The sequence below is a fragment of the Syzygium oleosum genome, unplaced genomic scaffold, assembly GCF_021117445.2.
Source record: "Syzygium oleosum isolate NSW1041296 unplaced genomic scaffold, Sole_v2.1 Sole_v2.14, whole genome shotgun sequence".
Lineage (NCBI taxonomy): Eukaryota > Viridiplantae > Streptophyta > Magnoliopsida > Myrtales > Myrtaceae > Syzygium > Syzygium oleosum.
This window is the reverse complement of record NW_026607498.1, coordinates 4819466-4890193: the sequence shown is the minus strand read 5'-3', so window position 1 is coordinate 4890193 and position 70728 is coordinate 4819466. Positions and strand designations below refer to the sequence as shown.

At 39.8% G+C, this 70728-nt stretch overlaps 6 protein-coding genes and 1 pseudogene across 10 annotated transcripts in view; 3 read left to right on the top strand and 4 right to left on the bottom strand.

Moving 5' to 3' along the window:
- LOC115689151 (beta-amyrin 6-beta-monooxygenase-like) overlaps positions 1-1257 on the bottom strand; it is a 1875-nt gene extending 618 nt beyond the window's left edge. Inside the window, exons 1-2 of the mRNA XM_030615139.2 lie at positions 233-1257; positions 1-131 (exon numbers count right to left, since the gene is read on the bottom strand). The exon at positions 1-131 is cut by the window's left edge and continues 57 nt beyond it. Coding sequence (XP_030470999.2) covers positions 1-131; positions 233-1187 — 1086 coding nt within the window. The 5' untranslated portion in view covers positions 1188-1257. The remainder of the gene's footprint in view (positions 132-232) is intronic.
- An 18739-nt stretch (positions 1258-19996) lies between these two features.
- LOC115689165 (peptidyl-prolyl cis-trans isomerase CYP18-1) lies at positions 19997-23233 on the top strand. The gene is made up of 5 exons (XM_030615154.2): positions 19997-20096; positions 20190-20264; positions 21741-21902; positions 22453-22611; positions 22947-23233. The coding sequence occupies exons 1-5, from the start codon at positions 20094-20096 to the stop codon at positions 23028-23030; spliced, it is 483 nt and encodes a 160-aa protein (XP_030471014.1). The 5' UTR covers positions 19997-20093; the 3' UTR covers positions 23031-23233.
- Positions 23234-24228: 995 nt separating this feature from the next.
- LOC115689162 (uncharacterized) lies at positions 24229-32183 on the top strand. 5 transcript variants are annotated; one of them, XM_030615150.2, is made up of 13 exons: positions 24229-24597; positions 26236-26417; positions 26521-26624; positions 27198-27278; positions 27841-27944; positions 28059-28145; positions 28354-28556; positions 29010-29211; positions 29311-29361; positions 29473-29571; positions 29688-29747; positions 30605-30729; positions 30852-32183. In XM_030615150.2, exons 1-13 carry the CDS (start codon positions 24283-24285, stop codon positions 32032-32034), a joined length of 2796 nt encoding a protein of 931 aa, XP_030471010.2. In that variant the 5' UTR covers positions 24229-24282; the 3' UTR covers positions 32035-32183. The 5 variants fall into 5 exon arrangements, with proteins under 5 accessions (XP_030471010.2, XP_056173701.1, XP_056173700.1 ...); XM_056317726.1 differs by having other exon boundaries at positions 27198-27296; positions 28363-28556; XM_056317725.1 differs by having other exon boundaries at positions 27198-27296; positions 30608-30729.
- A 591-nt stretch (positions 32184-32774) lies between these two features.
- Positions 32775-34867, bottom strand: LOC115689163 (4-hydroxy-tetrahydrodipicolinate synthase, chloroplastic-like). Its single transcript, XM_056317727.1, has 3 exons — positions 34662-34867; positions 34073-34153; positions 32775-33846 (listed from the first exon to the last, which is right to left on the bottom strand). The coding sequence occupies exons 1-3, from the start codon at positions 34739-34741 to the stop codon at positions 32919-32921; spliced, it is 1089 nt and encodes a 362-aa protein (XP_056173702.1). The 5' UTR covers positions 34742-34867; the 3' UTR covers positions 32775-32918.
- Positions 34868-38857: 3990 nt separating this feature from the next.
- Positions 38858-41170, bottom strand: LOC115689164 (4-hydroxy-tetrahydrodipicolinate synthase, chloroplastic-like; annotated as a pseudogene).
- Positions 41171-44530: 3360 nt separating this feature from the next.
- LOC115689199 (brefeldin A-inhibited guanine nucleotide-exchange protein 2) lies at positions 44531-54569 on the bottom strand. The gene is made up of 11 exons (XM_030615192.2): positions 53139-54569; positions 51752-52069; positions 51287-51629; positions 50762-51184; positions 50382-50674; positions 49652-49925; positions 48896-49389; positions 48469-48790; positions 47985-48363; positions 46026-46711; positions 44531-45465 (listed from the first exon to the last, which is right to left on the bottom strand). Exons 1-11 carry the CDS (start codon positions 54365-54367, stop codon positions 44854-44856), a joined length of 5373 nt encoding a protein of 1790 aa, XP_030471052.1. The 5' UTR covers positions 54368-54569; the 3' UTR covers positions 44531-44853.
- A 15621-nt stretch (positions 54570-70190) lies between these two features.
- Positions 70191-70728, top strand: part of LOC115689156 (LOB domain-containing protein 18) — a 3526-nt gene continuing 2988 nt past the window's right edge. The window contains exon 1 of the mRNA XM_030615143.2: positions 70191-70728. This exon is cut by the window's right edge and continues 8 nt beyond it. Within this exon, the coding sequence (XP_030471003.2) occupies positions 70392-70728 (337 nt within the window). The 5' untranslated portion in view covers positions 70191-70391.

Sequence of the window (70728 nt, the reverse complement as noted above, 5' to 3'; positions counted from 1 at the left end):
AAATGATCCTTGTGCAGGTGGAGTTAGCCTCATTGACTCACAAGCCACGTTCCAAGAATACTTCATCTTCTGAATATCATCCCAGTTCAGTAATTCACCCGGACCTTTAGACTTTGCAATCTCCATTTGCTCTGTTTACATGAAGCAAGTGAGTTAAATATATGCCAACTACATTCAAAAAGGCATATTGATGTTGCCATGTCGTCTATGGAAATACGAATAGGACAGTTACCTTTGTAAACTTTCTCATAGATGTGGGGCAACGAAGCTAGATAGTTCACTATTACAGTGATAGAAGTACTGGTGGTGTCATGACTTGCAATGAGCAATCCAATGATCTTGTTGGACACATCCATTTCGTAATAGACACTACCGTCATCATCTGCTTCGGTCAGTAATCGAGACAGCAAGTCCCTCGCGTTCGCATCTTTTCCCTCCGAAATCTCCTGCTTCCTTTGTCTAATAATGTTGAGAAGCTCTTGCCTTATGACTTTTCCTCCTTCAACTGCTTTGTTGAATGGCGTGCCAGGAATATTGATAGGCACCGACGTAAATCCCGGAGCAATACGAGCAAATGGGTCCGCGAATTTCGACACGACCTTAGGGTCCTTAATGTTCATGAACAAACGGCACGCCAAAGCAAAGGTGTAGTTCTTTGTCAAAGGAAACACCTTCACTTCCTTATAAGGAGACCAGTCACTCTCCAAGTGATCCCTAGTCATGGAGTCCATGATAGGTATGTAATATTGGAGAGCCTCAGGTTTCAAAAACTCTGGCAAGAAGCTGCGCATTTTCTTGGGGTCATCCTTGTTGAACTTTTCCATGGTTTCAGGGAAGATGGTGACCTTCTTCATGGAGGTGGGCCACCAGGTGGTGATGTACTTGTTCTGGCCAGAGAACAAGAACTTGTTGCCAGAGGCGCCGCAGAACACGGCCATGTCTTCCCCGAGCAGCGAGGTACGGAAGACATCCGGGGAGTACTTGGCCGTGCGGTCATTGATGAATTTCTCGGGGCAGCCGCTCTTCGCTGCACCAACGAAATCCCGGGACTCGCCGATGATGGGCCATCCCTTTTTGCCAGGCGGCAGGTTAGGAACAGAGGATTTCTTTCGGAAGACAAGGAAGAGAAGGTAAAGAGAGATGTAGAGGATGGAGAGGTAAAGAAACAGCTGGGCATAGAAATCCATCTTCTTCTTCTCCTTCTCAGAATGCAAACACTAACACTGAGAAGAGAAAAGATGGCTAAGGTCTAAGGTCTAGGATGGAGATAAACCACCAGGATTGGGGTCATATATATAGGAGAGGATGGGATTATGGTCACCACGCATTTGTTCTAATTTGACGAATTTTTTAAGTACTAAATATATTTTCTAGAGGGTAAGTTGCGTGCCTTGACCACTAGGGTTTCATTTGTCTATTCTGTCCCCATAAAAAGGGCTACAGAAAGTAACCATTTTAGGAAATAGTGGATTAGAAATTATATTAATTTTGAAGAAAATTATCTTAATTTATATATTATTTAGTATTTATATTTATTACATATTTTATGTATATTATATTAGTATTTTCGATATATTAAAATAGTTTTTAAATTTAATAAATGTTAAATTGGCTAAAGGGATGGATTGTAATCATCAACCCGGATCAAAAGAAGATGTGTAAGAACAATTGGCTCATAACCTGTATCCATGCGCTTTATATTCGCTTGATTATAGGCTCGAGAAACAAAAAGAAGATGTATACGAATGATATATGCAGTATCAAGATAGTAGAACATATAATTTCTTTGAATTGAGCTCCTGTGAGTGAGTGACATGTATATCTTATGCGAATACACCGTAAATTCAAAAAAAAAATTTGATCGAGTAGAGCACTTGAGGGGTCTTCAATCTGGGGATGATAATTCTTCGTGTAAAATACCATCATACATAAAATCCATGATGGCGTGTAGAAACGCCAATACAGATTAATCTAGGGTTATAGACAGAGACTAGTGCCACAGCTATCGTCCGTTAATGACTATGTCCCTTATTGACTATGTCACACCACCTCATGCTTTGTGTGTGTTGTTAGTATTTGGTCTATGTACGTAATATGGATGACCTCGTTAACCCTAATTAGGAAACATATAACAAGACTGACAGGAGTATTTGTTAATTGTTTTTTTTTTGGTAAGGGAGTATTTGTTAATTGTTTGTAACATGCGGATTGTTTAATTCGCATGCATTTGAATATAGTATTAGATATAGACTCGACCATCTTGGACCAGCTGCTCCAAACTTAGGAGGAAGTAGAGGAGCCGAAAGAATATGTGAAAACGTTACATTTGTTTGTAGTAATCTACATCTCAACTGTGTACCTATTTGGAGGTATCAAACGAGATAAACTGAGCGAGAATGCAGTTAATATTTTACTACAAATTTCTACACTAATGACTTAGGAAATCTTGAGTATGAATGAGCACCAACGACCAGAGAACCTTCGTTGTCGTTTTAATTTGCGAGTCAACAATGACGTGCATATGTAATTTCATAAGGTGATTTGATGCAGTCCTCTTTCAGCTCATTTGTTATGGAGAGCAACGCGGTTTCGTATTGTCTACGTGCCATTATTCGTGCCGTGGACAAAGTAATTTTTTGTTCCAAAATGTTTTATTTGAGTACATGAACATCACGTGCATTGGAATTTGACATAAAATCTCCAATTTTTTTCCAATTAATTAAACATAATTCCCATATCACTCGATAACAATCCTTCACCCGAAAGAGAGAAAATGAAATCACAACTTGTTGAAATAACAGGAGAGTGGGATTGCTATGGGATCGACAAGGCGATTGTTGTCGTCGAATGTGACACCGATGTAATGATGGTAGGCAAAAAAGTTTTTTTATCATTGCTTTTGCTTGCTTGAGAAGCTTTGTCTCTGCATAATCTCTCCTTTAGTGGGAATCAATACATCTGAGTTGCATTTTGTATTGCAAATGGTATCGTTGTGCACATTTTGTAATTGCAAGTTGTGCCATCATGGTCCGTGTGGTCTATGTGGAGTGACACATACATGGCAATCGTCCGGCGAAGATTTTGCCGCCGATGTCATGTGGGTCAATTGAGACGAATTGCCAACTTCATGGGGTTTTTTTGAAACAAATCCTACCGGGAATTCTTTACAAAATTTGCCCCACTTTGGTGTTATTATTTTAATTATCTAATTGTCTTGGTATAGTCCAGTCTATGATCAGCTCGAAGATCACGTTGGACATTAAGGTTGGATTGACACATGGCTGCTAGAAGCAACCTTATGACTTTTTAGTCATTCTTGGATTTATTTATGTATGTATTTAGGAAAAGGGGGATTCATATTATATATCGCTAAAATATTAATTAAATAAATTTCACTATGAAAATGTCTCTGGCGTGCAAAGCGTGTAGAATCATGCCGTGTAACTGTTACTCATCACTACTCTTTGGAAAATGTAATGGGTTTGATATGGGAACAGAATATGTTAAATTAGGTCTTAATTTATAAAACTTTGTAGCAAGTGGTCGAGTGATGAATAGGATGGTCAAAATATAGCTGCTAATAGGAATAAGTTATTCAGTTTTTGAATTTCGCGGAGGACTATTCTTCGTTTTGTCATTATTTTAATGTGCTCGCATGGGTTCGAAGATCATTTAAGAATCGACCCTTTAAGAAAGAGCAAATTATTTCTTTGTAATTATTACTTTTGTGGGAATATATGTCGATTATCAGTTTCCACAGGAGACATTTCATTGTGGTCTCACTTGGCATCAAGTCATAGTAAATGGGCAAGAGATGGTGAATATATATAAATAAATAAATATATTTATTTATTTAAAGAAAATCTATAGGAATTAGAATTTTGACAAAAAAAAATTTGCACCTAATTTCTATTTTTCTTTGGTCGACATGTAATTACTTTTAATATGAGGTATATTGCTATTTTATGGTTAATTCGTATATTGACAAGACCAACTTATCTAATGAGTTATCCCTTAAATCTCTCAAACTTTCCCTCAGTAAATGTAAATATTCCTCATCCATTATTCATGTAATTTCTATCATTTAAACAATCTAAATTCTCATATATACTGTCTATGCTGATAAATTTATCTCTTCCGTCTTTTTCTTCCACATGCATCAAAATTGCTTCGCTCACCATCCGTTAATTGTGTAAGTCTATACAATATTTTTCTTCCGTGACGTAGAGAATTAGAACCATCAATTCGAATGATTCCTCCTAAAATGCTAAGGTAAAATATATATCACCTAAATGTGGGCAAGGAATGATGAGTGACGGAGCCCAGAATCCAGCGGGAAAAGTATCAAAAAAGTCATAAACCTTTGACATTTGTGTCAATTTAGTTCTAAATTTTTTTTTGTGCCAATTCAGTCCTAAACCTTTTGCATTTGTGCCAATTTAGTCCTAAACCTATTTTTGGTGCTAATTCAGTTCTAAACCTTTTGCATTTGTGCCAATTCAGTCCTAAACTTTTTATATTTGTGCCAATTCAGTCCTTCCGGTCAACTTTGGCCTGATTTTGTTGACGTGGACATCAGCCGACCGCAACCGGTCATCGGCGCTAACGTGGACAACTTTTAATAATATTTTAATATTTTTTTGATTTTTTATTTGTTTTTTTCTTTTTTTTTTTTTCCCCTCACCTCTCTCCTTCCTCCAGCCGGTCGCCGGGCCAGAGACCTCACCGGCCACTGGTGAGGCTCGCCCTCACCAGCGATGGTGAAGGCAAGCCTCGCCTAGCGAGGCTGGACCTCGCCGGATCTGGTGAGGTCATGCCTCGCCCAGCCGCCGCGAGGCTCGACCTCGCCAAATCCGGCGAGGTCGGGCCTTGCCGAAGGCCACGAGGTCGAAGGCCTCTGGCGAAGGCTCGCCCTCGCCAGGCGAGGCCGCCCTTGCGGCCATCCAGCGAGAGCGAGCCTCGCTGGCTTCTAGCCGATCGCCGGTCCGATGAACAGCTGGAGGAAAGAGGGAGGGGAGGAATAAATAAATAAATAAATATTCCAAAAATATTAAAATATTATTAAAAATTATCTATGTCAGCGTCGATGGCCGGTTGGTGTCCGCGTCAGCAAAATCCGGCTAAAATTGGCCGAAAGAACTGAATTGGCACAAATACAAAAGGTTTAAAATTGAATTGACACCAATACAAAAGGTTTAGGACTGAATTGGCACCAAAAAAATGGTTTAAGACTAAATTGACACTAATGCAAAAGGTTTAGGACTTTTTTAATACTTCTCCCGAATCCGGCTTAAGGGGCGACATTTCTAGCACAATGGACTATAACTTTTAATCCAAAAATTTGATAACAATCGTATTACATGACACCGACTTAATTAGTTGATTGGTGATGCAGTAAAGATACCCAAATATTAATAGAAAATAAAATATTCGACAAACATATGATAAAATAGCATGACCATGTATATGTAAAAAATGAAAGCGATTAATATATTAACTTCACATTTCACTATTCATGAACGAATAAAATCAATTTTAAACCGAGTGAAATCAAGGATGGACGTTTGAACTCTGTTCACTTGTTTCTCTCTTGTATCAACTCGTACTTATTTGGAAGAGAGAGGACAAAGCTAGTGGAGGTCTGTAGACTAAAATATCAAGAACAAACATGTGGACGGGACAATTAATTTGGGTCATTCATATCGGATAATTATATTCGAAAATACTTCTTTAAAATTAAATTCACAAAATTACACGTTTTCAAAATTATTTTAGAAAATTCTTAACGTTTAACCTCATAAATATAACTAACAATAAGGATTATCAGGGCCGCAGAAGCATAAAACCAACGCGATTTTAATAAAAAATATAGTTGGTTTAATGGTCATTTGGTCTTTGCGAAGAAATTTCCAAACATTTCATCCATGGGACTTGGAAAAAATAAGAAAAAAAACAAACCATTCCTCTCAGAAGTTTCTTCATTCGATGGTTTTGGCTCAAACTGTGGATGCAATCAGTCAACGTGTCCGAAATGCCCCTGCTCGAATCGTCCTACTTGGTGGCCCATGTCTATTTAATACTCTCTCTTTTTTTTTTTTAGTTTGACTAAGTTATGTAAAATTCAAAATTATAATATCTCAAAATCAAATGATAATTAATGCGCAGTAGGACGACTAATGAATTACTACCATTTACCGTTGTACACAGACCGCCCTGCACTCCAAATAAGGCTCTATTCACGAAACGACGGGCATAACCTCTAAGACCACGGGACTAAGATAGAACCGTTGTGAATCGAACACAGGATCTATAGTGCTTATAGTTCTACACGTACTTTCGCCTTTCGAATTTCATCCTCAGTCTTCCAGTAAATTTATTCATGTACAGGTATACTTCCTTACTTGAACTTTTCATTGACAACACTCCAGCTGCATTAACTCATAGGTATATATGGAGTTTTCCGCATCGCTTGTGGGGCGTGGTCTTCATCGAGTGCTTCAATTCAGTGCGAATCGGTCTAGAACGACTCCACTTCTTGCCCTTCTCCCTTCTTAAATCGAAGTGAAATCAAGAAAAAAAACGATATCAATCCTCCGGCGTTGGGGTTGCCGGCTGGACATCGGAGGATTTTCAATTCAGGAATCGGAAGTCGCTCGTCCGGGTCCCGTCACCCCGCACGCCGTTTGGGGCAGTGCTACTTGACGAAAAACCCTTGACCGGGCTCGCAGAGGGTTTTCATAAGCGTCTAGATAATCGAGCTCGGCGGTACACGTGAAAACAGATCTGTACGTGACCTTAACCTGACCTAGAAACGTCAATTCGGTTCTGCAGTGAGAAATATTTTCCTAAGGCCACCGAGTAGGACCGTACCAAAGTCAAGTTCGAGCAACAACAACCACAACTTGATTAAGACGGGTCTGAAGCATGCGGAGAACGTGCCATGTTTGAGATACTGCAACGTTGTCATCGGCTGACGACAGGGGGTGCATCGGTTAGTAGACTACCTCATATTCTTATTAGTCGTGAATAGACCTATTAAACGGGTGGATCGGGTCGGGTCATAAATGGTCCGACCCAAATTGATCCATTAATCTGTTTATGACCCATTTATTCATAGTGTAAATATCTCGACCCATACCCGACCCGACACATACCCAACCCATACCCGACCCGCCCCGACCCATATTGCTAAAACACTTTTATATTTAACCTAATATAGGAATACTTGTTTCTTATGATTTTTTTTTTAAAATTATACTGCTAAAACATTTTATGCAATGCAAAGCTAGTGAAAAATTTTTATAATTTTTTTAAAAATTGAGGTTCTGTTTGTTTTACGAAAAATGCGACATTTCTAGAAAATATTTTTCATAAAGTCATTATCCAAGAAAATAAAAAAAATTAATATTTTTTTATTTTTTAAATCGAATTTTTAATTATTTTTTCTTTTTCTTTTTTTATTTTTCCTTTATTTTTTGCCGATCCCTGGCCGCCGTGGCCGGCGACCGACCACAAGCGAGGACGAGCTCGCCGGAGGCCGGCGAAGCTCATTCTCGCCGGCCTCAGGCGAGGCTCCAGCCTCGCCGATCTGGCGAGACTCGAGCTCGCCGGCCTCGGGCGAGCTCGACCTCGCTGGATCTGGCGAGGTGGAGCCTCGCCCGAGGCCGGCGAAGCTCAAGCTCGCCAGCCTCCGGCGAGGTCGAGCTCGAGTCTTGCCAGATCGGCGAGGCTGGAGCCTCGCCACAGGTCGGCGAGGCTGGAGCCTCGCCGACCTCGGGCGAGCTCGAGACTCGCCAGATCGACGAGGCTCGAGCCTCGCCGGAGGCCGGCAAGCTCGAGCTTCGCCGGCCTCCGGCGAGGTCGTCCCGCTCCAGTGGCCGGTCGCCGTGGTTGACCACCGGCCGGAATAAAAAAAAAAAAAAAAAAAAAGAAAGAAGAGAAAAGAAAAAATAAAAAATAAAAGAAAAAGAGAAAAATAAAAATAATTAAATTTCAATTTTTTTTAAACATCTTTATAAAGAGGGAGAGAGTGTGTGGATGGGTCTAGTGGGTGGGTTGGACATGAGTTCCAAACTCAACCCATTTAGACCCATTTATCTTTAAACTTTAAAATTTAAAACCCATTTAAGATTGACTCTTTAAAATTAAAGTGACCCATATATGACCCATTTATTTTTAAATGGGTCATATATGGGTTTAAGACCCATTTTGACACCTCTAGTCGTGAACCGGTGCTTTGGAGCGGACTTAAGCTCCGTTTGGTTTTTTACGAAAAATAAATAATTTAAAAAAAAAATTTTTAAAATGATCGCTCGTGTCGCTTAAAATAATTACTTAATAAAAAATACGCTGCAAGCCTCGGGTGACATGAGAAAACACGAAAATAACCCTAACCAGTACAAAAGTTTGGAAAAATAAATGGAAGTCGAAAACAACACGGAAAATAAACATATAAACAGAAAAATCCCCACCGTTTGGCCATAGCAGAGAGCTTGGAACGCATTTTTTGAATTGGCATTTTAGACGCGCGACTCCTTCCGGATCAAAAGTTATTGCCATCTTTTCGCGCGTCGTGCGAAGCTTCCGAGTCCGCCTGTTGGTTTTCAGCCTATCCGGACGCTCCCGAAAGTCAGGACCACGATGTCCGCGTAAACAAGTACGGTATTTCATTTCATTTAGTTGAATTCCTATTTTACCTGGCATAAGTCCATGGGCAACCCCGTAGCTTCACATGGGGGATGTTGCACACCAGGAGCTGAAGGTCTCTCCCCAGTAAAACCCAATCCATTAATCAGCATATTTCACGTCAAGGATGAAAAGTCACGCTCGATTCCTACCCCAATTAAAAGGGAGGGCCGAGAGACTTGGCGGATGACTCGGTCATAGCAACCTTTTTAACGTCTCGTTCCTTTTCCACACTGACTCGCATTTTTCTCCTGTTTGCACAGGGATGCACTTTGCCTCAAAGTAGAATTTCGCATAATTATCGGCATTCAAAGAAAAAGGGAATTAGAAATGAGGACCTTGTAAAACATTCTAGACCCACAAAGCGTAGAAGTTGGCCCGCTGAGTAATTCCTCTGGAAATGTTGGAGCCAATGGCTTAGGTTCAGGTCAAACAGCATCGCTTTCAGAATGAGGATGTTCTTACATCAACATAGAGTCAAGTCAAAACCCTCCCAGACAAAAACCTTCCCTAGTAAATGCAGCAGCGCCAGCCAACCCAAAAAAGGAAAGTCAAAAACCTCCCCAAAAACAACCTCCCTAACTATATGCAACAGCCTTCTGACCAAAAAAAAAAAACTATATGCAACAACTTTGACAAAAAAAAAAAAACTATATGCAGCAGCACCAGCAAAAAACATGCCAAAAATCGAGCCCTAATTTTTTCGCACGAAGTACCGAGCCCTAGTGTTTTCTCTCCAAGCACCAACCCTAATTTTTTTTCGCTTGCCAATTGAGTGAGTGAGAGAGGATGACAACGACTGAGTGATAGGGTGAAAGAGCGAGCGAGTGCGAACAACGAACAAGAGAGATAGAGTCCAAGTCAACACAAACGACGACAATGAGAGAGATCTGTCTATCTTGAGAGAGAGAGAGAGATCAAAGTTGTCTGAAACATTGAAAAGAATAAATGAATACTTTGCAAACTTCTCACAAACGATTCTAACCCCTCGGGTGGGTAATTCCAGTTTAGGAACTAGACGTCACTCATTCGAATCTCACAATAACGTGCAAACTGCTCTACATAAGGCTACTTGCAAGAGCAAGAGCCAAACGCCCGGACCTAGCCAATTCATGTGCCCCATAGGATGTACCTATGCCCTTGGGTTATCTAAAAAAGTACTCTCCAAGCCCTAGATGACATGAAAAAATCCGAAAATAACCTTAAGTAGTAAAAGAGTTTGTAAAACCAAACAAAAATTTAAAATATAGACATAAAAATAGAAAAGCACCTCCATGTGGTCACAGCATGGAACTCTAAACAAGATTTTCGGATTGATATTATGGTCGCTATAACTCCTTTTGAATCAAAAGTGATGGCTGTCGTGCCACGCATTATGCGAATTTTCTAGGTTCGTCTGTTGAATTTTTGTCAAAACAAAAAAGATATGCTATTTAATTAATTTAGTTGAATTCCTATTTCACATGTGGATATTGGACACCATGAACCTTGAAGGTCTCTCCCATCTAATCAAATGGATGTTAATTACTACTATTTCACGGTGAAGAACAGAATTCTCTCGATCCTGACGATCATGGAATGAATCATCGACATGGTTATAGCTTTTCACAATGACTCACAATTTTTCTCCTTTGCACAAGATGCACTTTGCCTCAAAGTAGAATTTCACATAAATATTAATATTCTAAGAAAAAGAAATATGAAATGAGGACCTTGTAAAACATTCTAGACTCCCAAAGCATAGAGGATGGCCCGCTACGCGGCAAGAGCTGAGTAATTCTCTAGAAATTCTTGGAGCAAAGTCTTCTCTCACTTCCAACTTCAGTCATCTTCATATTCTTTTAATTGTTATTAATTGACTTGGCAATCAACGCAAGACAACTAGAATCACCCCTTCTTTTGAAATCGACGGGAGAAAGTCCGAACCCAACCCTATACAATATTGGAAAGAAAAAACAAATTTAATAGCCATAATGGATCAACCCAGTGGCCCAAGTTGGTAAAAGTAGTTGGGAAGACGTAATCAATTCAGGGGGAAGGGGGCACGGCGCAACGACTAAGACTTGTCTCGAAGAAGTTTTAGCCGTCATCGAGTCAAGATAGGAGCGCGCCGAGAAGTTATGGCAGTGCGAAGACCCTAATGTCGCAATAAGAAATGAAGAAAGATTTGGTCAGATTGTTCGCAGACCTCGTGTCGGAGCCACAGTACAGGGATCATTGGTTGCACAGCTTCTCGATCGAGTGACTTACTCGATTGAAAAACCTACTCTGATGGAAAAGATTTAAAATCAATAAACCGACACATGTTGCGAAATTATAGGGGTGAATTGGTACGAAATAAATTACATGGGGACAAAGCATGAGACATAAACTTAAGGGTAATTTTTCCCAGTGAAGATTAATTTGCAGTTTTTTTCGTACGATGGGATGATCATGATAGGTATATGCAAAGATGTTTCAGTTTTGAGCTGAAAATACGTAGTCATGTAGCTCAAATTATTTACACCGGAACCTAATAATGGATTTCTTCTTATGATTGATGAGTCATATGGTGTTAAATATTACTATTGTACATAAGAATTCGAATTTTGAGGTTTCCTATCTTTGCTAGTAAGGGTAGCGGAACGGGTTTGGGATTCTAATTACGAAATCCGACAGGGTTGGGATGAATTGGAGATTTGTCTTGAAAGTAACCTGAAATCTGAATCCGATATGAGCCATTTTACTGAAATATGTTTACTCTTTGTGAAATATATGAAGTCACTAACATAAAGTCACTCGTGTAATTTTGTATACCAAAAATTAGATATCGCTTGTGCTTTTTTAAATTCTCCTACGACATCTTTTTCACTTTTCATGATTGCTAGAATTTATATGAAAATTTGGAATGAACCTAGTCATATAATCTCGATTTTCATGACTATGGATGTGTGTGATTGAGATCACTTGTACATTGTTAGCGCCCTCTTCTATGCGTAATTTGGATCATTCATGTCCCATTAGCCATCCTAGAAGCCTGCCGAAAGCCGCTCCTAGTCTAGACCCTCTCATCCAGGCAATCACGCCCAACCCTCTTCCAACTGGGTCATCACATGCAAAGAGCGTACACTATATCGATCTTTAATATTTTGGGGTACTCATTTTTAGACTTTACAATTATGACGATTACATATAGTCCTTCAAATATTTTGAAAACGCACAGTCATCCGAACAACGGTTAGATTTTTGTCACAAAGACATTTGATGGTCCTTAAATTTTACAGTCATGACAATTCCATATAGTCTTTCGATTTTTTTACTAACACGCATAGAGGTCCCAACGACCCTTAGATTTTTGTTCACAAAGACGAAGACGAAGACATTGACATTTGAAAGTCTATACTTAACAACCATTTATAATTTAATAATAATTATCATTTTTCCATAAATTTGAAATAACTAACAGCATAATTTCGACGTGAATGACATGATTTTGATGGGATTGGGAGGTTGATCTTTAGGTATGAAACACAACCCCAATTACCGATTAAAATCAGTCAAAGAAATCATCCTCTGATGAGTGTTTGCCTAAACGCCAAGCATGATCCACTCGTTGCGCCTCCTGTTCATTATCAGCAAGAAGATTACATTGTCTAAGAAATTTAAAGAATTTCTCCTTTTTTAATGCATTTTTACAATCATTTTATGATGCTCTTTTTTCTTCATGAGCACACGTTTAGCACATCCTCATGGACTGAAATGCACAATTGAGTGGAATTTGGGGGAACTTGTGAGATAAGCAGAAGCCTCCCTCATCAAAAAACGTTGATGGACATGAGAGAAACGTCTCCCATCATCTAGCATGACTTTGAAAAATTAGTCAAACGTAGGTTCATAGTAGATTCTATAAATGACAAATATAGATATTCAGCTATAATTGGCATCAATAGTTAAAATCAGACCATGAAATGTCATTAGGGTTCAAGTTTCAAGCTCGAGATGGAGATCACGTGCGGATCTTAATCGACCGAGCCGAGCTTGGGTTTAAAATCATCGGTAACCGATTCCAATCGGGCTGAAAATTTATCGATAGTGTCGAGTAAGCTCGAGCCTGTAAAAAAATCGAGCGGGATCGACCTCGAGTTGGATATCGGTCCTTGCACAATCGACCGGAGTTAGACCCCAATAGTAAAGTAGAGGTTATGGCATTTTGGGCATAATTTACCACTCGTGTAATTTTGTATATCCAATAGTAGATATCACTTATGCCTTTAACGTTCTTCTACAACATCTTCTTTTATCGCTTTCCATGTTTGTTAGAATTTATATGAAAATTTGGAGTTAAGCTAGTTGTTATAATCTCGATTTTTCGTGATTGAGGATGTACGGTAAAAATAATTTATAATAATTGCTTTAACAAAACATTACTGGATAGGACATAACAAACGACGGGTAGTAAGAATGGTTAGAATCCCGACAGGCATCCGATAATTTAAGTGAAACAGGTCGAGGATACAATTACAAAAATCATGTTAGTTTGGGACGGATTGTAAATGCTCAGAAATTACCGCTATCGGTTTGATACGTGATTAGCCAATCCATGAGACGCCAATAACCCTATATTCTTTTTCTTCTCACCCATAATCCAAATTCGTACCGGTGACCCAAAAGTGTGACATCCCAAATTTTCGTTCGTAGTTTAACGAATGTACATAACAGAACGTTACATGGAAATTCGAACAGTCATCGACGAGTTACGGAAGCGTCAACTTTTGAGAGCTCGGATACCATTACGATATCGCTATATTATCACCCTAGCAATCACCACAACACCATTCTACGATCACCCATCATTTCGCCCTTTTTCGTCGCCTTACGAACTAGCTGTTCTGACTTCGCAATGTCCTTTGTTCACATTATAAATTGGTCACGTATTTCACCATGCGAATTCCTGCACGTAAACCACCATCTTCCACTTTCCCTCCATCCTTCGGCCACACCATCAATTTTCCTCCACCATCACCCGCCTATCCGCCACCTTCCCTCTCTTTTTCATTTCCGCGGATATTTCTTTGCCACGTTCACACCCCTCCGAGCTACCACTTTCTTTCTTCTTTCTCATGCCACGCCATCTGCATTCACTAGCAGCCACCTCCTCCTTCTCCTCTTCTTGCCACGGAAATTCATCCTAGCCACATGCCAGCCGTCACCCCCACGACCTTTGTTTGGCATGCAAAGGGGAAAAAAACACAATTTCCCAATTTTCCTCTCGGCATTCTGTTCCACCGAATCCTTCTTGGTCTTCTGCTTTGTCTTTCTTTCCCCGACAAACCAGTATAGCCCGTCCACTCCTTCCGATCAACTAGTTGCCGGACCGCCAAAAAAAATCCTTTTCGCGCCGGAGAATTTTGCCGCTCGTGAGCTAAAGGATACAACCGGGAGCGAGGACTCTCTGTTTTCAAGCCTAAACCAGCGCCACGCCACATCGATGCTTGAGACAAGTGGAATTCTGCCTCCCTATTCTAGATCAGGAACTACTTGCATGTCGACTTGTGAGTCTTGAGTTCGGATGATTGGCGTTAGGGTGTCGAACGGCTAGTCATCACGTGAGTTGGCTGGTTGTTGCGTTTAATGGCTGAATTGTGGCGTCGTTGCCGTTTGAGTGTCGTAGTGTGATTGGTTGGGTGTGGTGTTGAAGCCGAGAGTTGGCCGTGAGCTCGGATGAGTCCGCGAGTTAGTCGAGCAGTTGGCCGTGAACTTGGGTACAAAGTTGGTGATTTTTCATACGGACTCAATTTCTTCAACTTGTTTTTGAAACCCAGATTCGGGTTCCCCGTACCTCTTTCATTTGTCATTTTTGTGGAGGTTTTTGTAAGCCGAATCTTGAGAAATTTCCCACTTCAAAGTTGTTCCAAACATCTTGAAGTTTTGCATACTTTAATTTTGAAATTTTTGGACTTGATTTTGATTGGACAATCACCTCATTTTCGGACCATCTAAAACTGCCCATAATGGGTATTTCGATGAGGTTTACACTTTCTCAATTTTCTATAAAATTTTCTGGACTGAATTAGAACAAACTTCCTTCATCTAAGTTGTTGAGAACTTCTTTCTCTATAAAATGTATAAATTTGGGGATTTTTGGAAATCATTTTGGTTATCAAAAGAGCTTACTCTGAGAAGCAAGGATTCTATTCCAGCGAACCGTTTTTAGTCTGTCTTTGAGGTACAAAAACTTATGTTTAAAGAAAGATCTAGATTTTGTGTTCATCATGGGAAATGTTTATTAAGGTCTTTTTTACAACATATTAAAATTTTAGAATTTTTGGAGTCCATTTACTATGTTTTTAAATCGGATTTCTTGAACAGTACTAAACTGCCCAGTTTTGTCAGATTGCAAAGATTCATCATTTCCTATATGAGAACGTTGGAATTTTGATTCGATGCCTTCTGGAGATAAAATCTATACATTATGAGCTTCCAATGAGGTATTAATAGTCCTGATATGATATTGAGAAAGAATGAGCATTGTCGATAAGCCGTGGGCTGCATGAAATGATTATGTGTGGCTCGCTGGGTTATTGAATGGCGTCAGTTTATGGACCGACGATACCCCGAGGAGCCGTAGGGAATGCGGGATGCCGTGGTCAGTGGACTACGATGTCTAGGATGAGAATGCCCTAGATGCCCCGGGAGTTTGATCGGGATGTCGTGGTCAGTGGATCACGAAGTCTGTGCGGGTCGTAGAGAATTCCGGCATACACCGCGGCAAATCGGAGTGCGCACCGAACCCTGTCAGACCGGAGTGTTCCTCCTTGCATGACCGGCGAGCGCACCGGGCATGTGACTTGGAGTGAGGAAGTGATACCCATGCAAGCGTGAAATTGTGTGTGCATGTTTCAATCGTACGGATGATTGTGATTACCGAGTTAAAGTATCACACTTGAGATAATTACTAATGTGGAACAATAGAGTATATCTTGTTTGATTTGTAAGTCCAGATAGAAGACTCTCATACCTATGCCTGTTGATATGCATGCTATTCTTGTTTGGTATAGGGTGATAGACATTTCACTGCTGAGTTATTGCTCATTCTTGTAGTGGTTAAACTTTTTCAGACTTGTTGAGATGCCGATCTTCCCCTACCTCATCCTCTATTAGCTATGGTGTCCCTATAGATTTCTCGGCTTATCTGATGTAGTTCCAGGACCCAAATATTCCACATGTGGTGTTCGTGAGATGCATCTCTATTTTGATTGTCGACATCGGGTCCTCAGTGGACCCTATTCTCATGGAGTTTGTAGCGGTTTTTGCCCGAGTAGGCGGACGATTGATAGGACCATTACCCTACTTCGACGGGGATGGAACTGACGATGGGGACAGCGAAGTGGAGTGACTTGGAGAGGGAGGAGCAGGGAAGTACCATTTTTTAGCACGACTGATATTTTGGACAGAGTTGTGTGGAGGGTGATCCATTTTGACTAACAAGAGTGGTGGGTACATGAAAATAGACCAAGTAGGAAGTAGACCTACTGTTAACCTCCAACTCACCTATGTATCACCTTACGTTGATAAATAATGAAGCTTGAAGATAAGTTCTGTGTCACCTTTATAGTAGTGGACTTTCCTTATTGATAATTCATGCTATAAATATTGTTCTTATTGAGAAGCGACTTCCGCAGGCGAATTCTTTTACGCGCGCAAGGTTATAGTGACTCATAGGAAGGGACGTGCCGGGGACACCACAAAAAGTACCTTCCATCCATAATGACCGTTTAAATTACCACGTGGCCATCCACATAGCGGGCCATCTTCTCGAATGCATGCCCTAATTAGAGAAAAAAAATGGATAAAAATAGGGAGAAAAATGAACAAAACCATTGGAACTAGATCATTGAATAGAAAGTCAAGAATTTTTTTCCGTAAATCAACCAAAACAATTCAATTTTGACGTCACATTCAAGTTTTTCAGTAAACATCTTCAACCGCACGTCATGGGCATGACATCATCTCCGGCATAGAAAAATTGGTCAGAAAATAATTTAAAAAATTATCAATATTCATATCATCTTGTCCCACGAAATATGATTGACCATCGTGAAATCGAAACGATACAAGTAACTAAAAATTTGCGATTATCCCAAAAGGGCAGGAATGTACTTATTTTGTTTCATTTTCGACACGTTCATTCTTAGTAACATTAGTTTTGTGAAATTAATGATCTCTTGATTTTCATCGTAGGGGCGACGGTTAGGTTCACGTCATTGGACAGATTGAAAGTCCTGGACTCCAATCACCTGTCTCGATGAGCTATGATCGTCCATCGTGAAAAATTGAATCGAAACTAATAGGCAAATTTCGTAAGTAAGGTGTTTCGTGTAAGCAACTGCTACACCAATAACGAACTATCACGTAAAGGGAAGGACCTATATTGTTCTATTAGAAGCCAAACGATATCGTTTTCATGTGACTCGATATGATGAGTAATGCAAAGAGAGTACAATAATACCGATCTGTAACATTTGGATACTCATATTGGGTCCTCAAAATTTGCGTCGTGACGATTAGACATTGTCTTTCGAATGTTTCGGCCACGCATAGTCATCCAAACAGCCATTAGATTTCCGTCACGAAAACGAAGACATATGAAAAGGTCCATACTTAACAGCTATTTACGTAATAGAACTCTCTCTCTCTCTCTCTCAAGAATGGTCGTGTTTATAAGAAGAATTCATTATAGAGAAAGGTTCGACTGTACCATAACAATAATAATAGTTTTATTATTACCTCTTTTTCGCAAGCTGAAAATAGCTAATAGCATAAATTTAGACGTGGAATGACGTGGTTTTGATTGGATCGGGAGGTCGATCTTTAGCTATGAAACACGTATAAAATTAGTCAAAGAAAGTATCCGCCGATTGGTGGTTGCACGAAAGCAAAGTCTTAAGAAATTTCAAGGATTTCCTCCTTTTTTAGTGCATTTTTAAAGTCATTTCCTGATGCTCTTTCTCTTCAGAAGCACACGCTCATGGACCGAAATGCAAAATTGAGTGGGAATTTGGGGTGACATATCTAAAATGACTTCAAAAAATTGGTCACGAGTAGATTTACAGAAGATTCGATAAATGATAAATATACATTTCCAGCTATAATTGGTGCTTGGCTAGTATTAATAGGAAGAATCAAAATTGAATATTAGGGGGGGAAACGACTTTTCCAACCATCCGAGATCGAGTCGAGAGTATTGAGATTGGAAATTGTTAGGTTGAGTACCTCGCGAGAATGCTATCAACCCGCATATATATATACTTGAAAGTCAGTATCGTTAAGTTTCAAGTTTCTAGCCCGAGGCCGTGATCGTGCGCCGATCTGAATCGACCGGTTCGAGCTCGGGCTCAAATGAAATTACTCTTTGATAACCGATTCCAATCGGGCTCGATTTTATCGATAGTGTCGAGCGAGCTCGAACCCGAAGACAAAAAAAAATCGAGCGGGATTAACCTCGAGTCGAGTAGAGGCTAGGGCTCTTTGGGCCAAACTCATACCATGACATTGGACTCTTAAGAGTTTAGCTTTGTTTTATCTATTCTATGGGCAAAGCCTTTAAGGGTCATCATGGGCCTGGCTCATGCATCGTCTTTTATCTTGCCTTCTTTTTTTTTTTTTTTAAATATGAACCTCAATTAATTTAGCTCTTCCTTTATTTTCGTTTCCTTTTTTTCAAAAGACGGGCCCCCACGCGCGACCCGCTGTTATCGGAGACACCGCATCTCCGATTCGTGCCCCCCCACGGCGGGGCATCTTTATGTATCGCGTCCCCGACGCCGGCGAGCGCGCAAATTCCCCGGCGCATTTGTCCCGGCCCACAAGGACGTTAAACTGATTGGATTATTCAGCAACCGTGATTTGCTCTACGTGACAATCATCAAGGGAGACGTACGAATCGAGATCATCCGGTGAACCATGTGCAGGTCACGGGGGGCGTCCCGTCGCCGTGCAATTCGAGCGAGCAAATTCCAAAACCAACCTCATAGAAAAAGCAACACGCCACACCTCATCTCCAAGTCGACCTCGAGTGCTACTAACAAAGCTAAGGTGGACCCCGAGAGCAAGGATCGAGCATGGACGAGTCGAGATCGGAGGCTCGTGCTTGATCTAACCCCATCTCCAGTCGGCCTTGACGGCGGCGACACCAAGGCAAGCAGGGAGGACGGACGAGGGCGCGTTCGAGAAAGTGAGCGCCGAGAGAGAGGTGCGAGGCTGAGAAAGAGAGGGACGAGCGTGGCCACGACACGATACGAGCAGGAGTAGAGAGCGCGGGACGGCGTGCACATCGTTTCGGGACGGCGGAGGTGGTCGTGGCGAACCTGGGCATTGAGGTCGTGAATCCAATGCTCGGAGGATATCTTCTTTAATGTCTAGTTCGGCTTTGCCGATGGATACCGAACACTCGTTTGGATTATATTTTATATGAAATCCATGTTCTGTCCGGACCTTATCAAATATTAAATGAGAAATTCAAAATCCCATCATATTTTTATTCCGTCCCGAGAAATATCCCTCGATCTTTTATTTTCCATGGAGCTTGCATTCTCTCTCCCTCGATTTTTTCGGATAATTAATGAGATGCCTGCTCGGCGACACATAAGCCATATCAAGACTACGCCGACAAGTGAAAATGCGGCACGTAGTTTACGGTCATCCAGCTCATCACTCGGTCGGCCACGTGGACATTCCGATGACAGAAATCGGGTATTGATAGACAAAATTAAAAGAGTTTTCCGAAAAAAAATAATTTGATTATTTTGAACAAAAAGAAAAAAAAAAAAAGGAATAAGCGCATTAGAAGTCCTAAAACTTGTCACGAAAGTGCAATCAAGTCTTAAAACTTGTCATGAAAGTGCAATCAAGTCCTAAAACTTGTCATGAAAGTGCAATCGAGTCCTAAAACTTGTTGTGAAAGTGCAATTGAGTCCTAAAACTTTTAAAAAGTGCAATCAAAAGAAGAACTTAATTGGACTAACTTGACAAGTTTTAGGACTTAATTGCACTTTTTGAAAGTTTTAGGACTTAATTGCACTTTCGTGACAAGTTTTAAGACTTAATTACATTTTTTGAAAGTTTTAGGATTCAATTACATTTTGATAACATGTTTTAGGGCTTTCAATGCACTTATCCCAAAAAAAAAAATAGGCGAATGATTGTGAATTTCGGTCAAAATTATAAATATCACGGGGCATTATTTTCATTTATTTTAAGAGGGGCGAAAGATCATTTTGCCCAAAAAACGAAGCAGCGCTCTCCAGAAGAATCCCGTCCGGAGCAAGACGCCGTTCGTTTGCTCGACGACTCGCCGGTGAAAGCTCAGTTCATTGAAGCGAGAGAAACGATCCCCTCCCTCCGTCGCTGCGGCAGCCGAGGCAGTCGAGATGGTGAGTTCTTTCCTCGGGGTAATTTCATCGAACACTTGCCCTGCACTCGTTTTGTTCCCTCTCCTCTCATACCCATCTTTGCTACTGTCGCAGTCCGTCACTCTGCACACGAATCTCGGCGACGTCAAGTGCGAGATCTTCTGCGACGAGGTCCCCAAAGCCGCCGAGGTCAGTGGCTTTTTTCCTTCCCTGTCGTCGTCTCCGCGTTCCTTGTCGTGTTACGCAAAGGAGAAGTGTGGAAAAAAAAAGGGTTAAGAATGGCGGTTTATGCGCTCTTTTGGGAGTTGATCAGGTGCGCGCTGTGTGTGTGGATGTTTCAAATTGTTCGTCAGTCGTACTGGTCGAGCGTGCAAGTTTTAGGCTTGCTGTGTAAATCAACTACAGATTGACTTCAAGATTGAAATTTGCTATTGGAGAGGTTGAGACGTGAGTTGAGAGGTTACTGGGTCCAAGGGAGCTTGGATGATGATCTGGGTGGTCGGGGGAATTTGATTGTGTTGTGGAGGTTTCTCGTGATTGCTGACCTTTATACAATGTGTTGAAATTCTCCGTTTATTATTTAACTTCCTGAGAGTGAGTTAAGAGGGCTGAAATTTGTCATTCGAAACTTTGAGCAGTTTCTCTATGGAGCTACTCGTTTGAGGGCTTCTGCTCATTCTCGTGATTTTCCAGCTTTTTAAAGAATAAATGGATCGGAGTTCAGTGGGTTGTTGTTGCATAGACAACTGGTGGTCTCAGTTCTTCCGCTTCGGTGTTGCATTTACCGCTATTGAGTTATATAATTATGAAACAAACATTTGTTGAAACCTATACAGATGTATTATATCGCTCAAACTAGTAGGTTAAACATTTATTGAAACCTTATACATAGATCGTTATGTCTTTTCGGATTTATGCATTCAGTTTGTAAGCAGGCTAAAAAGTAGAGGTGAAATGGCTTGTCACTTGATGAGTATGTGTGCAACCCAAAAAGTTCAGCTACACTGAGCCATGTTCCTCTGTTGTTGCGTCATTTACATATTTCATTCGGCACCGGGCTCTGATCTTAGAGGGTAGTTTGTATTTGAAACATGGACTGTGGTGCTGCTAATTGAGTACGGTTGTACATATTGGACATAAGGAGGGTTACAACCTTACCATAGTCACGTAAATGATGTTTTTATGATGTATACTTGTCAAACCTAAAGGCTTCAGTCTGAAGGTGCACATCATTCTTTTCCCACTTAGAAGTCTGTTTTCACCAGCTTTTGGATACCCAGCTGATTAGTGCCATGATGTGAATTTCTTGTTAGTGCTTATTATCTAATTATCTTCCGATCTGGCTAAAGTTGAGAGAATAATATTGTTCTCAAGAGGAAAGTGGCAAAAATGCCCAAATAATCGTAGTTTTGTCCCTTGCTATTGGCTGTTGATTTAGAAACTGAGTTCGAAGCATGCAGTAGCCCTTACATTATCTTGAGCAAACTAGTTCAGTTATCAAGATGAAGTTTAGATTTTCAAGAAGATAGATTTAATCAGGGCTTTTTATGTTCAAAATATAGTGCGACTATTGGGTAATTATTGCATTGGTAATTTCTGCCTTTAGTTTCTCTGTCTCAGATTGTGCATTTGTTCTGTTAAGAAAAAGAAAATGTTTGCTTGCAGAACTTTTTGGCACTGTGTGCCAGCGGTTATTATGACAGCACCATATTTCACCGAAATATCAAGGGTTTTATGATTCAAGGTGGCGACCCAACTGGAACCGGCAAAGGTGGAACAAGCATCTGGGGCAAAAAATTTAATGATGAGATAAGAGAGTCTCTCAAGGTATTTATTTACCATGTAATCTTTTGCTGGAAACATCCATACCATAGCCTTTGCATTGCCTCTTTTCTTTTGTTACTGTACATTTTGAAGGATTATGCTCTGCCGCTCTCGACATTAACTAGCTTCTCTTTCATCTTGGAATTGGTTATTCCTTCAGTTAGAGAATGAATGGACTGTTACCAGTAGTGCTTATGCCCAACTTTCTTTTTGGATTGGTCTTAGGTAACCACCTATCGTTTAGGGGGAACTATTCTCTGTAGTGAAATCATGCTCCCTCCCCTCTACATGGCAAGTCGAGAAACACCTGATTGTAAACCATCATCAAATAATCTCTAACATGTAAAAGTAGAGCTAACTTCTTTATTTTCCTCATGAGGTTGACTCTATGTATGAAGAAACCCTAATCAAGGCCTATCCCTGACCTGTTTGCTGTATCCGTGTGATTAGCTGAAGATTATCTATACTTCCTAGTTTATCTACTTATATCTCGTTATTCCAATTCATAGTTTATCTACTCTTATTCCAATTCATCAAAGTCTCTCTTTTCCAGCACAATGCAAGGGGAATACTCGCAATGGCTAATAGCGGGCCTAACACCAATGGAAGTCAATTTTTCATCACATATGCAAAACAGCCACATCTAAATGGACTATACACCATCTTTGGCAGAGTGATTCACGGGTTTGAGGTCCTAGATATCATGGAAAAGGTATGTGTACCGCTTGATAGTACTGTTTATCATCGAATCCCTCGAAGATGATTTAATGCAAGTCCTCTTATTTTCATTGTAAAATGATTACATTGGTTAGGCACCCTGTTGGTAATTCCCACTAAGCACGGCTGTGCAAATAGGGTGTTTCTATGGTGCCCCGGGTATGGTATGTCGGGCTAGTAAACTCTTGTGAAACGTGCTCGTCTCCACTATTTATTGAAAAGTGGTAGTGATGCTGTTTTTGCCGAAAAAAAATGTTCCCAAAATGTTCTTATCCATGTTTCCTCCAGCAAGGGACACTGAAGCGTGCTTCACTTATTTTGGTTTGGCAGACTCAAACAGGACCAGGGGACAGACCTCTTGCTGAGATCAGACTCAATCGTGTCACAATTCATGCAAATCCTCTTGCTGGATAGCCTTTTCTTGATGGGTTTTTCTGGTTCTTAGCTTCTATTTTTGTTTACTTGGACTATAACAGTTCTGCTTTTGCTTAGGGATCTCTGTATGCTGATGATAGATACTGAAGATGGTACTTGTAAAATTCCAAGTACATTGATCTACTTCAAACCATGTATTGAAGTATTCCAAGTGCAAAAAGATGTAAAGATGCTTGTTGATATGTGCCTGCAGCTCATCTGTGGTGCTGGTTGCACAGTGGTTTTCGTTTGCGGTGTATTAGCCTTCATCTCGGTGATCAGTCTTTGAGACGTTGCCGAGTAATTTGGTATCTTATCCACCCTAATCAAAATTTGATTATCATAAGGTTCTTGGAGTTTCTCAAATGGAATAATCGTTGGCTGATTTTCCCGTCGAATAAGATGAGGCGCATTTGGAAACTCCACTTAATTGAACGATGAATGTGAGCTGGGCTACCATATGCAAGACATGCTCGTGTTCATGATGCATAGGGATTTGTCGTTGGTGAACTAAAATTGAAAAAAGTCGTGTGACGCGATAATTGAAAGGAAATTTTTTTTGTTTTCAACGAGGAAAAATCTCGACGCCATGTCTTAAAAGCGCTCTTTAATATTGTTCTGTTAAGAATAATGCTCGATTCTTTAGAATGGGCAAATTTTGGATGCTCTTAGATACAAATTTTAAGTACTCCAAGAGCAATTACAATCATTTTGGCCAGAAAAAAATAACCCGATAAATATCATATATAAGAAGATATTACTCGATCAAATACATTATAATTGCTCATGAATACCAAAATGTTTACTTTGTAAGACACACAAAACGATGTGTACGGCAACCTTTTATTGAACTTTGAATATGTTGAATGCGTTCAAATGTTGATTTGTATCTTGTTAAATTATATCTATTTGTTTGCAGAAGATGAACGGTTTAATAAATATTTTATTAAAAATTATTGTTTGTATTGCATGAAATAATTAGTTAATAAAAAAAAATTTTACTTTCGACGAAAACTTATATATAAACATCTTTGCGAACAAAAAAAATATATTTCCATTTTTTTTAAAAAAAATATTTTCCGAATCCAATTTCTTTTTCTCCAATTTCCAAGCCATTTGCTCCTTTGTCAAAATTTCTCGTTGGAGGCTCACGCGCGCGGCGCGTGCTCCCGCGCTCTTTTCCGCTCCGTTCGCTCCACTCTCGAATCAATTTAGGGTTTCTCCCCGCGCCACTCTCGATTCCCACGTCCCAATGGCGATCGAAGGGGAGAAGCGACCGGAGGCGTCGCCGTCGCCGTCGCCGTCGCCGTCGGCCGTGAAGACGACGGCGAGCCCCGGGGACAACGTGTCGCAGAGCAACCCCCGCGGCCCTCCTCCTCATCCTGCGCCGAAGCGCGACGAGGAGGAGGCGGAGGCGGAGGAGGAGGAGACGAGCAGGCCCCAGGGCCCGTCGGAGTTCATGATGGAAGTCGCCGCCAAACTGGCCTCCCAGCCTCTGAGCAACAGTGACCCTCGAGCCTGGGGCGTGCTCACTGCAATTTCGAATAACGCGCGCAAGAGACAACAGGTTTGTCGTTTTCCTCTTGGATCCCCGTTCTGGATGATGGTGAGGTCGATCGCCTGAAAAATGTCTGTGGATGGTTAAAAGGTAGCACATTGCTCTCCGATATGGGGAATAATTGTAGCTTTTGCTCGTGATTCGAGTTTTGAGGTGGATGTGAGTCCTTGTTTCTGTTCAAGTTTTGAATTTGATCATCCCAATGCTTGAGTTGCCAGGAAGTGAATCATCGTTTGGTCATTAACATCTGGGAAAGGATTGCTTTTGTCATTCCTTAGTCGTGGAAATGACTGGATTTTCTTTACTGAGTATGGAGGGCATTAGTAGTAACTCGGCAGACTGTTAGTCTAGCTTTCTGGTCGTTCAGCAGTGAAGTGTATCGATTAATAAATGTGACTATAGGGAGAGGTTCTGTCTAGATGTACTTGCATTTGACTTCCTGGCGGCTTTGAGCTTTCTTGTCTCAGTTATCTGTGTTGGCGCGTCCCATGATTGAATGTTCTGGAGCAAGAAGATGGTTTTGAGTTGTTTTATTGCTTGGCTGTGATGTTGTTTGACATAGAGATGCAGATAGAATTTATGAGAAAACATATTTTGCAATTGATCCTATTGAGGCAAATGTCTATATCCAAATATCTTCATGATTACCGAGGATATTTTAACTGATGTGCATGTGCAAGGCAGCCTTTTCTTGATACATTGGCATCCATTGATTTTCGATACCCTGTATTAAGAAAGAATTTGAGTTTGTAGTGATATTTTTTTATAAATGTCATATTACCTTGTTCCTTTCAGAATAAAGTTAGCCTAGGTTGCACTCTATGAAGTTTTGTCCTAAAAAATGGTTCGCCCAGTTTAGTTCCTTAGCGGCAAATTTGTTGTCCGGTGTCAAATGTGAGATGACGACGAACAAACACAGCTCTTAAGGTAAAGTGGTTCAAAAGATCGTCATGGGCAGAAGATATGAGGAAAAAGATCTGGAAGAGAACTTTTAAAATTTGCTGCTCTGTATCTGTGAACTGTATGTAGTATTGACCAAGAGCCTTCCTTTCAACTTTTGTAGCAAAAACAATTTTGTCATGTGTCTCGGTTAAGAGCATGTAAGGGGATAAGCATTTCTGATGCAAAGACAATAGATATCAATAGCTTTTATTGCTGATAAACTAAACAGGGCCATAATGTCATATCACTGATCAACTTAGGGCTGGAAGTAAGAGTTGTGGATTTATTAAAGCTCTTTCCGGAGATGTGAAGATAATCAAAATAAGATGACATGCACAACTTTCTGACTAAAAGTTAGACAGTCGGACCAAAAAGAAAAATGCTGATTGTACAATGAAGACCATTTTAAGCTGCCTGAACTTCTCATTTTACATTTTGTCCTGTATTCAAGCTTGAGCTTGAGAACCAGGTGAAGCAATCATTTGAACTCTTATGGCATCCACATGCTCCATTTACATGGTATCACTTTGTTGTGTATTGTATCTGGTAGTATGTGTCGTTCTATTATTAAAATCTTAATGCTGTTGCCTCGTGGTCTAAATATTTCAGTTAGATATTTGTCTGACTGATGAATCTCGTCAGCACTTTTTCTAAGTGGTATATCTTGAAGCTAGTGAGCCTAACACCGTGGAGATTTGAATTTAGGGCTCAAATGTGCTTCTTACGGCAGCTGTGCACAAAATCGGGAGAATGGTAGTGGATTCACATTTTCGGATTGACTCCTTAGCAGTTAGTGGGAATCATTGCATGATATACAGGAAGACAATCGCTACTGAAGCTTTGGAAACTTCTAAGGGTCAGACATCAGTTTTCTTGAAAGATACTAGGTATTGCCTATCGTGTCAATTTGTATTTCTTATCTTGCAGTTTTTTTTTCCTTTTTTCTTTCACCTTCCTTCCTTACTGATTGGTGCATTGAGCCTTGTTCAGCACTAATGGGACATATGTTAACTGGACAAAGTTGAAGAAAAGTGATCCGGAAGCCAACATCAATCATGGAGACATTATATCATTTGCTGCTCCTCCTCATCAGGGTATTATATGTGATGCATGCTCAAGTGTTGCTTCCACCCTTTTAAATTACCTGCCTGGTGTGCAATTGTTGTTTTTAGTTGGGAGATTTGATTTTAATGATAAAACTTAGAAGGGTGCCCGATCTGAACATCTAGCCTCAAAATGGGGCTTGTATAAATGCGGTTTTAGTTGGAACATATACCATTTTGAAGGGAGAGAAATGTGAGGGCTTTTAAGAGTTAAGAGTCTGATCTCTTTGATGTATAGAATAGATGGTTACGGGTTTAGAGTTTTTGAGTTACTGAAAAATCACTTTTCGGTATGGATAGGTTATTAGACATTGAAGACTCTCTTTGTAATTTTGTGAACGGGGGGGCCTAGGGGCAATACCCCCATGGTACTTTTAAAAAAGATCGTGGGTTGTTAACCATAAAGAATTGGCTTCTTTCTTGTCCTTTTTCCATTAATTCTTCTGAAAATAAGAACTCAAGCAAAGAGTGGTTAAATAAATGAACAGCAATTCGAGTTACCGAGTGTTTTCTCTGCCAAGTTAGATCATTGTTGGATATCTTATCAATCTATCCTTATTGCAGAAGCTGCGTATGCATTTGTATTTCGAGAAGTCACCAGGTGCACTTCAACCATGGATGGGGGATCTGCTAAAAGAAAAGGAGGTATATTCATGACATTGGGTATGATATATGCGTTACATGGGCCCTTTTTCTCTTCTTATGGGAAAACATAATTAGATTTAGGATTTAAGAAGGGATGACCTAATACAATGAACAAATCATTAGGATATTTTTTGTTTTCATGGTTGTGACTTCTATGCGCTGATCTATCTGTGGATTTTTTTTTAGCTTCGGCATTGCCAATCTTTTATTTCCTCCCTTTGTTGGCATGAAACTTTACTCAGATCATGGAAATTATTATCTGCTGGGTGATGCCAGTGGAGCTTGCTAAGCATAACATCCGAAGAGTGGTAGCAAGGACAGGGTTCAAATTTTGACTAATAGTAGGCAATAGAAAAGTTCTTCGGTTCTTGATGGGAGACCTTTGTGTGTGATTTTGCCTTTTGTGCTTCCACAACAAAAAATTGTGCTGTCTTCCATGTTGAGCATGATTTAAGTGGCAAAAGAACTGTCAATATTGATGCCGTTTTGAGACTATTTTGAAATTTTTTGGCACAATTAATTTTGTTGAAACTTTTTGTGCTCACGGCTCTAAACTTTGCAGAGGAAATTGGCCCTGAAATCAAGAGATTTAAAGGCATCGGGATTGGTTCTCTAGAAGGTCCAATATCTCTTGATGATTTTCGAAGCCTGCAGCGGTCAAATGCAGTATGTTCATTTGCTTGCTTAATTTTAGTGACTGATAATGCAAATATTCGATATGCATTTGTCTCTTAAAACGCCAGAAGATTAATGATCTACCTTGAAACTTGCTATCTATAGGAATTAAGGAGGCAACTGGAAGATCAGGTCTGTCGAATTGATGTATTACAGGATGAGAATCGTGCATCTGTTGAGCTTCATGAAAATGTATGCTCATCCTTCAAGTTGACCTCTATTAGGCTTTTTTTATCACAGTTGAGTTTTCATTGGGCTCGTAGGTGGTTACTTGAAAATTTTCAAATTCTTGATCTAGATTTGACAAGTTCCTTAAGTAGAGGTAGCTTTTCTGTCTACTTTTTGCTATCTTTTACTTCTCTGCTTTAATGGGCATGATAACTAAACTTTGATGATGTAGGAAATGAAGGAGGTGAAAGCATCAATTTCAAGGTCCTACCTCGAACAGGTTAAAGAGTTGCAAGATATGGTTGACACGAAAAAGAAGGAGCTTCTGGAAATGCACAAGTCATCAGCTGAACAAAAACATGTCATTGAAGATCTTAATGAAAGGCTGAGTGCTTCTCTGCAGTCATGTGCTGAAGCAAATGAGATTATGGATAGGTAAGTCACTAATGCGCAAATTTCTTGTCCTTCACTAACTTACCAGAATTATTATCCTATACTAACCTGGTTTACTCTTCCATAGATGCTTTTGACTGGAATAGATGTGGTAAGAGGATTACGTGTAAACGTTGGATTCATAGCTGTCCAATCAGTGGGAATTGCATTTTGATTTATGTTTTTCTTTTTCTTGTATGCGTGTGTTTGGCGGTGCTTCATGGTTCTTCTTTCTTGCTTTCTACTCCTCCTCTTATAAGCCTTTTCAAAGGGGTTCCACTACTCCCTTAGTATGGGTGGCATGGGTGGCTTTTCTTATGTCCTATCTTCTGCAAAGTAACCATGCACAGTTTTTTATGTGTGGCATGGCATGGACTTGTTTTTGTTGTTTGATCTGCATATGATGGGCTTTGTAGACCTAGAGAAGGTGATAGTGGCTTGAATACTTGCTTTCAGTCAAAAGGCATCCATAGCTAAACTTAAAGAACAGTTGGTGGAAGAGCGAGATCAAAGAAGAGAAGAACGTGAAAAGGCTGCAGCAGATCTAAAAGCTGCTGTGCAAAGAGCTCATGCAGAGGCTCAGGAGGAGCTAAGGCGGTTTTCGGATGCTGCCTCAAAACGAGAGCAAGAGCAGCAAGAATTAATAAATAAGCTCCAGGTTTGGAATACTAAATTATGAACTTCAAGTTTGCGATGTTTATCTGGGAAGAATATGAGAGAGATTTGAGCATCTGATTGATTCTTACTGGATCCTCAGGATACAGAGAGAGAAAGGTGCTCATTACTGGATACTTTGAGGATCAAATTGGTACTTCTGCATTCGCTTTTTCTTAGGTTCACTTGATTCATTATATTTTCGGTGTTGGGTGGGAATTAAGATGATTGATCAGAAGAAGTGCTAATGAAGATTTTGCCACAGGAGGATACGAGGCAAAACCTGGTCATCTCTGACAATAAGGTACGGCAGTTAGAAGCTCAACATCGTGAAGAACAGGAAGCCTGTGCAGATAAAAGAAAAGTAAGATGTTTCAGCATATACCACAAATGATCTTCCACTTCTAATTTGTTGGTGCACACTTATGCAAGTTCCAACGCATCTAATTTGTCTTGTCTTACTGCCACATGTTGGGGCAGAGAGTAGAAGAACTTGAACTTGAGCTCAGAACATTGAGAAAAGAGCTTGAAAGTGAGAAGGTATGAATTTTCACTCTTTACTATTCCCTCCTTATTATCTTGCCAATGAGTGCGAAGTGCAACTTCCTCTCTTAACATAGTCCATTACCTCTTGACCAAAGATGGGTTGTGCCTTTACGAACACTCTTGTGCAACAGTTTGGAAGGCTCTCTAATTGAGGGCCAGGTAGAACATAAGAAACATTAACCAAATGAGTTTTCTTGCAAGCATAGTTATGCATAATTTTTCTCATTTTATCAATGTCTGAAGACAACTTCCGTAAAGTAATTCGGTAAGAAAATTCTTCTCTTGGGATGGCGTATTTATTGTAGGGCCTACCATTTCGTTGGGGAATTGGACTGCATTTTCAGTGTGGATTGTAACTGCTGGCTCCCTTGAAAAAGCACTAAAAGAGTTGAAACTAAGTTCAGGCTTCTTTTATCTGATCTAGGGGAGATCTATTAGGGAACAAGCTTTTTCCTTGAAGTGTTGAAATTAGTCAAACGGCAGCAAAGGGATTTACTCTCGCTGGTTTGTGTAGCTGCCAGCATGCTTCCTTCAATTGATCTTTGGATGAGGATAGATGGCACCTACTATATTTTGCCAGATTTGTTAATCTGAAAAGAAGCCAACATATCTTACTGTGGACTGTTGTCTTTTGTTTATTTGAGATTTCTCCTTGTTTGGACATCGACTACATCCTCCTCAAGTACATGGTTTGAGGGAGGACAGGTAGTCATATAGTTCTCTGCGCCAAAAGATTGGCTAGATTGATATTTGCTTTCTTGTTCTTATCGAAATGTGCATGTTGAATTGGAAATTTGGGAATTTATCGCCTTTAAGTTCATCTGAGCTGAGGCATTCCTTGGTCTTGGTAGCAGGCTGCTCGAGAAGAAGCATGGGCAAAAGTTTCAAAACTTGAGCTTGAGATTAGTTCTGCAATCCGTGATCTTGATTTTGAGAGGAGACGGTTGAAAGGCGCCCGGGAAAGAGTGATGCTGCGGTGAGATTTTCAAAGTCATTGACATTTTGCAATATTTGACATTTGCCACTGTAATCTTGGCACATGACATTGAAGTTTACTTTGCTGCTTCATGATTTTTGGGGGATCCATTGGTCATGCAGGGAGACTCAGTTACGGGCATTTTATTCCACAACTGAAGAAATCATGGTGTTATTCTCAAAGCAGCAGGAACAATTGAAAGCTATGCAGAGGACCCTGGAGGATGAGGAGAATTATGAAAACACTTCACTTGATATTGACCTCAATGTAGCTGATGGGAACATTGATGGTGCCGTGGACGGAAGGAAAGAGGAGAACAGCAATCGCGGTAACAATGATGCCAAGGAAAAGTCAGCTCCCTCAGCACAGAGATGCAACAGTGATTATGTTGTTGCTTCTACAGATGACGACAGTGTCACCGAGAAACATGAATGTGATATCAGAAGCCAAGAAAACACTCAAAATACACAAGAGGCTGATTTCACCAGTGCTGGTCAGAATGTTAAAGGTGGATTTGGCTCTGAGATTGATGGTCTTGGAACGGAACCAGTTATGGAGGGAGATCTTGTTGACACTCAGCAAGTTCTCGAGACTGAGAGCCCTGGAATTGATGGTAGGCAAAAAATCGATCTGAATAGAGTTGGTATTTTGGCCGGAGACACAATGCAACTTGATGAAGGATCAAATGTGCAAGAAACTGCTGATCAAGCTCAAACACTTAGTCAGGAACAGGAAACTCTACAGCATAACGAATCGAACAATGCTCCTGACACCTTAAAAGCTACGCAAGATATCGAAGCGGAAACTCTGGGCACGATCGGGACAGCAGACCTCTTAGCTTCCGAAGTTGTTGGGAGTTGGGCTTGTAGCACTGCTCCTTCTGTCCATGGAGAGAATGAATCTCCTGGAATTAGAGTTGAGAATGAGGATGGTGCGGCACCTTTACCCAATTCCAATGGCCTTGTTGCCGAGAGTCAAAGTACTCCATCATCTGATGCAGCTGTGGCTAGACTGAATCAAGAACGGCGTGCTTTGACTGAGATGATTGGGATTGTTGCCCCTGATCTGAAGGAGAAGTTTGCTGGTGCAATGAATAGGGATCGCTCTGAGGGGAGAGAAAACCAGGGTGCTGTTTCAGGCTCTGATACAGAGGATTATACGGAGAGTGATCATGCCAATGGCAGTGCCCGAGGCCAGTCGAGCTCAGATACGGAGACCGAAGAGAGCAATAGAGCTGACGAGGGTCGAAATTTGGATGATCCGATGGATGATGATGAAGATACCCAAGAAGACTCACTCGGCTAGAAATTTTGTATGCGGTATCTGAATCAGGTCTTTATAGATTTTTGACACTGAAAGGATCTACATTTTTGCCCCTCCTCCTTGTTCTCCGGAATCGCAATCTCATCCCTTTGTAAATAACTAATTTATGTATAGAAGTTATAATTTGCTCATGACGTTTCCCGTGGGATCCTTCTATTCATAGTGTTTGTGCCACGAACTTGGAAGGTCATAGACGAAAAGAAGGGTGCGATCCTTTCGAATGAAGGGTTTGCAGTTTATCGCAGGAATTCTGCTTTTCGATTGACATGGTCTTTACTTCATACTATCTGCTGATGGCCTTGCGAATCAAGAAAACCAAAGCTTGTGGATTCCTCAGGTTCTCTTGGTGACATTGGCTTTAAATTGGTGTCTTATGGTATCTATGTTCTTTATCCAAGCGCGACTTGCATTCATGTGATTAAAAATGCTTCTGTCGATTGGCATGGGAACAACTTGATGAAGCCTTTCTAGTTATTCTTGGTTTTTTGTAGGATCGCCTATTTCGGCAACTTTCATGAGAAGGAAGATTTTGCCGCTAATACATTCGAGTAATCTCTTGTAGTTCTCCAATAGTTACGTGTCTCGGCTCGTGCAGCGATTTTCTGTGTCCTCTTTTCTCCTCCTAGTTTTTGTGGTATTCCGATAAGCATATCGCATACGGCCTAGATAGTATCTACAAAATGAAGTTTGCCGGAAAAGAACAAGAGCACGAATCATGTAAATAGCTATACGTGCAATGCTTCTTAATTTCAAAGTGATACACCTTGATTCTTGTTCCAGGTTATTTCGTCGCTGAACAACATGGTAAATCTGAGGAAGCAAGATGAAACATGAAGGATGTCTTTTTGGAAGGAACACGACCACTATCAATATCTTCCGACCAAGATGAAGTCATCGTCGTCAAGTACATGAACTTCTCTTTTTCCCACGAAATGCTCTCTTCCAATGTCCTTCACCAATCCCACAAATTCTTGCCTCTTCGATAGAGGAAGCGGCACATAAGGGAGCCTGAAAACCGGCCGGACCACCCCGAGTTGAGCCAGAGCAGTGTTCAGTCCAATCGGGGCCGGCTCGTGGAAGAGCCATTCGATCAAAGGCATTAGCTTTTTGTTCAACGAAGGACTCTTCTTCCCCACGACCAATTCCCGCATCAAGCCAGGAATCAAATTGCTAGCGACCGACATCGCTCCTGTGGCGCCCAAATCCCACCTAGCATCATGGCATTCATGATCCATCCCGCACCAAACGGTTTTCCCTTCCTCTGCATACTGCCTAACACGATCATATCCAACACATTCCTTAACGCCGACAAAGTTCGGACTTGCAGCCAAGGTTTGGATGACACTAGGCGGAATGTCCTGACCCGACCTTGATGGCATGTTGTATATTATCATCGGGCCCATGGGCAAAACACTATTGAAGTGAGCGAGCAAGCCAGGTATCGATGTTTTGCCATAGTAAGGATTGATGTGAAGGGAAGCATGCATTCCAACAGCAAAGCCCTGCTCAGTGGCCTGCATTGCTTCACCGGTGGAGTTACTTCCGGTGTTGCCAATCACCTTGAGCGAAGCGCCAAAGTGAGCGACGGTGTGTCCAATGAGTGTGATGTGCTCGTCCCAGCTCATCAAATGGCCTTCCCCAGCTGTGCCTCCGACGATGACTCCTTCCACACCCTGTGCGATCTGCATATCGATCAGGGCATCATAGGCTTTGAGGTCCAATCTGCCATCGTGTTGGTATGGGGTTTTGATGCCTGTGATCAGCCGGAGCGATCTGATATCCTCGACCGGAGTCCTGGATTAGCAACGTGACAAATCATTGCACGGCCAACTGCTTGTTGAGTACATATTCATCACGTGCAGCAGCGGGGCATAGAAACAAAATTGACAATCATCTCAGTTTGTCATGATAGAATTTGTGTCATAGAACTTTATTAGAACACGGTGTCGAGGCGGCTGTAACATCTATAAGGTAGGATTTTGCAATATGTCCGGCCGTGCACACATTTTATATGGATCACCTGTTTTGGATTTCATGGCTTCGCACAGGGACGCAGAAATTAGGGATCACAGTCGCCTTTCGAGGCCTCCAATTCGCGTTCCTTCCGTTCCAGAATCATAGCAAGCGCGCACACACAAAAGAAAAGAAACATATAAGAAGTTGAAACAGATGGTAGAGAAGTAGCAAGAATATTTGACAAACTCTAGCTTTCTTAACAAGCTACACCAACCAGATCTTGTTTTTGATGCAGGTAAAGGTCGAAAATAATTCATCCTGAGCTCGCCAGATTCGAAAAGATAATTGCTGAGCAAACAATCACTATAAACAATTCAATCTTTTCATGAGCACTCAATGATAGTGCTTGACTCGAGGCCAAAACAGTGCCTCCCATATCTTTGTGTTTTGCCCATGAATCGTTCATCTGACTCACTACTACACTTCATCCCTAGCACCCGAAACGATTCACGTTCTTACATGCGCTCTCACGCACGTGTCCATAACACATACAAACATACATACACACATACTTGTTGAAACTTGAAAGTAATGATATATCGAACAAGATAATCGATTGAAATTGGTCGAGGGAAAGCACGGGGATGAAGAACCTCTTGCCATCATTGCTCGGTAACCGGAGCTCCGATGATGACCCTCTCATGCACATGCCATGGCACTTCAGCTGAGCCATCTTTAGAAGCAATAGGCAGGAGAGAATGTGGTAATTTGTACGTGAGGAGTGTATTTATGTCTGTAGAAATCCATTACCAACTGCAGCTGCATTTTATGGCTTTGATGAATAGCTATGGAGTTGAGGTCAACGTGAAGCAACTGAGATGATGACGTATGGAAGCGAAAGAGTCATATGGTAAAGACAATTTTGGGGAAACTTTAGGCTAAAGGTCCTGAGTTTTATTAATTAAATATGATTGGGCTCCAAATATTTCAATTGGTGCAATTAAGTCGTAAACCTTGATTAAAAGAGTGACGAAATTGTGAAATTTTCCAACTTAAGCAATTAATTTCTTAACTGCACTGAAACGTGTATTGAAAATGGCAATTTCAGGTTGTCATGTATGCAAAATTTCAGTACCGCCATGTAGATGATTGTGTAGGTTATTCATCAAAAGGACTTGATTACATTTCTATAGAAAAAAAAAAAGGCTTGAGACTTGATTGTACGAATTACGATGTTTAAATTAAAGGGAAATGCCATAGAAAAAACCTCAAATTATGCCTACCGTAAGACATTTACCTTGAACTTTCTTTTTGCGACATCTAAAACCCCAAACTATGCCCACTACAACATACTTACCCTAAAAAAAATTGTGACTTAAAAAACCACAATCTTGTACCTATGTGACACATTTACCCTCCGTCAAAGTTTCGTTGAACGATTTTTCAGCGGCGCTTCGGCGCCATGGCAACATTATTTGCTTTTTGGCATCCATGTAGATAGATTTTTTAACGGTTTTCATTGACAGAACTTTGACAGAGGGTAATTGTGTCAACACAAGTACAAATTTGGGATTTCTTGTGTCATAGAAAAAATTTTATGGTAAATATATCATAGTGGGCACAGTTTATGATTTTTTATGGCTTTTGCCCTCCACACTGTGTACAAAATTTGAGACTTTCGGTGAACTTATTCCAACAATTTTAATGCGAAATTTTTGACACAATTTGTCGTTATTTTAATTAATACCGGGGAAAGTTCACCAACTTCATATATTAGACTTCTGGAATCCGCGGGTGGAAGAGTCATTGAGTCTCAAATCATTAGGTACTCCGGTCCTTATTAACCCACTTCGCATGAACCGTTTAGATCATGTCGAACCATTTGTTTGATGTCTAGCTAGACAAGAAAAAGAATAATACAAACTTCGTTTGGTGCAAGAAAAACATTGGACAGAAATAGGAACCGCGTCCGAGTCAATGCAATGCTAGAAATGTTTAGACGTTTGATTTTCTAAGATGATTCAACACGTAAAGCGTAAATTCTTATTATCACGTTCTTTTCTAGTCAAGACCGTGTCTGGTTAGACTTTTACGTTTTTACATTTGGCTTAATATAAATCTTGCAACATTGCACTTTGACTTTTTTAATTCTAAACACTTGAAACTTTCACTTATAAACCAATGTTCACATGTAGATTCATACATAATTTTTTCGTAACTTTTTGAAATTCTGGATAATGTTTTAAATTTTGAAGAGAAAGCAAAAAATTTCTATTTACTTGAAGTTGGTATCAATCCTAGTATCGGTAGGATTATTCAAAGAGAAAATGACACAAACAGTTCCTGAACTTTGACCCAATGTGCAATATGGTCCCTAAACTTTTAATTTGTTCAATGCAGTCCCTGAACTTTAACTTAATGTGCAATGTGGTCCCTGAACTTTTGATACATGTTCAATTTAGTCCCTGAACTATATGAAAATATTCAATGTAGTCCTTCCATTAATTTAAGTTCAAGGACTATACTGAACATTTTCATATAGTTCAAGGATTAAATTGAACATGTATCAAAAGTCCATGGACCACATTGAATAAATTAAAAGTTGAGGAACCAAATTGAACATTAAGCTAAAGTTCGGGGACTATATTAAACAAATTAAAAGTTCATGGACCAAATTGCACATTGAGCTAAAGTTCAAGAACCGTTTGTGTCATCATCCCTTATTCGAATCTAAACCACTAAAAACATGAAAAAATAAAAATTACCCTAGCAGGGCAAGGTAGCTAGGGTCAAATTTTAGTGGGGACGTAACTTAGGCAAAATGTCACACCGAACTTTACATGATTGTTTGCGTTACACTCTAAAAATTATCTCTATCATGATGACAATAATGTCTTTTCGACAATTTGTATTTATTCTAATAATTTCCCTAGCTAACTTCTCTCCGATTCTATCGTCGCGATGTGAGCTTTGTTGATGACGTCACACGCCATACATGGATTTCTTTCGAAGGCTTACGATGTGTTTATGGAAAAGTAAACTTTCAGCACTTAACTTCATTAAGTTCATTTCTTAGTAACCTCTAATTGCACATAAGATAGTTGATTTTTTTAAAATTACACATAACTTACTTAATTGACTACATGATAAAATGTTTAACAGAAATTAAAATATTAACAAATATATAGTGTCATAACCTTTCAATAATTCTCATTACTCCATGTTTGCTAAGAAGATAATAAGATTATTAATTAAGTTTTATGTATTATCAAACAACTTTTCATCTCAGCTTTTGATTAATTAAAGCCTTCGGCGCTTGAACTTAGTACTTAAATTTTCAGTGTCTTTGTTTTTCACTTTTATCAAACGAGTTTCGTGCCAAAGGTCTCAACTCTAGACAGTCTATCTATCCATACTATATATAAAAGCCAATTTTCAAAATTGGGTTCCGTTTATTTCGCGGAAAATGAATGATTTGAAAAAAATTTTCTTAAAAATAATCGCTTGTATCGTTTGAAATAATTAGTCAATGAAAGATATTTCCATTATCACAACAATTCAAGTCTAAACATTTTCGTTGACGGTGAAAATATTTCTCGTTCATTCAATTTTGTGATCGATACAATCATTTTCGGAAAAATATTTTCCAAATCATTTATTTTCTGCAAAACAAACGCACTCTCGGCGTCTAATTTGAAAAACGACCATGAGCCTTCAAGTATTAAAATCAAGCAAGATATCAATGGTGGAATGGGAAATATATGGCAACTGTCCCCTCTCAAGATTGCAGAAGCAAATGTTTCACTCTCCATTTATGACCCACTTCTCTCTTCACTCCTACAAAGTAGCAAGTTTTGTTGCTCAAGTAACTTCCTTTCTAAGATAAATATAGAATCATCACTCGAATAATCGTTCATCAAATCCGCTCAGTCTTATCAAGAGAACGAAAATGAGTGTGCACGCGCATAGCACTTGCCTAAGATCTAGAACGATACGTGAAATTTTTCGGATTTTGTTGTCCACCCGTATTACGATCGTACCATAAAATCCAGCATTAAACCCGATCCAGTGAAGTGGTCGAGCAGATGATGGTGACTTTGCAATTCCGTGACAATGCCGAAGATCTTGGCAACATGTGTGAATACTGGGAGGATTCTACTTGAGATAACTCAGAAAGCCAATGCTGAAGGCAAAAACATCTCTATCTCTTCATATTCTGTCGCTTCTGATTCCGGAAAAGTAGAAAATTATTACAGAAAAAGAGGTGAGGATTGAGGAATTACATGAGCTAAAACTATCATACACATCAAACAGGAAGTTCGTTTTTACCTCGGATCAGCAGGATCTAAGCAAAACAGAGCCTACTACTGATGAGCTCAGCGTTTCACTCAAAGCTACCTTTTGTAAAAAAAAACTGAAGCATGAATGTAGTTTGTAATGTGCTCATGTCATTTCCAGTGGGATCCTTCTGTTCATAGTGTTCGGGCCGCGAAGTTGGAAGATCGTATATGAAAAGAAGGGTGCGATCCGCTCGAACGAAGGGTTTGCAGTTTATTGCAGGAACTTCGCCTTTCAAAAAGAGATGGTCTGTACTTCATACTGTCTTCTGATTTCCTGGCGAATCAAGATAACCAAAGCTTGTGATTCTCCAGGTGACATTGTGTTTAAATTGGTGGCTATGTTTTCAGGGCTCTTTTATCCAAGCGCGACTCGCATCCATGAGTTAAAAATGCTTCTGTCAAATGTCATCGGAACAACTCGATGAAGCATGATACCTTTGTAGTTATACTTGGTCCTTCGTCGGATTGCCTATTTCGGCAACTATCCTGAAAAGGAAGAAACTGCCTCTAATACGTTCGAGTAATCTCTCATAGTTCTCCGGCAGTTAAATGTCTCGGTTGTTCGGCGATTTCCTGTGCTCTCTTTTTCTTCTCCTTGTTTCAGAAATCTCGACTTAATCGATGGATGTATTAGGCACTCCGGGTGTGATTAGAAATTCCTTTCGCCAGTTCCAATGTGCTGATAAAAGAAGTCGGTCGCAAAGTACTCGCACCTCCGAGATGTTACTTGTTAGACAAGCAGAATTAAGAAGTATGACGGACAAGAAAAAGAACACAAATCATGTTGACAGTTACATGCATAATGCTTCATAATTTCAAAGTGACACACCTTAATTCTTGTTCCAGCTAATTTCGTCACTGAACAACATGGTAGATCTGAGGAGGCAAAATGAAACATGTAGGATGTCTTCTGGAATGAAGATGACCAGTATCAATACCTTCCCACCGAGATGAAGTTGTCGTCTTCGAGCACCTGAACTTCTCCATCTCCCACAAAATGCTCTCTTCCAATGTCCTTCACCAAGCCCACGAACTCTAGCCTCTTCGACTCAGGAAGGGGCACGTAAGGGAGCCTGAAAACTGGCCGGACCACCCCGAGTTGAGCCAGAGCAGTGTTCAAACCAATTGGATTTGGCTCGTGGAAGAGCCATTCGATCAAAGGCATGACCTTTCAATTCAATGAAGGACTCTTCTTCCCTGCAACCAATTCCCGCATCAAGCCGGGAATCAAATTGCTAGCGACTGACATCGCTCCCATAGCCCCGAAATCCCACCTACCATCATGGCATTGATCATCCATCCCGCACCAAACCGTGATCCCCTCCTCTGCATACTGCGCAACACGATCATATCCAACACATTCCTTAATGCCGACAAAGTTCAGGCTTGTAGCCAAGGTTTGGATGACACTAGGAGGAATGTCCTGACCCGTCCTTGCTGGCACGTTGTATATTATCATCGGGCCCATAGGCAGAACACTATTGAAATGAGCGAGCAAGCCAGGTATCGATGTTTTGCCATAGTAAGGATTGATGTGAAGGGAAGCATGCATTCCCACAGCAAAGCCCTGCTCAGTGGCCTGCATTGCTTCCGCGGTGGAGTTACTTCCAGTGTTACTGATCACCTTGAGCGAAGCGCCAAAGCGGTCAACGGTGTGTCCAATGAGCGTGATGTGCTCGTCCCAGCTCATCAAATGGCCTTCCCCAGCTGTGCCACCAACGATGACTCCTTCCACACCCTGCGCGATCTGCATATCAATCAAGCCGTCATAGGCTTCAAGGTCCAATCTGCCATCGGGTAGGTACGGGGTCTTGATAGCTGTGACCAGCCGGAGCGATCTGATATCCTCAACCAGTGTCCTGGATTAGCAAAGCGACAAATCATTGCAAGGCCAACTGCTTAATGAGTGCATTTTCACCGCATGCAGCAGCAGGCGATGTGTGGAAACAAAATCAAAAACCGTCTGACTTTGTCATGATAGAATTTGTAGGATAGAACAGTACTTTATTGAAACACGATGTCGACAAGCACATTCGCGACCTTAACAGGCATTCACAATGAATTGGGTAACATCTATAAGTGGGATTTCCCAGTATGTCTTGTCGTGCACACGTTTTATATGGATCAGCTGTTTCGGATTTCATTGCTTCGCGCTGGGAGGCAGAGATTAGGGACTATAGTCGCCTTTCGAGGCCACCAATTCACGTTCCTTCTGTTCCAGAATCGGTAGCAAGCACACAAAGAAGAACGGAAAACAAAGAAACGTATAAAGAAGTTGAAACAGATGGATGGAGAGAAGTTGCAAGAACAGTTGACAACTCTAGATTTCTTGACAAGCAACATAAAACCAGATCGATGCAAGTAAAGGTCGAAAAAATTCATCTCGAGCTCACCAGTTCTCAAAAGAGTATTTCTTTAGAACTGCTGAGGGAACAATCATTATGAACAATTCAACCTTTTTACGAGAACTCGAGCGCGAGTACTGAACTCGAGGCCAAAAGGGTGTTTCGTGTTTCTTTGTGATTTGCCCATGAACTTGTTGATCGAACCGACTAACTACTACACTTCATCCCTTGAACCGGAAACAATTCACGTTTGTATGTGCGCTCGCACGCGCGTGAGAACACATGGAAAACGTACATATATACACACATATTCCTCGAGCGAAAGCACAGAATGAAGAAACTCTTGAGATCGTTGCTCGGTAACCGGAGCTCCGGAGACGACCCTCTCATGCACATGCGTTGGCACTTCAGCTGAGCCATCTTTAGAAGCAAAAGGAAGGAGAGAATATGGTAATTTGTAAGTAATGTATGTACTTATGTCTGTATTTTTCAGGAATCTATCACCGGCTGGATGAATAGCTATGGAGTTCTAGTCAAAGTGAAGCACCTCAGATGATGACATGGAAGTGGAAGAGACATTTGGTAAAGATTTTGCCATTAACTTCACTAAAAAAGTATAATTCTAGTCCTATCGACGTGTATTGCAAAATGCAATTTGAAGTTGTCTTGTACGCAAAATTCCACGCACTTCCACATAGATAATTGTGTGGGCATTATTTATCCAAAAGACTTGATTGCACTTTCCTTAAAAAGGATTGGGAATTGATTGTACAAATTACAACATTTAAATTAAACTGCGATCCGTGTATAAAGTTTAAGATTCTTAGCAAATTTATTCTAATAATTTCCCGAGGAAAATTCAAATAACTTCGTATATTAGACTCTCGGAATCTGCCGAAAGAGGAGTCATGGAGTTTGACGTGTCAATATTAAGGAAAATTTTTAGGTACTCCCGATCCATATTAACCCACTTCATATGAGTCATTAGACCATATGATGTGGGCATCGAACCCTATCGAGGAGGAGGTGCTAGGGACCCGTTATTCTATCCGCTAGGCCCGATCACTCGAGCGAGAGCGAAGGAATTCAAACAAGCTGTCGGCATCATGGTTCAAGATATTTGGAATGGAGACAATCTGGATTCGAGACTTGAAAATTCTGAAGCTCCTTGGCGCAACATGATTACTCTTGGTCCAGCGAATTTCGAAGGAGCTTAGAATTGACAAACTCTAAATTGGCTCAAATTTGGATGGACGCTTGGAAACGGGCCGCTGATCAATACTCACTACATCAGTAGTGAATGATGACGTTTTTTAGCGATTTGGAGTCGTTTAGATGAACTTTTAGGCCTTTTTTCCATTTTTGGACGAATTTTTAGTAATTAACGTTATTTTTGTAATTTTAATCCTAGTAGGTTTAGGATTAGGGTTAACACCCTATATAAGGTTGCTTATAGATTTCTAAGAGAGGGAGGCAGAATTTTATATAGAGAAGTTTTCTTCTTGAGTTCTCTTGAGGACTAGATCTTATCAAGGCTCCCTTGTGGTGATTGAATTCAACTTATCGAGCAAGATCGCGAATTTTCTTGTTCGTGGCGTTATAGCGTGGATTGGTTGACACAGGTTCGTCAACAGGTTGCGTTCATACCGAGATTACCAATCACAGGTTCGATTGGGGGTCGAGGTCAGCAATTCGTAACTCACAGATCTTCGTAGAACAATCATTTTCCACACAGATTCATATCACCATACCTAACCATTCGTTTGATGTCTAACTAGACAAGACAAAATAATAAAAATATTCTCTGGCGCAAGAAAAACATTGGAGCATAAGATGAATGGTGTCCGAGTTAGTGTAATGATAGAGATATCAAGACGTCGAATCTACTAAATGGATTTAAAAATGATGCCTAAATTCTTATTGTCACCCTCCATTTTTAACAAATAGCGTGTCTAGTTAAACCTTTACTTTAACTTTTTGTTTAATGTAAATATTGTGACATACACTTTTTTACTTTTTTTAAGCCTAAATACTTGAAACTTTCACAATATACAAATATCGACATGTAGATTCACATTTTTCTTGTAACTTTAAGAAATTTGGATGACATTTTAAAATTTCAGTAGGAAAGCGAAAGAGTAAGTTAGTATCAATCTTAATATCGGTGGAATTAATCCCAATGTAAAATGTTGATTATCAACGTCTACACCTCTGGAAATTGGTAAATAATTTTACCCGACCTTGGCATGGCGGCTACGCAAGTCAAGGGGGCTAAGGTCAAAGTTTTAGTGCGGACCAGTCACCTTTTTTTTAATTTATCTTATGCCTAAGTTGGTTTAGGTAGAACGTGACCCTGGACTTTTTACATGATTGATTGATTTACACTATTAAAAATTATATCTCTCGTAATTTTTTTTCAACAATTTGGTTATTCTAATAATTTGAAGGCTTAGGATGTGAGTGATAATCACATTAAGTATATAAAATTAAATATTTTAGCACTTAACGTCATTAAATGCATTTGATAACCTTTAACTACACATAACTTAATTGATTTGTTTTACAATTTTTTGGTGTAATACATCTGGTCAATTTTGGCCGAAAATTGATGATATGGCGGTCCAGTTAGTGGTAGCCATCTTACATGGCACGGCCAACACTGACATAGTCGATTTTTTCAATTTTTGAATTTTTCAATTTTTTTCCTTTTTTGTCCGATCAGCAGCCACAAGCGAGGGTGTAGCAACCTTTGCCTAGAGAGCCACGATGGCAATGACAACTAGAAAAAATATATAAAAGAAAAAAGAAAAAAAAGGAAAGAAAAGGAAAAACAATTAAAAACTTGCTAAAACCGTCCACACCAGTTCGGCCATGCCACGTAGGATGACCGACACTAACTAAATTGCCATGTCAGTGATATCCTGCAAAATTGGCCGGAAAGACTACATTGCCAAATTCTTGAAAAGATTTAGGATTAAATTGACATAATCAAAAAGTTTAGGACTAAATTAGTGGTCATATAATAGGTTTATGACTTTTTTGAACAATTATCCCTAAAATACATGTTTCGCTCTCCACTTATGACCCACTTCTCTCCTCCCTCCTAGAAAGTAGCAAGTTTCATTACTCAAGTAATTTCCTTTCTAAGTTACAAAAAGACTAACACTCGGATAATCATTGTTCATCACATCCTCTCAATCTTATCGAGAGAACGAAAATAAGTGGTGCACGCGCATCGCAAGTGAGTTAGATCAAGTACCGTATATAAAATTTATCAAACTTTGGTGTCCACCCGTATTGCTATCATACCATCAAATCTAGGATTTAATCCGATTTAGCGAAGTGGCCGAGTGGATAATGTGACTTTGCAATTCCGTGACACTCCCATAACACATTCTCCAAAGAGTTGAGATTGAAAAAATAGCAGGGCATGGCGACTTGTCGTCTATCTTAAATCCAATTTTCACTTCTATTTGAGGGTTTCTTAAACTATTGGTTTTGTATCAATCTTGGCTAATTAGTCATTACTTGTAATTTAGCTGACATGGCAGCTAATGGGACTGACTATCCTCGGACCTTAGTAAGCAAAGCATAACTAATGATCGTATTAACGTAATTCATCGAAGAAATTATTTAAAACTTAAAAGGCAGAGAACTCTTTAAAATAAGATTAGCACAAAGATTATTATGATAATTTGTACGTGCTTTAAAATATGCTTAAACCTTCTAAAAATTGAGTAAATTTGAGAAATAAAAGAGGAGAGATGGATTGTGCCATTTGTCATTTCCCTATGAAATCCACACATCATGCAAAAGATTAGCAGGACCATCAGACTGAGAAACCAACTAAAACGCTTCTCAAATCCAAATCCAAATCCAAGCCTTCATACAATGTAGTTTCTGATCATATTCTGGAAAAAATAGATGAATAATTGACACATGCAGAGGAGGGAGAGATCTCGGCAACTTATGTGAATACTGGGGAGGAATCTACTGAAGAAGCTCAAAAGCCACTGCTAGAGGCAAAAACATCTCTATCTCTTCATATTCTATCACTTCTAATTCCGAAAAAAGAATATGGCTATTACAGAAAAAGAGGTGAGAAGTTACACGAGCAAAACTATCATACATATCAAACAGGAAGTTCGTTTTTCCGGAGATCAGCAGGATCTAAGCAGTACAGGGCCTACTGATGCGCTCAGCGCTTCACTCAGAGCTACCTGGACTTCATTCGAGCCGTGTTCGCAGCATATCAAGCTTGAGAATAACGGGAAAAAACAAGCCAAGTTCTTCTCAAACGAGGTTTCCCCCAAACTGCATATGGCCTGTAATGTCGCCACGATGAGAGGAGCTCGGGCAGCTAATTCTCTTCGCTTCCCAGAGCCTAAAGGAATTTGCCAGCGTGGCTGCTCTCCTGAAGAAGACTTGGTTACAAGTCCAGAGGAGGAAGCCGAGATATAAAACTGTAGAACCTCTTGACAAAGGTCAACCAAGTGCTTCTCCACCTCGACCTCATCGTAATCTGAAGGCTTATCCAGCATCAGATTCTGTAAGAATGTCAGGCAAATTTGGTAGGACTCATTCTCGAGACGTAGCAATGGAGGGTCCTGCATTTGGGTCATCGAGGCAAATTCTTGCAACTTTGAACGCAGAGCAGCATCGGTGTTGATCTTGTGAGCATGCGATGCCACATCACGCAGGGCATCAAAGAGGACCAATATATTCTTGGCAGAAAGGTGAGAGCGATACATGCTGTAGATCTCCATCACCGCCTGTCAGTCAATGAAGAAAACTCAGTATTTCTCCCAAAACTGAAAAGTGTGTGGAAAAGTGAATAGACTTTAAACCCCTAAGAAGAAAACGATAAGGAGCGGATACCAAATGCTTGGAGAATTAGAGAACTTCCCTTTGTCCCGCAATTATTTGGTGTAAACCATACTAAAAATTGACTGAAATGGAACTAAGGCGATCGTGTACTTCTCCTACAGAATGACTCCCTTTTCTTGAGAGACGCGGTGCATATGCTATGGAATCCAACCTAAGGGGACTGAGAGTCGGATTTTTCATTTCCTTTTCGTTAAATAAACTTTAGTGTCTCAGTTCTAGACATTGCTGGGTTTCCAACAGAGACATGGCCCTAAATTCTAAGGGCTAGTCTACCAAGCTTCCCTAAGAAAGGATCAACTTCGTGTTCCTGGTCAGTTTTACAAGTATGGAAAACAGAAATGTAGATACAAATTTGGTTTTACTATCCACCCTACATACAGACCTCACATCTTTTTGACAAGTTTATTATCATCCTTAGTTGAGAACCATGAAATGAAGAAACTACCTGGATAAGTAGAAGTTGGACAGCAGCTCTGCACTTCGCATCAGAAATAGAAGCAAAAAGATGCCGAGCTCTTGCATCCTCCGGATTATCATCAGGAGTTCCAGACTCAGCGGACTCATCACTACTTTGTCTATTGATTGTGTGTTCATAGCTCCCAACTGTGGTTTCCCCGCTAAGAATATAAGAGAAATCGGGGAGTGTGGCATTAGCTGCATCTTTGAATGACAGAACCACTTCCAGCCACTTTTCACCGGAGAAGAGATCCCCACAGTTGCTCATCAAACGGACAAATGCGGCAATACCAATGCCAGCAAGGCTTTGGTGAGGACGCTTAATGAAACTAATGAGAAGTGTTAAAACTTTTTTTAGTAGGGGATTTACTGTACCATAAAACTTGACAAAAAGATCCACAACCAGTTGGAGGGCCAGAGTGCATGTCTCATAGAGCCATGAATCTTGATCAAGCTCACCCATCTCACTGTCTGGCTCTTGCCCCGGTGAGTTTCCTCCAGAAGGATCAATAGCATGTCGCACGTAGTCAAAAATGGGGAACAGTACTGATTCAAATACTCTCTCCCATAAAGGCAGTGAAAAATGGTGTCCATGGTTGCGCAAAGTCTCAAACAATACTTGCAAGGCGCTCTTCCTGATTTCAGGCCTAGGATCGAAGCTGAGTTCTGATAAACCTGTAGAAGTCATATGCAAATAGCTAAAAGTCCAGGCCAATTGCTCTAAAAAGGGATGCATAGAAATCTCTCGTGAATATGCCATGCATATAGTACGGCAACAAATCTCTCCTCATCAACACAAAGCTTGTCAGTTAATCACTCCGAAGATTTATGACTGAGGAAGATAGTTTCTTATAAAAGCCAGGGCACTAAGAACCAACATCCCATGTGCATCAGATCCTTAAATCAGATGATTAAGGCTGGGTTCTAGAATGTGGAGAGGGATTGTCTGGGGACAGCAAATGCTTTTCCTTAGCTAATACCAGAGAAGGCACAGAGTCATTTTTCCATGATAAGTTTGAATTTAGTTATGCCAATTGTGGACTTCCATATCTCTTTTGCATGGCTAGTAGTAAGAGCAACTGTTTCCCAATAAACAGCATCGAGTAGATTTGGATCGAGAGGTAGATGGCAGGTGATGCGGGAGATCATTACGAGGTAATATGATCTATGATGGATTTTATATCAGAATAGCACTCCTCGTATCAATGGATGGCTCTGTTCTGTGTTTTAGAAGCTTTAATCATGGTCAGGTTTTCCGGTTTAAAAAGTTTGTTTTAATGTCTTAATCCATTTTTCTGATAGTATGGAGAGACAGACAGGGAATTTGAGAATAATGGAAGCACCCCCACTACAACCAACGTGTTCATGTCGTAAAGGACAAATGGCTCTCCGCTATTTCGTTGGTCTTATAGTGGAAAAGTCATTTGACATGCTTTCTTCTCTATAGATCTTGGATATTTCTCCTCGTAACAGGTTGCACCCCCCTTGGTACTCTTCATCTGAGCCTTAATTATATATCAAATAAGAAAGAATAAAAGGAAGATATTGAGAGAGTGTTCATTCCCTTCTACATTAAACAGTAGTATTTCCCTCAAACACTTACTGGTTCTATAAAGGACCTATAGGCATGCAAACTGATCTACATTTCCTACTTTTTATTCCTCACATTTTTCAGTTAGTTATGAAGGAGAAAACTTTGAAGGCCCTTTGGCTGTCAAACTGTGGAGGCCTTAAGAAACAGAGAAAATCCTATAAAAAGCCCATTAGCTCTCTTATTTTCATTAAGCATCAGGCAACAAATTTTTATTGAGAAGCCTTCCGAGGGTTTAAGAAACTATTCCATCCTAATTAGTTCTTCAGAGATAGCAATCGCATGGTGCCCTCAGTAAATCATTCCTGGTCAATTGGAAAATAAGTACAGCAAAAGGAAGTTGTGTTGCATCCTTACCAGCCAACAGTGGGAACCAGAAGTACAGGTGATCATCCTTCTCCATGATTTCTCCGTTCTCCACCTTTCCATCTTTACCCCTTCGAGGGGATGGAGAGATCATTCCTGAAGCTTCCTTTTCTTTATTCCGTGATGAAGACCCAAGATCCCCTTCAGCAAGTTTTGTAGCACAGAATCGGAGAAAAGCAATGGCATTCAGGCTAATTTCCTTGTTGAATCTACTATTGGTGAATGCAATGAGGCAATTAACACAGTCTGTAAAAGTGGTGGTTTCAGTCTCAGTGATGTATGGGAAATAGTCTCGTATAATCTTCTCAATTATTTCAAAAGCCAAGAGCACAATGTTTTTGTGATCATCATAAGCTGCTGTTGTGAAAACCTGAAAAAGGTTCAAGAACAATGATAATAATTAGCATCATATCGAGCAAAACTAACTAAGCTTTTTTTGTAATTCAAAAGATAGACACAGAATTAGTATGCGTACCATGAACATGCTCTTCCACCCTGATTTAACATTAGTCACCCGAGACAGAACCATTTGTGAGACACATCTGATAATTAGCTCTCTGATTTCAACCGCACTGCTCTTACGCATGACAATGACAAAAGGTTTCATAAATTCATTCTGGAAGTTATAATTTGCCAGCTCCTCTCGCTCTAAAAATTTCATTGACAATTGCCGTAAAGAATCCATGGCAAAAATTGCAATTGATAAATTTTCAGAGCAACCAATGGTTACAAAGAACTCAGACAGCACGTGCCAGATGCTTGACCACACAAGTCTGATGCGGTTCATGTTATAGTGCCTGTCACAAGACATAAACATTACATATACAGTCTAGCATTCCACATTAAGAACAAATTTCCAATATCAGAGGGGAAAAAGCAAAAAGTGCAAGGAAGGTGCATACGCAATCTCTACAATCTTTGTTAGGCTGAAAACACGGGGATCAGAAGCAGATCTCAATTCATCCATAGAGACCTTGCAGAGAGCCTTCACAAAGTCTATGATAGCCTCGCTGTTCAATTTTTGACTCCGTGTGAAAATCCGATTCATTTCTGAGCTTCCAACTTGCTCCAACATGTTCAAGTTGGAGACTAAATTGTTCATCTGTTCAGATGTGACTGCCCCGGAAGCATTGCCACCATCATATGAACCCCTTAATACAGAAGCAGCTGCATGTTGAGTTCTTCCCGGTCCTTTCTTTTTAAGGACAGGAAGGATATTTGATTTAGCTTGTTTTGATTTTTCAGATTCATTTTGAGGAAAGGAAAAGAATGTGGCGTCTGGAGGAGCACCCTCTCCTAAAAGGTGTAGATGCTCAAACCGAGAAACACATGTCAGGACATGCTCCCAAGCTTCCTGAAGGTAATTTCCATCCTCATCCGCAATGGTTACAATTGCCTACCATCATCCAGTACATGAAACATCAGATCAACAGTAAGGTATTATTAAACTGGATTTTTAATCGCGAAATGTACTTTTTCAGTAGTGCATGCATCAATTGAGCATCTATGCAGAGCACACCTAGAGAGATCAGCAAATCAGGACATAAGATGCCGATTTATGGTGCTAGAACTATAAAGATATCATTTGAAAACAATTACTGAAAACATGAATTAACAAAAAAAATTAAGAGTGACAGAATTTAGGGCCAGATAGCAACCTTAATTGCCTCAACGTTCTTCTGTTTAATATCAGCAGGTGAATGGAGGGAGGTAAACTTGGCTAATGAAGTCACAAAAGCATCTCTATGAGTCTTCATGGACATAACTGCAGTGACATGGATGGCACAGCGGAAGCCTTCGAGGCAAAGAGCTAAAACTACATCGTCATCACTTTGGTCAAGCGGTACGCTGAAGGCTGCCAACATCGGAGCCCAGCATGCCTCGACCATAAATCTCAGAATCACCACATCTGTAGCTGCATAGTAGACTGACCTACAATTTACAACAAAAATATATCAAAAAGAATGCCTCCATTTTCTTTCCAACATACCACTAAACGGAAACCTCGCATGCCCAGATTAGAAATCCACGAAGTGCTGTTGAATACTATAGCTTTAGATGGGGCATGAAGATGGTCAAATTCATTGTATTTCCTTTCCATTCGACACGGGCATAGCAGAAATATTACGTAGAACTCGTAGAAATTCGAAGCCACTCAAAATGTCGATTGCCAAGTTAATTTAATTAATTTCTCTAGGATACTATGATGCAAAATTTACTGGGCATATATCTACGCACGACTAATGCAACATCCATTAGGGAAAAATTAACTGTTTGACAAGAGAACATGCTGGAGTGGTAAATGGAAAAAAAAAATGAAAAATTATGATTAAACAATGAATTCAGAATTGGAAATTACTCATAACAAAGGAAAACAGTTAATATTACTCAGACTTGCGAGCCTTTTCTTTGAATTGTTCTTGCATGTGTCTAATAAGATCATCACTGGTCCCCACATGATTTTCTTCCCCTCGCTTGCGAATCACAATGTTTAAGATACCATCCAAAGCCAGAATCCTGTTAGTGTTCAAAGACTGCTTCTGCTGAGGGGCCAAATCATCTTCTTTCATTTTGATTTCATTTCTTGATATCCGTTCAAATAGTGATCTCAGATACTCCTCAGGTAGATCCTTCCCGTCATCAATCCCACGATTATTCCTTATGAAGTCATCAGCTGACATCTGCACAGTTCAAAGAAGACAGGAAGAGAGAAATATGAAGACCTTCCAATGATATAACACCCAATCAACTAAATGAAGTGATTGTACCTTGCTTTTCACCATAGGATTATGAGCATCAGTGTTTAGCAATATGACGGAGTAAGCAAGAACATAGGCTGTGTCAGCACTGGTAAATGCTTTTGGGTTACACTTGCAATAACGTTCGGCAAACTTCTCCATGATCCGGTCAATCTTTTGTGCTTCTCCGGGCAATCTAAATCCTCGTAGGAACACCCTTATAGCTTCATCAAATTCCATTCCTTGGAAGTCGAAAGACTCAACATATGCATGCATCACTTTCAGCGATAATTCTTCCCTTTCACCTAAATAATCACCGATTAAAGTCTTGTTCAAGCCCGATGCATTCTGAAGAAACTCTGCTATCTCCTCTGGTGTATTCCCCACCTTATTTGCATTGATGAGAAATTCAATTCCTTTCTTAGGTTTCCTGTTGAAAAGGGATATACCTTCCTGGCAGAAATTTTTTCACAGGGGATTCCACCAAACAAGAATTAGCAAATAATGGAGACAAATTATTTCTGCCTGCATTAAGGAAAATGGACGATCACACACCTGAAGTTCAAGTTTGTAAGCCCGACGTTGCTCGATTGTCAAAACTTCAGAGGCTTCGCTTGAAGCTTCTGAATTAACATCAGATCCTTCGACAGGCTCATCTCCATTCCCATTTGCCATAGGAGAAGTTGACACTTCAGAACTGTTCTCCACTGGTTCAAGCTTATTAGAATGGCGATCTGGGATGCGCAACTGCTTGTTCATCCAATCTCCCATTGATTTTAGAATACCCACTAAGCACTTCATAGCTTCAAGTTTCATGGTTGCTTCTTGCGGCGGCAACAGTGAAGTAGCAGTACCAGGAGGGACACCTTGAGCAGTTTTAAGAAGTCCATTGACCATTCTGGAACAATGAGTAGAATGGATTGGGACATATTGAATTCGACGATAAATGTGCTACACCATTTGCTGCACTACAGTATCAGAAAGGGCAAGGGCAAATTTCACTAAAGAAAAAAGACGTACCTCTCGAATATGTTAGATGAATTGACATCACAATCGTAATTGATGAAGATGTCTACCAAGATCTGTGAATCATAACAGAGCTTATCTAAAAACCGAAGCACTATCATCTTCTGTTGAAAATTAGGTTGAGCAACATTCTCCAAAACTCTCAGTACAATCATAGGAAAGAATACTCCAATCTCAGCTTTCAATCCAGCTCTGAATCTGGCAACCAGACTGATGAAAATGGAGCAAGAAAGCTGGAAAACAATCATAAGCGTGGAAGCACTGTTCTTCAACAATGAAAGACATAGATATTGCTTAATGGCACCTAAAAACCTGTTACAACAAAATCAGTCAGACAGAAAATTAATTTGAGAGCTTCATTTATAGAAGATTTTGTCACATCAATGAAAGAACGTGACTTCGTACAAGGAAACAAAGAGAAACCTAAACGATGGGAGCTTTTATGTTTTAAGTACATCGTTACAACATCAAAGCAAGGATATGACACAAAGTTAAGAGCCCGATGGCAACGAAAGCGCAGCAGGCAGATTCCACAGAAGAATAGAAGTCGTTAAAAAATGGGAAAGATTTTGATCAGCAATTGAAAACTCACAGACCAAAGCCGTATTAAGAAAAGAATATAAAAAAACGCAGTTCAAATAAGGGAAGAAGAAATGTTTGAACAAAGACGTGAGATTTCGACTTAATAGTGTTAAACAAGCAAAAAGCATAGAGGAAGAACAAATGCTTGAATAGAGGCAAAGGAAGGAGGTGAGCTTGAGAAAGCTTGGACTTTATAATGTTAAAGACGTCAATCATCCGGCCAGTGTAAAGGCAATGGAGCCTCCAAACCAGAAGTTAACAACTAAAGATAGTTTCTCTTAGCAAGGTAGGGTCTTCCAATGAATAAAAGCTTTAGAAACCAAAGAACAAGTAGACATCCCTATCCGTAATTCGGTGTAGCTAAACTGCACATGCATCCCAAACTTCGGAACACTGTGTGAGCTCATCCAGACGCTATTCTCATCATCTAGATCAGCAAAATCTCAGTACACCTCTTTCTCAACTCTTATGGTCACACTTCAGGTTTGAAGCAACCCTTGTATCAAACATGTACTTCGTAGTAGTAAAGCACGCTCTCTCTGATTCCAATTTCGATATTTTTATATTCTGTCGTCCCATGATATTCTAGCATGCTGTTCCTACGCAGATATATCACAGAACAAGTTCCTGTATCGAAGCTATCATGCAGTCATGGCATAACCAGTAAATCAAGATAAATCCAATTCAAATGAACTACCACACAGTAAGTCATAGTCATCATCATAAAACTCCTCCAGTAACAGGTGAGTACAGATTGCACCACTCAGATTCTTATTCGTTCTAGTTCTGGATTAGTTACCTGTCACTTGTCCTAAAAACAGCTCCTGCGTTCTCCAACAAAATTTTCAACAACTCCAAAGCCACAATCTTTCCCTTCATCAACTGCGGGTCTGCCACGGCCTCCTTTGGAGGTGTTTTCATGGATAACTTGCAAAGTGCTCTGAACACCAAAAATGCATCCCTCCTCAACTTATTTCCAATCTGAACCTCCAAATCATCTTCTCTCTCCAATTCTCCGTCCGCTAACTCCCCTTTCCTACCCTCTAATGCCGTCTTATACATACTAATCTCCCAATATTTTGCATCCAACATATCCTTATCGGTCGAATCCAACAAGTCAGCCGGATTAGTCGTCTCGACTGTGGTAGTCTCGAACGCCCCGTCGTGTCCGCCGAGCGGATTCTTACCGGGCGTCACTGGATTCAACACCACATCAATGTCCTGCATAATTTTGGTAATGAACCCCTGAACAAACTGGGTCATCGACCCGTCCACGTCTGATTTCTCGACCGGCTCCATCAACTCCGCGACCACGATCGGCTGTATCGGGACAGTCGAGCTATCCGCCTCCATCCTCCTGAACACAATCACGAGCATCTGCACCAAGGACGCCTTCGCGGTCGTCTGATTAACCACATTCTTGCTCTCCAGGTATATATCGTAGCAAGTCCTCACGATCAGCAGCAAGCAATCCCCGTGAATCCTCAGAGACATCGAAGTGACCGCGGACAGCAGGGTCTTCAGGACCAGCAGCTCGACGGCATCGTCCCCGAGCTCGCGGCAGGCGCAGACGGACTCGATCACCCTGGCCAGCAGCTTCGCCTCGGGGCCGCCCCCGGCGGGATCGGCCTCGCCGCGGAGGTAGCCGTGGGCGATGAGCTTCTGGAGGCAGTCGACGGCGGGATCGGCGATCTTGACGTTGCCGGAGAGGCAGGCGTTGATGAGGGGGACGAGGACGGAGTCGGAGTCGGCGAGGGAGAACTGGACGGGCCCGTCGAAGAGCGGGCCGGGGAGGGAGGACTCCGGGTCGTCGGCGGATGAGTCCGGGTCGGGTCGGGGGCCGCCGGGGGGGGAGGAGGAGGAGGAGGGGATGGATTTGTTGGGCGGGGTGAGCTTGTCGAGGAGGGACTTGCACTCGTGGGCGAGCTTCGAGTGCTTGCGCCAGGAGGCGTTCTTGACGATCCGCTCGAGGGCCGGGGCGACCACCAGGGTCAGGCGGGAGAGGGAGTCGGCCTCCGGCGAAGCCATCCCCCCCGGAGTAGTTCGACCAGGCGGCGAGGGCGGCGGCGGCGGCGGCGGCGGAGGCGGCGGCGCGAGATTCCGATCCGCCTAGGGAGAGAGGGGGAGGGAGGGTCGTGGAAATGTCGTTCGACGAAGAAGAGGAAGAGAGTGAGAGCTGTTACGCGCAGGAGATGGAGAGCTCGAGATTCAGATCGGGGGTTTTTTTTTTTTTTTTTTTTTTTTTTAAGGGGAAGTCCGAGATCGGGGGCCGATTTGACGAAAGCGCCCCTCCCGTCCTTCGCCTGGATCCTGGCGGCTGTGGAGGGGCGTATACTGTATAGTTCTAGATTTCGAGGTGGCAAGGGCCGTGATTATGTGTCGGATTTGAGGGTATTCCGGGGAAAGTGCGGTCAATTATGCTGATGGAAGAAACGGTGGAGTATCTTTTAATGATCGGGTGCCTTTCTGCCTTCGGCTGGAGGCAGGAAGAGGGGTCAGACCGGTGGACTTCTGCGAGAGGAAGCGCTTGGATTGGCCTCCGCCGTTTCTCCGCCGTCAATGGTTGGTAGGGCCGCGCAAGCAAAGCGGGCCGATTTGGGAATCGAGCAAATTGGAAAAATCCATCGATGCCTTAATCATTATGCTACAAACTATTCATATGTATGTTTTGTTAAAATAATACTTATAATTACGTAAAATTTGTTTAAAATCGAGAAAAGGAAGTCCCGGTTCCTGGATTGACCTTGGAATCAGCCGATCGGGTTACCCCATTTCAAAAACCGACGACCGACTCTGATAGGGTAGCTTTCGAATTCTTGATTTATGGCTTGCCGGTCTATCTACATAAATGAATTTAAATTCCGTGATATGAGTAGAATTTAACTTACCAAACGCGATAAGATGGTCATTAGGGAGGACCAGAGGTTTGAAGACTCTTGATTTTTTTTAGCCAGCATTGAAAATCTAATTTACGAGTGAGCTATAACTTTGAGGATTATATAATTGAACTAATGTTGTGCGCTTTGGTAATGTGCTTTTCATGAAGTTTATTGCCCGGAACCCCGAGATTCGTAACCATCTTTTCGATTTGTTTTGCCATATGGAGAGATTAATCGTCGTACACAGTATAATGTAAATTGATATATCGAGAAACGAGGTAAAGAGTAAATAAGTCGTGTTCGATATTCGACCATGTTAGCCTCTCAAACCCCAATAGCAACTTCTCCAAGGCAAGAGTAGGATCACAGGCAATATCAACATAGCAGTCCCTCTTCCAGTTTTATAAATAGTTAAGCCCTTATGTCCCGAAATTTATGGAGTACTCCGTGCTTAAACCCCCTCCCTCGAACTTTCAATGTTTACATAATGTCCCCTGAACTTTTAATTTATTGCGGCCGTTGACCCTTCATCCATTAGCACGTGTAAATTAGCATGACTTTTCGAGGGGTCAAAGTATATTTTCGTTACAATTTTTAGAAGGAAATCTCTCTTTTTAGCTTTAATTGCTGTAAACGATAGAAAATGGGAGAAAAATAAATTCACTAAAATGTTAATACAAATAAAAATGTTAAATTCTTAATTTGATAAGTATATATATACTTCAATCGAACAAAATAAGAAGTTGCAATAAAGATAATAAACACACACAAAAAAGAAGGGAAAAGCCCTTGGTAGCAAAAAAAGTCAAATGACAAATATTTGTTATTCATTATATATATAATATATAATATATATAAAGGGTTTATAGGATTGATTAGCAAAAATGTGCCCGAAATTTACCGAAATAAATCAGGGCTTTCCCATCACTAAGGAAGAAGAGTATTGTACCGGCAAGTGCCACAACGACGTCGTTTTCCACGCACATTGATTTTTAGCTGGGCCAGAAAATCAAGCTATGCAAAGGCGGACTAATTTGGGCCCAAATATTGAATCCGGGCCAAGCCCAAACATGCAGGAAATAGATGCCCCATTCGCTCGGCCCAGTCTAATCGAGACCCGCATCTTCAATTCCTTTTGGGCCACAGAGCCTGCATATCTCCCCCCACAACTCCCGGAATGCACGCAAACCGTCCCGTCCACGAGCATCAAAAGTAACACACGGCGGCGTCCGAGGCCGTCTAGGTTACCATGGGCGAGTGACGACGCAAGTCGGATTGCGGTGATACGGGATCTGCTGCACCCGGGTTGCTTCGCTCTTCCCGGACCGACATTTTCCTATGAGCTTCTGCTTCCTGTCAATTCACACGCTTTACGTTGGGAAGCCCAAAGATTACTTCTTTACCATAACATTTTTAACGTCGACGCCTAATGTCACATACGATTTTTTCGCAAGCCCTCAATACCAAGAATAGTTTTTAAGTTCTCAAATTGCCCGTTAATGATGACAAATTAATAAATATATATGGATTTGGTTAACCTATGAGTATTGGATAAGCAATTAAGGGTCCGTTTGTTTCGCAAAAAAAAATTGGAAAACATTTTCCTAAAAATGATTGGTTATGTCTCTTGAAATGATTAACCAACAAAAAATGTTTTCGTTATTGACGACAATATATGTCTGAACATTTTTTTGGACAATAAAAATATTTTTTCGTTCATTCGATTTTGTAAGTGATACAAACGATCATTTTTAGGAAATTACAAACGGACCCTATTTGAAGAGCGTTTTTCGGTGTCTTACTCATATCACGTGTAATCAGGGTGCGTTTGATTCAGCATTCTCAAGGGGTTTTGGAGGAATGCAAATACTTTTAACTTAAAGCCCCTTGGAGAAATACAAATTGCGTTTGATAAAAAATCCTTTGTGAAGCTACTTTGGCCTAAGCAATATTTGGCAAATCTTATTTTGCAAAGGGCTTTGGAATTTTTTTTATTAAAAAAAAAAAAGCTTACCCTTCACCGGAGCCGGCGGCCGTAGCCCATCGTGAGACCCAAGCGACCCTCACCGGGGTCGCGCGACCTCGTTGGCCTCTCGTTAGCGCTTCACCGTCCCGATCTGGCCTCGGGCGGCTCTGGCCGGCCGCCCTCAACCCAAAGAAGATGAACAATCATGATGGGCAAAATTGGAATATTGAAGAATTAGTGAGGGTAGTTTGGGAAGAAAAAAAAATTAGTTTCAACATTAGGCAAATGCTGAAAGCTCAAAGCTAGTCCGGATCGGCCTTGGGCTTTCAGCATTCCTAATGCTGGCTTTCGGCCGAAAGCTAATTGGAAATGCTCGCCAAACGCCTCAGCATTTACCCAAGGAGATTTTAGTGGGAATATTGAACCAAATGCACCCTCAATACCTTATATATAGGAATATTTTTTTTTTGGATGAAAATAGAAATATTTTCTTATTAAGTATATCTAACAAGTGTATCGGAGTGATATATTAACAAGACCCGGTTAGTATTTTTGTTTATCTGATGTAATGCAATATGATATGTTTTGAACCATCAACGACGTACAAGACCCTTTTGTGTGATATTACATTGGAATCCTTACAAATGCAAGCACATCTATTATGTAATTAGGTCCCTTCATAATAAAAACTTTAAAAAATGCGTATTCACTTTATTTTTCATTATGAGTTTTCTATCAATTAGGGTCCATTTATTACACGGAAAATGAATAATTATAAAACACATTGAATTTTGTGGCAATAACAAGATCTTTCGGAACACGACCGGGCCATAAAAGGACGAAGCCGGCCGTCCAAAGAAGAGGTGACATATCCATGTTCTACCTTTGCAGCTTCAAGGTGTACCAAGACACTCCCTTAATAGACCTTAACAGACAATTTTATCAAGAATGGGATGTCTGCGGCACGGTCAACTTCATCCTTGGCGACACAATCGTTGTCTTCCAGAACTACAACCTCTACTCTCGGGGAAAAGTGTAAAAAAAGTCATAAACCTTTTGCATTTATGCCAATTCAGTTCTAAACCTTTTACATTGATGCCAATTCAGTCTTAAACATTTTGCATTGGTGTCAATTCAATCCTAAACCTTTTGCATTGATGCCAATTCAATCCCTCCGGCTAATAGCTATGTGTCGAAGAACCGAATTGGCATTAATGCAAAAGGTTTAGGACTGAGTTGGCACCAAAAAAAGGTTTAGGACTGAATTGGTACCAATATAAAAGGTTTAAGACTGAATTGACATCAAAAAAAGGTTTGGGACTAAATTGGCACCAATACAAAAGGTTTAGAACTGAATTATCACCAAAAAAAAGTTTAAGACTAAATTGGCACCAATGCAAAAGGTTTAAGACTGTTTTGACACTTTTCTATGTACTCCCGCCTCCTAATGATAGGGCAAGCCACCATGATGGTAGTTCTTCTGAAAAGAGTTAGACTATTATTAGCTGTTTCACAAACTCAATTATATTTCCGTTTTAGAGTATGTAATATTCTTATTCAGTGTTGTATTCTTGAAATGACATTTTTTTTTCAATCGAAAATGGCTAAATTAAAACTTGAGACCATAACTTCTTATCCACTATCGAAATCTTACTAATAAATTAGAGCTTATAAACTTGTCACTTATTTGTTTTTTAAAAGTTTATTTCAAATTAAGTGGGTCATAGATAAATTTATTTTTATTTTTATTTTCATCTCAATGAACTTTTTTAAATGGTTTTGGATACACTTAAAATAAATGAACCCCAAAAGTAACAAAAAAAAAGTGGAAAATTGCACGTGCGATTTACGTGCAATTTTCTACGCGTTTGAGCATTTTTGTCCCGAATCATCGAACCATAATCTAGAAAAAATGTCCCCTATAAACATGTAATTCATTAGCTGCTTACCCGAACTTTCTGACTAAAAGCTTGACGATCTCTTGAACGGGCGGCGAAGAAGGCTTAATCGATGAGCTCTCAAGACAGCGCAAATAAAAAAAACTTCCTTGTGTTTAATAAATGCTAAGACAAATAGAGCAAATTCAACTTTACTATAATTATGAAGCTTCATCCATATTAGGTTTCGAGGAGCCGAATTTAGACATTAGAATAAAAAAAGGATCAATCGTGTGACCATGATAAAACAAATATGACATCTTGCGTACAAGAGACAACCAGAGACAAAGCAAAATTATGCGAACAAATCCTTAGTATTTTCCTTTTTCGGATTCAAGGGCCTATGAGCAGATCAAGCTTGTTGGGTGTTGCTAGATTTGGTTCATTTCCTTGCCTATGAATTAGAAATGGTGATTAATTTATTGAAATGGTAAAGAGCATAGAGGCACTAAGCAACAATTATGGGTCATTTTTCAAGTAAATTGGATATATAGAGTACAAGGAGCTAAAGAGATGGCACTTATCACTGTAAAACACACATACAACTCGTCTCATACTTTTTAGTTAATCTCATATTTCTAGATCTTCCAAGTTCATTTTGGGATTGCATTCGTATTTGTTTTAATGATAGAGAGAATTTTCATTATGAGGCCTATGAGTGGATCAAGCTTGTTGGGTGTTGCTAGATTTGGTTCATTCCCTAGCCTATAAATTAGAAATGGTGATTAATTTATTGAAATGGTAAAGAGTATAGAGGCGCTAAGCAACGATTATGGGTCTTTTTTTCAAGTAAATTGGATATATATAGTACGAGAAGCCAAAGAAATGGCACTCATCACTGCAAAACACACATACAACTCGTCTCTTACTTAGTGTTCTTGTTATTGTAGAAGGAAGATCAGTCAACAATATTGAACAGAATCATTCAAGACCCTCAAGCTCAAATTTGACACCAAAAAGAGAGAGAAAGCATTCATCCTTAGTTAATGTCGTTTTTCTAGATCTTTCTAGGGCTAGCTCACAATAACGATTTTACTTTTTATGCGTCCATATTCATTTTGGGATTGCCTTCGCGTTCGTTTTAGCGATATCAAGAATTTCATTATAAGGCTGCTTTATGGTGGATTGATTATAAGTTTTGCCACTCGTGGTGCCCTCATCCCGTGTACAAGTTATAGCTCCTAATGCGCGATGTTTAGAGATGATATGCGTGCTAAAGCCGACAGTAGAGCCGAAGCGGGTACATCTCTATGAATTGATTGCTTGACTGGCTGGTTTGGCTTTAAAGTGATTCGTGAATGGAGGAACCCTAAGTCCCATGATTAGACGGGTTACATTCTTTATTTTGACTACTCTTGAGCAAATGTCACAAAAGTTTGGTACATTTCCTAAAGTCATTCTTGTCAATGTTTCCCAAGCTAAGTTAATCACCCTTCAACCACCTCATTTTTTGCCCCCATATTAGGGTGACATCCTCCATTATAAAAAACCCATGTTTAATTTTTCATAAATTGACAGCTAATACGAATTGTATTTGCAAAAAAAATAATAATCAGTGTATAATCTCTAGGTGTTGACCGCACGGGTGTGGGGGAAAATACTAGTGGGTCCTATGTAGACACTAGAGTAACTTAGCTACGAAAAGATGAGCCAATGTTGCAGTTTGGAAAAGTTAGGGCAAGAAGCCGTAAGCATATTAAAAAATCAGGATTAAAATGTAAAAAATTAAATTAAATAAAAACCATGATTTAATAACTAAAATATTGGTCAGAAGAATTTTTGGGACTAAATTAAAAAATGTGCTTGTGTTGGGGTACAACAAGTAGGGTCCCGAATATGTTTTAGGGGAGCTTTGTCGCTTGAACTTCCAACATGATAAGCGACTTCAATAATAAATTGTGATTTTTATATACCAACGTGTTTTGTTATTTACTGAAAACTAAGGTCGGAATTTCTTATTTCTGTTCATTAATGTGATTTTTATATGCCAAAAATAATTAATTTCTGGTTCTATCCGAGGCGAATGATGACAAGAAACCATTCAAACGAAGAAGTGAGACTGACGCTTCTGAATTGGACTTTTTGTGTGCAATCTCACTTTAAAAAACAAGAAATATGTTATAAAAATATTTTTTATTTTATTTTATTTTATCACTTCCATTCTTCGATTCCAAATTTTGATGCATTAAATAAAACAGAATTCGCAGGGTGTGATGCACCTGGGTTACGGTCATACATGGCTTGATCCCATTGGATGATGAGAAATTAGCATATAATTTTAAGCTTTACAAAATATTTTCAGATTAATATTTTTATACATATGTTAATCATAATATGCTAGCAACATAGGCACACACTTTCGTGCGAGCAAAATATGAGATGAAAAGGGAATCTGATAAAAAAAAAAGTTAAATTGTGATTTGACTTATTTAGAAAATTAATTTAAATTATCGAGGATGGAAGCAATTCAATTTAAATTTAGAATTTAATGATTGCCGCGATATTTATGTGATTATGTAAATGTTATGTCGGCTCTTTTGAATTATCAGTACATCCATTGTTTAAGAATACATGGCCATTATTGAATATTTTCAGATTAAATTTTGAGATTGAAAAACGATGTTGGATTTTATTTATAACACGGGGAGACTAGCATTACAATAAGTGATTTCGAATTATAAGATCAGTTCATATCTTAATTAAAAAGGTCGATAATTGGACTCAACATTTTCCCCCGACTATTTAATGACTTCCCAACTTCTTTTGTAGATTTATTAATCTCGCAATTCGAATATTTTGCCAACATCGCATCGACATGCTCGAGTTAAATCGACAGTTCAACAGGGTTGAACAGATTAAACTAAAAAATCAATCACAAATTATTATCCTTGACTATCTTGCCTTTAAAATGATGCTAAGCACAAGCTATCGCAATGAACTTTTCGGGGGCATATATTGAGCCGCAATCACAATGTCTTTCGTCGATAAATTAAAATGCAAGATGAAATTTTATTAATGAACTTATGAGCGAGTTTTGTCACCTATCGAACTACAATTGAGGCAACTCATGAAATTTTCTTTTCGCATTTTCCTATATCTCTATAGCTACACAAATAGTCTCTGAATTTTAGCCCAGTGTTCAATGTGGTCTATGAACTTTAAATTTATTCAATATGGTCCATGAACTCTAGCCTAATGTGCAATATTGACCGTGAACTTTTAATTTGTTCAAAGTGGTCCCTAGATTTTTGGCACATGTTCAATTGAATCCTTAAACTATATGAAAATGTTAAATATTGTCCTTCCATTAATTCAAGTTCAGGGACAACATCGAATATTTTCATACATTTCAGAGACTAAATTGAACATACAATAGAAGTTAAATAAATTAAAAGTTCATTGATAACACTACGGATCGTGCTAAAGTCCAGAGATCACATTGAATAAATTTAAAGTTTAATGACCACATTGCGTATTAAGTTAAAGTTCATGGACTGTTTGTGTCATTTATCCCTAATTTTTCCATTCCCAATACCTCTCTCTTTTCTAAGAAGATTGATGGAAATTATGGAAACAAAAAATTGTAGGTAGTCGGGCATCACCGCTGGTTTGAGCCCTAGCTCGCCGGCCGCGTGGACACCTCGGTTATCAAAAAAAAAAAAATTTGTAGGCCTAATTCCTTAAAAAAAAACCCTCAACTTTAGGTCAAGTCTCAAATCTATCCCGAACTTTTTTTTATCTCTTAAAAAATCATAAACTTTAGGTCTAATCCCAAATCTGCCATAATTTTTTTTTTGTCTCAGAAAAAACCCCAAACTTTAAGTCCAGTCCTAAATCTGCCTCGAATTTTGTTTTATGTAAAAACAATCACCAAAATTTAATTTGTTTTCAAAAAATATACCCCGTAATCCAGTTCCAACTTGACGTGGCACTTCCATGTCGACAACAAATCCACATTAACAAAGTATGAGACTTTTTTTAGATAAAGAAAAGTGTTTAGCAAATTTGGACTTACCCTAAAAATTACTTTTTTTTAAATTAATTTTTTTTGGGGTGGATTTATTATCGTCCCTAACTTTCATATCCTATAATGGTTTTATTTTGGAGAATTTCAATAATTTTTATTGGGTTGGATTTGTTATTGAAGTAAAAATGCGACGTCGGTCAATACCTATCGTCCCATTAATTTGCTGATGTGGATTTGTTACAAATGTGGAAGTGCCGCGTCAAGATGGGACAGGATCACGGGGTATATTTTTTAAAATAAATTGAAATTTACTGATTTTTTTTTACACAAAACAAAATTCGGGGCAGATTTGGGACTCAACTTAAAGTTTAGGGTTTTTTCTTAGATAAAAAAAAGTTCGGGACAGATTTGGGATTGGACCTAAAATTTGGGGGTTTTTTTAGATAAAAAAAGTTCGGGACAAATTTGGAACTTGACCAAAAGTTGAGGGGTTTTTTTTAAGTGAATTCACCCAAAAATTGAAAATGGAGCTGTGACGGACGTAAGCGCCTAGTCATAGAAGTCGTAGGCTGTCACTTTTGTTTTTTTTAATCGAAGTACACGTGTCGGGTGAATAGAGGGGCTGGAGGCTACTGTCCTTTTGCTTCCTCTTCACTCCGCACGGACCGGACAAGAATCGGACGGCCCGGAAAAAAGCGCCGTTGTCTACTGTTTACCCATTTCTATTCATTTTTCCCTTTTACTGTCTTATAAAATTTTCTGATAAATATATGTAATGCATATATCTCTATGTATTTTTAAAAAATTACGAAATTCATAATGGATGAACAACTAGTTGTTTCTTTTTTCTAATTAACAGGGAGCTGCTAGCAGCACGAGTATATAACAAATATGTTCTGATTAATAAAAAAAACAAAGAAAAGCACACGGTATCTCGAACATGTGAAATTGATGAAGCGATTTCTTAAGTGAGTTTGAGAGGTTATGGGATAAATTTAGTTAGAAAAATTGATCCGCGTGCGGTAGGTTTCGCATCTCATGAAGCATCGAAGGTGTCACGGGCCACGGTGATTACCTTTACATAACTTTCTTTTATAATCGCTCAATTTGTGTATTTTGGAATATGAAAGATGGGACTGAATATATATATATATATATATATATATATATATATATATATATCTGGACACGTGAATTACATTCTCTATCGGCGATATAGGATATAGTCTTGGTTTTTTCCTTTTGAAAAAGTATATATCGATCACGAGTTTGGTTTATACTGCCAACACATGTCAAACAATTTATAATTTAACAATCTACTCGAATTTAACTCTTGAGAACCTTAAAACTGCATTTGGTCGAATGGATTTTTAACTGGGATAAGACTAGATAGAATAGAATTTAAAATGCATGGATTTTGCTATATTATATCCACTGTTTGGTTATTCGTATTAATAAAATCGGATATTTACATATCTCATCATGTATATTGTTTGATATAAACAACATATCAACGTAAACGAACTTTACAAATGGAGATGATAAGAATCTCTTACAATCCATTGCTTAAGAAACCATAATAACTGCTATCTATTATTATTGTACGATCTAAATCTAAACAGAAATGAGCTCATTGTATCATTTAAGAGCCGTTTGACTATGACAAGAAATGTAAACTGTCTACAACAACATGGACGAGGTAAATCAGCCAGCAAATACCCAATGTTAATTTTATTGAAATTTTATATTAAAATCATATTAATTTAAGAAGTTTGTTATTAAAAAAAAAGTTTGTATATTATTGCTATAATGAGTCCTATTGACCTTTATCCCATCTCCTCCATGGAATATAAGAGTTGGCACAGTTGGTTGGGTTGTTGAAGCATTTCCAACGGTAAAAGTAGAAGTCATTTGTTTCAAATCACTTTGCGTTAGGGCCACATGCACATGTCAAAGGCCTAGATTTTTGTCGATTTATCAAATTGGCAATGAGTTTTTATATGAGCTTATAAGTAGCCGGGTCTCCACGTTTGTGCCCCTTGATATATATATTTTTTGGACCCGCGTATAATTCGACTCACTAAATTAATCGCGGAGTTTTCATATACGAAGTAAAAGGAAATATAATTAAAAAAAAATATAAGATATTGAATGCAATGAATGGAAAAATAGAAAACGGGAAAACCGAGGGAAGAGCGGGAAGGCGTTACGCTCTCCTGTAGCGAACGGCGTGGTGCGGTCCCAGGTTTTTCGTGGGGTGGGGACTGGGGAGGTCGGGTCTCACCGGGCCGTCACGGTCCGCACTCACCGACTCCGACGTGGCGGGACGTGATTGGAGGGGGACGGTCACTGTGCTTTGAAGTTTGAACGCCGAACCTCCGCCCTTTTGACCTCTTTGATTGGCTCGTGATTCATAATTAGCAAGTTGGTACTTTTGGCACGGAAACTGATGACTCCACACTCTTTCTACGATGGAAGTATATATATTACATTTTGATTTTGATGCTTGTATAATTATGGCTCACACGACTTTTTATTTCAGTCATAAATATGCTTTGAAACTTGATTTTAGCTCTAATTTAACCGAAAATATTAAGATATCGACGAGGAGAGTTGTATGCGATCTCTTCATAACTATCAGAAATTTCAAATTGTCCAATATTTTTCGAATTCTAGAAGGAGAGTCATACACTAACTCGTGAGTGCTGACAGACGGGTTTTCATTTTCGAACTGTAGCATTCTTATCTGGGTTTTAAGAAATGTGTGTGTAGTTAGGATATGACACTTATTAAATAATCGCAGGTAAATAAATGCTATAATTCTTAAATGAATTAGCTTTCTTGGTGATGTCATAAATAAATGGTGTTTCTAAAATCAAACAAAATATAATAAGGTATTTTTAACAAATGCTGCAAGAGACTTGTTGACGTGACCCTTCTAACTTTGAAGTTATTATTTGGTAAGAGTCTTTTCCTAGCATTGGTCCTAAAGAGACTCACTAAAAAGTATAATTAGTAAAAGACATTCGATTTTTGAAGCTTTGATTAATTGTAACATGAGAAAAGTAATGCATTCAAAATCATGGACTTTTCTTATTTGAGCCACTTATTGAGAAATACATTTTCTATAAGTTTGATGAGATTTATTTGTACGAACCGATGAGTTTACAGGTTAATTCAAAAAAGAGAAGCACCAACTTTACCTTGAGTAACAATTATGGTCCGAACTTTTTTTTATCTCATAAAAAATTGCAAACTTTCACTTAAATCCCAAATTTGGCCAAAATGTTTGAAAATTTCACATCACGGGGGCCAGATTTGAGATTCGAGTAAAAGTTGGCGCCTTTAATTGAGACAGAAAAAAGGTTAGGACCAAAATTGTCACTCAAGATAAAATTTATGTTTTTTTTTTGGAATTAGGCTTGAGTTTGGCTCAATAGTTGAGGAATAAACTTGTGTCCATAAATTGTGAGGGTTTAGTCTCTTTTTCAAAAAGGCTAGTCATCCTAATCTTCCACCTTTGCATTAGAAGAAAAAAGAAGAAGAGTTTTATATCTACAAGGAACACTTATTAAAAGTGACATGCATTTATTACATGACAAATCTTCTTCTTAAATGTAGAGTTTATTTACCTAACGAACTGCAAGCGGACCAATTCTGTTCCAAGCAGAATTATGCAGAGCAAAAGCACCAGCAACTATTGCCCGACTATATTCTACATTATTTTTATACATAGAATTAAGTTTACATTCATATACATAAACACATATCCGGACCCCTTCCAAAAAGTGGGAATATTGTCCAATCAATCATAAATTTATTATACGGATGCTAATTCAATTTTAAACTATCCAATTTTATCAATTTAATCCTAAATCATTGTACAAAATTTCAATATAGACCTTTCAACTAATTTTCATTAGAAATCATTGACGTGGCGATGTTCCACGTAGGATGGTCGGTGATGATTGGATCGCCACTTTAGAAAATTGACTGGAAGGACTATATTGAAATTTCGTGCAAAAATTTATGATTAAATTAATAAATTAGAAAATTTAAAATTGAATCGATATTCGTACAATATGTTTAAGTTTGATTGCGTAATTTTCACTCCAAAAACTTTTTCCAGGCGGTGTAGTGTTGACTGATATGCATATCACATCCCATATGACCAAAAGTCAAGTCATTTCGACTTTCGAGTAAGATAGTCAGTAAAATTCAATAATTTTTTCACTAAGTTGTACAACTCAACTGTATAAGTCAATTCTATCGTTGAGTTAGGTCTTCTTTTCAAAATAATTTTTTGTGACTCTTGACTCGCAAGTCCCACCAACGATGGATATGAGAACGACTATCTCAACATACTTGAAAATGATCTTCCGGTTCCTTCTTAGAAATTACATACATATTATTTTCTTTTGGGGACCAAAAGCCATGATTTATAGCAACAGGGTAACCAAAGCTGGTTGGCTTCTACTACCAATGACTCGGTTTAACTGGTAAAGAAGACTGAAGTCACGAGTAGAAGTCCTCCAAACACACCGTTTACTCGATAATTATCTTTGCCGAAATTCTCTTATACTAACTTCTCTTGTTACGACGCAATTAAATTCCTCGAACCAACCTTTAATTCGACACGCTCCCCATCTCCACCTACACGAAGGCGCGTGCTCGACTTCCCGAACCTACGCATCGCACGAAAAATGCATTCTACACAACTCTCTTTTCCCTTTTACCAATCTATTCATTCAATGTCCCTCTCCTCCATGGAAAATGATGGCCAACTACATAGTTTCAGATTGGGTTAAGCTTCGATTCAGCTGGTGTAGGAAAACTATCGCCATTAAATGATAAGTATCCACTAATTTGACAAAACAACAACCTAGCTTTTTACAAAGGTTTGTGTCTGGCTCCATAGCTTCTACTAGGAAATGCATCGAACGTTATCCTCTCTCTCTCTCCACTCGAGAGGCGTTGATGAGTGTACGCGTACGCACCAACGTACGTACAAAGCTACAAAACCCACCACACAATTTGCATCACGAACATCCAAGTACGACGTGTAGTAGATGTGCCTGTTCATATATGGAATTGTATAATTAGAAGTGAACACTTATTCTCTTAAAACTAGGAATGAAAATCCAACGAGGGTTACGTAAGGACCGGACGGATGTGGAAATTACTGGGCGATGCCAACCTTTTTTTCTTGACGTTGATGTGGGGTTTTCCAATTGGGGTTAACCCAAGGGAGGTGGCAAAAGCATTATAGTTTTGTATCATCACTAGATAGTCCAATCTCTTCATACCCTTTTTTGGCAACCAAATAATGGGTCTCGTTTTCTTTTATATATGGACTAAGGCTACGTTTGGTAGTCGGGATAAAATTCGGGATAGGATAAATTTTATCCTATCCCGTGTTTGGTGTCTGCTCAAGATAGGATAAAGTCGGATATAGGAGGGATATAGCCCGGATAAAATTATCCAACGGGGGAGGTGAGATAAAGGTGGATAGGATTTCTAATATTCATAATATAAAAGTTAATTTTGTCGAATAAAAAACTTGTTAAATTAATAAAATTAAAATAATATTTGAATATAAATAATATATGAATTTTAATATAAAAAATTCAAAATAACAAAAAAATAACAATAATTTCGTTTTTTTTATTTATTCTTATTTTTATTTATATATTCAAAATTTATTTATATCTTGTGATATAAATTTCATATATAAATCAATACTAATGTATTTATATTTATTATATATTTTAGGTATATTAGTATAGCTTACTATTTAATAAAATTTTATTAGAGAATGATGGAAGGGGAAAAAAGAAATGAAAAACAAAATAATTAAAAAAGAGAGGCAAAAATAATAAAAAAAAAGCAAATAAAAATGAAATAGGTAAGAGTGTCGTGAGAGAGATTTTTATAATCTCCGTTTATGCAATTCTTGGGTTCATTTACATTAATATGACGTTCATAACAAATAATGAACATGATAAGATGTGAAATATCCAGCTTTATTTCCATGATTCACCAAATAGTAGATATGATACAGTAAATCCCTTGGATTTCAAATCCTATTCTGATTAGAAATTCAGACGACCAAACGCAGCCTAATAGTTATCCGAAACAGATATGTTATCCTATAGCATACCCTTCTCTTTGATCTTAACAGGGACTAGCTTTTAGTCTCGATACACTATGAATCTATATCATAAGACTATCGGACTTCAAGAACTTTCTTAACAAGATTCACAGAGCGGTAAATAGAGAACACACCCATCTCTGGAATCACCACGTTCACTTCTTTCTTTCTTTACTTTTTCTTTTTTGTTGGGTTTTGGAGTAAAGTAGTACGTTTTCATTAGGCACTTCCAAGAATAGCCGTGTATATGGGGAGCGCGATGAGCTGGGCATTTCGAGTCTTTTTCAGCACCCAATATTGGCGTTGTGGTTCGTGGAAAGCCGAGTCATTTTCAACGTCGCGAGAAGAGAGAGAAGAGAGAGAGATGGCGTCTTTTGCCCTGTACGCAGCTTAAAACACGCAGTGGCAAAAAAAAATGGACACACCCTTGGACACGTCTCGGATCGCCAGTAAAACCTTATCGTTTTCTTTCGTGAAAAATCATACTTGGCAAAGAAAACAATCAGCCAGAGAGACTAATTAGGTTCAGATGACAATACAACCCCAAAAAATGGAAAAAAAAAAAATTGAACATTACGCACATAAATACAAATCGAGATCGAGAGAGACAGAGAGAGATGGTTATGGGTAAGGCCTGATGAGTTTTTGAGAGAGTTATTTTGGCTAATAAATATAAGATGGACAGAGAGAGAGGGAGAGAGGGAGAATTGACTCACGGGAAGATGAATCAACACACACATAAAAAAAAAAAGGGGGAAAGAAAAGGCAGTTGAGGATAGCTAAGACTCATCGCATGTTTGCTTCACGCAAGCAGCTAAACATGAGAGAGGTTGTGTTTGCTCTCTCGCGTGGCTTTAAAGGCTTCCCCTTGGCGTTTTTAAGTAACACACCACGCACCCCTCGCTCTCCTTCAAACCTTTTCACCTCCTCTTATTCTTCTTAGAGAGAGAGAGAGAGAGAGAGAGAGAGAGAGCAGCAGCAGCAGCAGCCAACCCGAAAGACATCCCTCTCAAATCCTCAGAAACCCAACCAAGAAACCACACCAAACCCTAAGTCAAACGAACTCTTCTTTCTCTCTTGCTCTCCTTCCTCATGGCCCCTCGAACCATAATCTTGGAGAACGTTCTTGGTTATGATCATTAGTTTGAGACCATGAGCTCGAACGCCAGCTCCAGCGGAGGAGGCGGAGGCGGAGGGGGGAGTGGCGGCGGCGGGAGCGGGAGCGGGGGCGGCGGGCCATGCGGCGCGTGCAAGTTCCTGAGGAGGAAGTGCGTGCCCGGGTGCATATTCGCCCCCTACTTCGACTCGGAGCAAGGGGCGGCGCACTTCGCGGCGGTGCACAAGGTGTTCGGCGCGAGCAACGTGTCGAAGCTCCTCCTCCACATCCCCGTCCACAAGCGGCTCGACGCAGTGGTCACGATATGCTACGAGGCGCAGGCCCGACTCCGGGACCCCATCTACGGCTGCGTGGCCCACATCTTCGCCCTCC

What these genes read in the sequence shown, in the direction of transcription:
- LOC115689165 (XM_030615154.2), top strand. An exon ending in AGGTCCCCAAAGCCGCCGAG is followed by an intron (nt 20,265 to 21,740) that starts GTCAGTGGCTTT and finishes GTTTGCTTGCAG; the next exon opens with AACTTTTTGGCACTGTGTGC. An exon ending in TCCTAGATATCATGGAAAAG is followed by an intron (nt 22,612 to 22,946) that starts GTATGTGTACCG and finishes TTGGTTTGGCAG; the next exon opens with ACTCAAACAGGACCAGGGGA.
- LOC115689162 (XM_056317724.1), top strand. Translation starts at nt 24,283, where the DNA reads ATGGCGATCGAAGGGGAGAAGCGACCGGAGGCGTCGCCGTCGCCGTCG. An exon ending in GCAAATGAGATTATGGATAG is followed by an intron (nt 28,557 to 29,009) that starts GTAAGTCACTAA and finishes ACTTGCTTTCAG; the next exon opens with TCAAAAGGCATCCATAGCTA. An exon ending in CGGGAAAGAGTGATGCTGCG is followed by an intron (nt 30,730 to 30,851) that starts GTGAGATTTTCA and finishes TTGGTCATGCAG; the next exon opens with GGAGACTCAGTTACGGGCAT.
- LOC115689199 (XM_030615192.2), bottom strand. Translation starts at nt 54,367, where the DNA reads ATGGCTTCGCCGGAGGCCGACTCCCTCTCCCGCCTGACCCTGGTGGTC. An exon ending in CTTACAAACTTGAACTTCAG is followed by an intron (nt 51,185 to 51,286) that starts GTGTGTGATCGT and finishes AATTTCTGCCAG; the next exon opens with GAAGGTATATCCCTTTTCAA. An exon ending in TCCAACTTCTACTTATCCAG is followed by an intron (nt 45,466 to 46,025) that starts GTAGTTTCTTCA and finishes ATTGACTGACAG; the next exon opens with GCGGTGATGGAGATCTACAG.
- LOC115689163 (XM_056317727.1), bottom strand. Translation starts at nt 34,741, where the DNA reads ATGGCTCAGCTGAAGTGCCATGGCATGTGCATGAGAGGGTCATCATCG. An exon ending in CCGAGCAATGATGGCAAGAG is followed by an intron (nt 34,154 to 34,661) that starts GTTCTTCATCCC and finishes CTGGAACGGAAG; the next exon opens with GAACGCGAATTGGAGGCCTC. An exon ending in AGCCATGAAATCCAAAACAG is followed by an intron (nt 33,847 to 34,072) that starts GTGATCCATATA and finishes TTGCTAATCCAG; the next exon opens with GACTCCGGTCGAGGATATCA.